This window comes from Nerophis lumbriciformis, linkage group LG33, assembly GCF_033978685.3.
Source record: "Nerophis lumbriciformis linkage group LG33, RoL_Nlum_v2.1, whole genome shotgun sequence".
In the NCBI taxonomy this organism is placed as follows: domain Eukaryota; kingdom Metazoa; phylum Chordata; class Actinopteri; order Syngnathiformes; family Syngnathidae; genus Nerophis; species Nerophis lumbriciformis.
Genome location: NC_084580.2, coordinates 7,584,241 through 7,656,329, shown reverse-complemented (window position 1 = coordinate 7,656,329; position 72,089 = coordinate 7,584,241). Strand labels below are relative to the sequence as shown.

The following is a 72,089-nucleotide window of genomic DNA, read 5'->3' as shown; positions in this document are numbered from 1 at the left end:
CCATGGCCACCGGACCTGTGCCCCCCCCCCCTCAAGGAAAAGGGGAGCAGAGGAGAAAAGAAAAGAAACGGCAGATCAACTGGTCTAACAGGGGGGCTATTTAAAGGCTAGAGTATACAAATGAGTTTTAAGATGGGACTTAAATGCTTCTACTGAGGTAGCATCTCTAATTGTTACCGGGAGGGCATTCCATAGTACTGGAGCCCGAATAGAAAACGCTCTATAGCCCGCAGACTTTTTTTGGGCTCTGGGAATCACTAATAAGCCGGAGTTCTTTGAACGCAGATTTCTTGCCGGGACATATGGTACAATGCTATCGACAAGATAGGACGGAGCTAGACCGTGTAGTATTTTATACGTAAGTAGTAAAACCTTAAAGTCACTTCTTAAGTGCACAGGAAGCCAGTGCAGGTGAGCCAGTATAGGCGTAATATGATCAAACTTTCTTGTTCTTGTCAAAAGTCTAGCAGCCGCATTTTGTACCAACTGTAATTTTTTAATGCTAGACATAGGGAGACCCGAAAATAATACGTTACAGTAGTCGAGACGAGACGTAACGAACGCATGAATAATGATCTCAGCGTCGCTAGTGGATAAAATAGAACGAATTTTAGCGATATTACGGAGATGAAAGAAGGCCGTTTTAGTAACACTCTTAATGTGTGATTCAAACGAGAGAGTTGGGTCGAAGATAATACCCAGATTCTTTACTGATTCGCCTTGTGTAATTGTTTGGTTGTCAAATGTTAAGGTGGTATTATTAAATAAATGTCGGTGTTTAGCAGGACCGATAATCAGCATTTCCGTTTTCTTGGCGTTGAGTTGCAAGAAGTTAGCGGACATCCATTGTTTAATTTCATTAAGACACGCCTCCAGCTGACTACAATCCGGCGTGTTGGTCAGCTTTAGGGGCATGTAGAGTTGGGTGTCATCAGCATAACAGTGAAAGCTAACACCGTATTTGCGTATGATGTCGCCTAGCGGCAGCATGTAAATACTAAAGAGTGCAGGGCCAAGAACCGAACCCTGAGGAACTCCGCACGTTACCTTAACATAGTCCGAGGTCACATTATTATGGGAGACGCATTGCATCCTGTCAGTAAGATAAGAGTTAAACCACGACAAAGCTAAGTCTGACATACCAATACGTGTTTTGATTTGACCCATCCCCTTGTTCCACCCCCGGGGAGGTGAGGGGACCAGTGAGCAGCAGCGGTGGCCGCGCTCGGGAATAATTTTTTGTGATTTAACCCCCAATTCCAACCCTTGATGCTGAGTGCCAAGCAGGGAGGTAATAGGTCCCCTTTTTTAAGTTAAAAGTTAAAGTTAAAGTACCAATGATTGTCACACACACACTAGGTGTGGTGAAATTACCCTCTGCATTTGACCCATCCCCTTGTTCCACTCCCGGGTAGGTGAGGGGAGCAGTGAGCAGCAGCGGTGGCCGCGCTCAGGAATCATTTTGGTGATGTAACCCCAATTCCAACCCTTGATGCTGAGTGCCAAGCAGGGAGGTAATGGGTCCCATTTTGTAAGTTAAAAGTTAAACATGATGTACCAATGAGTGTGGTGAAATTACCAAGCAAGAAGGTAATGGGTCCCATTTTTATAGTCTTTGGTATGACTAGGTCGGGGTTTGAACTCACGACCTACCACTCCAACCACAAGGCCACTGAGCATCCCCTTGTTCCATCCCCTGGGAGGTGAGGGGAGCAGTGAGCAGCAGCGGTGGCCACGCTCGGGAATCCTTTTGGTGATTTAACCCCCAATTCCAAACCTTGATGCTGAGTGCCAAGCAAGAAGGTAATGGGTCCCATTTTTATAGTCTTTGGTATGACTAGGTTGGGGTTTGAACTCACGACCTACCACTCTAACCACAAGGCCACTGAGCATTTTATATGTATTTATACAATTATGAAATATTTTAATTGTAATAATTGTATTTCTTATAACTCACAGATGTAAATGGGAAAAAAAATCTAATCTTAACGAAAGCCCAGACCTTTATCATGTACCCCCTCACTTGTGGTTGTGGCCCTAAACAACCGCATAGAGCAGAGGTCTTCAACAGGGCGTCCACGACCCCCAAGGGAGCTTTCGAGGTACGTACTGCAGGGGGTTTGTGAGTCGTGACATCATTGTTTGATTCAAATTTATAAAAAGCTATTTTTTTAATATTTCCTGATGCAAATTTTCTACAAATGCAGATGACATGGCACCCCAAACCATCACCCAACCATGCAAATTTTGCATTTCCTTTGGAAATCGAGGTCCCAGAGTCTGGAGGAAGACAGGAGAGGCACAGGATCCACGTTGCCTGAAGTCTAGTGTAAAGTTTCCACCATCAGTGATGGTTTGGGGTGCCATGTCATCTGCTGGTGTCGGTCCACTCTGTTTCCTGAGATCCAGGGTCAACGCAGCCGTCTACCAGCAAGTTTTAGAGCACTTCATGCTTCCTGCTGCTGACCTGCTCTATGGAGATGGAGATTTCAAGTTCCAACAGGACTTGGCGCCTGCACACAGCGCAAAATCTACCCGTGCCTGGTTTACGGACCATGGTATTTCTGTTCTAAATTGGCCCGCCAACTCCCCTGACCTTAGCCCCATAGAAAATCTGTGGGGTATTGTGAAAAGGAAGATGCAGAATGCCAGACCCAAAAACGCAGAAGAGTTGAAGGCCACTATCAGAGCAACCTGGGCTCTCATAACACCTGAGCAGTGCCAGAAACTCATCGACTCCATGCCACGCCGCATTAACGCAGTAATTGAGGCAAAAGGAGCTCCAACCAAGTATTGAGTATTGTACATGCTCATATTTTTCATTTTCATACTTTTCAGTTGGCCAACATTTCTAAAAATCCCTTTTTTGTATTAGCCTTAAGTAATATTCTAATTTTGTGACACACGGAATTTTGGATTTTCATTTGTTGCCACTTCAAATCATCAAAATTAAATGAAATAAACATTTGAATGCATCAGTCTGTGTGCAATGAATAAATATAATGTACAAGTTACACCTTTTGAATGCAATTACTGAAATAAATCAAGTTTTTCAAAATATTCTAATTTACTGGCTTTTACCTGTATAATTCACTTCACTTCAATTAGCTCTCGAGGTTAACAACCAAAGTGGCACTACACTGTATTATCTAACTATTTTAGATAAGACACGGTACCTATAGGAACGGTTTAATTGAAATTGCAGTAGTACCTCAACTTACGAGTTTAATTAATTCTGTGATGACCTCTAAACTCAGACACTTGCATTTCAAATCAACATTAAACATTGAAATTAACCATCAATTCAATTTTCCGCTTGTCCCTCTCGGGGGTGCTGTAGCCTATCCCAGCTGCACTTGGGCGGAAGGCGGGTTACACCCTGGACAAGTCGCCACCTCAACGCAGAGCCAACACAGATAGACAACATTCACACTCACATTCACACACTAGGGCCAATTTAGTGTTGCCAATCAACCTATCCCCAGGTGCATGTCTTTGGAGGTGGGAGGAAGCTGGAGTACTCAGAGGGAACCGGTGAGAACATGCAAACTCCACACAGAAATACCCCGAGCCTGGGAATCGAACCCAAGACCTTCATATTGTGAGGCACACGTAACCCCTGTATGACTGTGCTGCCGTTTTTAAAATTATGTGAAATACATTTTAATGGTGCTTGGCCATCCAAAAACAAGACATGTAACATGCCTTATAAACAGCAATACAAACTTTTACATCATAAAATATTGTATAAAAATATAACATGGGCTAGAAACGAAAACAACAGATTTATTATATTAATGTACAGTATTTACCTTGGAGAGTGGACTATGGTTTCTTACAGCTGCTTCTGGTTGGCGTTGGACTCATTCTACTTCATTATGGTTAAAGTTAAAGTTAAAGTCCAAATGATAATCACACACACACTACGTGTGGTGAAATTACCCTCTGCATTTGACCCATCCCCATGTTCACCCCCTGGGAGGTGAGGGGAGCAGTGAGCAGCAGCGGTGGCCACGCTCGAGAATCATTTGGTGATTTGACCCCCAATTCCAACCCTTGATGCTGAGTGCCTAGCAGAGAGGTAATGGGTAGGGATGATACCGGTTGTTTGATAAGAAAAGACCCGAGTCCTCGGACTCTAATCCCTTTTTGAGAACCGGTACCCATTATCGAGACCACTATAGTAAAGACAAAGAGTTGGTTCTTTATTCGAATCCCTGAGACCAATCCCGTCCAGACCAGAAATGCCCCGTGGGACATCACAAGAAATGACGTCACGTAGCTCAGTCATTAGGCGCAGATAGCAAAAGTAGGAAAAACAATGGACCGGAAAAAGCGCTCCAAGGTGTAATAAAGTTCAAAACAAAAGGTATAATCCAATGAATAACTTTACTGAGAGATTTGAGCAGGGTACAAACACATGACGAACACTTTTACGACCAACCGGAAACATAGCAACCAGGCTAGCAACACACCTCCTTTACGGCAGCTGTCGCAACGTTCTTAAAGCAACCGCAGCACATACATATATATACAACATAGCTCCCTTTTTTAACTTTCGTTTTTCTTTCCTTGTAAACAAAACAAAATCACGCCGTATATGTGTTGTCTGTCTAATTATAAATAATGCAGACGAGGCGTGTTGGCTGAGTTCTTGACGTTTACTTTCACAGCGTGCTCATAACCTCATTCTTAGTTGCCGGCTGGCGACATGCAACAACACTTTTCGGGGCTACAGCGCATGCTCGTCACTCCCGTTGCATGCTGGGTAGTGTAGTTGTTATATTCCCTAGCTCATAACATCACATCTTTCCCCCTATAAAGAAATAATGTTAACTCAATAAAGTGTATTTATTTTTTTAGCTTTAACTTTTCATTTTTTAGCTTTGTAACCACATTTGCAAACAACTTTTCTCTTCATAGAATTTTCTTTCAATAAAGAAATAAAGTGCAAAAATGTCAAAGCATCATAACAAACAGTTATGCCAAATAGCAGCAGAAGTGCACTTTTTGGAGAGCTGTATTATTTTCAGTTTTGTGCCTAAGGGACTGATTTTATTTAACACTATAGTATTATTTATACACCTATAGTGATCACAGAGACAGGTTGTTTTTGTGTTACTGTATATATTTGTGTTGTCTGTCTATCTGTGTTGGCCCTGCGATAAGGTGGCGACTTGTCCAGGGTGTACCCCGCCTTCCGCCCGATTGTAGCTGAGATAGGCTCCAGCGCCCCCCGCGATCCCAAAGGGAATAAGCGGTAGAAAATGGATGGATGGATGTATATATTTGTTTTTCTGAAAAATCCCACTTAATATACTTTGGGTAACAACAGTCAATATTTCTCCTCTCTGAGCTGCCACCTTAACGTGGTAGAGGAGTTTGCGTGTCCCAATGATCCTAGGAGCTATGTTGTCCGGGGGCTTCTATGCCCCCTGGTAGGGTCTCCCAAGGCAAACTGGTCCTAGGTGAGGGATCAGACAAAGAGCAGCTCGAAGACCTCTATGAAGAACACTAACAAGGAACCCAGATTTCCCTCGCCCGGACGCGGGTCACCGGGGCCCCCCTCTGGAGCCAGGCCCGGAGGTGGGGCACGATGGCGAGCGCCTGGTGGCCGGGCCTGTCCCCATGGGGCCCGGCCGGGCACAGCCGGAAGAGGCAACGTGGGTCCCCCCTCCAATGGGCTCACCACCCATAGCAGGGGCCATAGAGGTCGGGTGCAGTGTGAGCTGGGCGGCAGCCGAAGGCAGGGCACTTGGCGGTCCGATCCTCGGCTCCATAAGCTAGCTCTTGGGACGTGGAACGTCACCTCGCTGGGGGGGAAGGAGCCTGAGCTAGTGCGTGAGGTGGAGAAGTTCCGGCTAGATATAGTCGGACTCACTTCGACGCACAGCAAGGGCTCTGGAACCAGTTCTCTTGAGAGGGGCTGGACTCTCTTCCACTCTGGCGTTGCCGGCAGTGAGAGGCGACGGGCTGGGGTGGCAATTCTTGTTGCCCCCCGGCTCAAAGCCTGCACGTTGGAGTTCAACCCGGTGGACGAGAGGGTAGCCTCCCTCCGCCTTCGGGTGGGGGAACGGGTCCTGACTGTTGTTTGCGCTTACGCGCCAAATGGCAGCTCAGATTACCCACCCTTTTTGGATTCACTCGAGGGAGTACTGGAGAGTGCTCCCCCGGGTGATTCCCTCGTTCTACTGGGGGACTTCAACGCTCATGTTGGCAACGACAGTGAAACCTGGAGAGGCGTGATTGGGAAGAATGGCCGCTCGGATCTGAACCCAAGTGGTGTTTTGTTATTGGACTTTTGTGCTCGTCACAGATTGTCAATAACAAACACCATGTTCAAACATAAGGGTGTCCATATGTGCACTTGGCACCAGGACACCCTAGGCCGCAGTTCCATGATCGACTTTGTAGTTGTGTCATCGGATTTGCGGTCTCATGTTTTGGACACTCGGGTGAAGAGAGGGGCGGAGCTTTCTACCGATCACCACCTGGTGGTGAGTTGGCTGCGATGGTGAGGGAGGATGCCGGACAGACCTGGCAGGCCCAAACGCATTGTGAGGGTTTGCTGGGAACGCCTGGCAGAGTCTCCTGTCAGAGAGAGTTTCAATTCCCACCTCCGGAAGAACTTTGAACATGTCACGAGGGAGGCGCTAGACATTGAGTCCGAGTGGACGATGTTCCGTGCCTCTATTGTCGAGGTGGCCGATTGGAGCTGTGGCCGCGAGGTGGTTGGTGCCTGTCGTGGCGGTAATCCTAGAACCCGCTGGTGGACACCAGCGGTAAGGGATGCCGTCAAGCTGAAGAAAAAGTCCTATCGGGCTCTTTGGCTCATAGGACTCCGGAGGCAGCACACAGGTACCGACAGGCCAAGCGATGTGCGGCTTCAGCGGTCGCGGAGGCAAAAACTCGGACATGGGAGGAGTTCGGGGAAGCCATGGAAAACGACTTCCGGACGGCTTCGAAGCGATTCTGGACACCATCCGCCGCCTCAGGAAGGGGAAGCGGTGCAATGTCAACACCGTGTATGGTGAGGATGGTGTTCTGCTGACCTCGACTGCGAATGTTGTGGATCGGTGGAGGGAATACTTCGAAGACCTCCTCAATCCTACCAGCACGTCTTCCTATGAGGAAGCAGGGCCTGGGGAGTCTGTGGTGGGCTCTCCTATTTCTGGGGCTGAGGTTGCTGAGGTAGTTAAAAAGCTCCTCGGTGGCAAGGCCCCGGGGGTGGATGAGATCCGCCCGGAGTTCCTTAAGGCTCTGGATGTTGTGGGGCTGTCTTGGTTGACAAGACTCTGCAACATCGCGTGGACATCGGGGGCGGTACCTCTGGATTGGCAGACCGGGGTGGTGGTTCCTCTCTTTAAGAAGGGGAACCGGAGGGTGTGTTCCAACTATCGTGGGATCACACTCCTTCCCGGTAAGGTCTATTCAGGTTTACTGGAGAGGAGGCTACGCCGGATAGTCGAACCTCGGATTCAGGAGGAACAGTGTGGTTTTCGTCCTGGTCGTGGAACTGTGGACCAGCTCTATACTCTCGGCAGGGTCCTTGAGGGTGCATGGGAGTTTGCTCAACCAGTCTACATGTGCTTTGTGGACTTGGAGAAGGCATTCGACCGTGTACCCCGGGAAGTCCTGTGGGGAGTGCTCAGAGAGTATGGGGTAACGGACTGTCTTGTTGTGGCGGTTCACTCCCTGTATAATCAGTGTCAGAGCTTGGTCCGCATTGCCGGCAGTAAGTCGGACCCGTTTCCAGTGAGGGTTGGACTCCGCCAGGGCTGCCCTTTGTCACCGATTCTGTTCATAACCTTTATGGACAGAATTTCTAGGCGCAGTCAGGGCGTTGAGGGTATCTGGTTTGGTGGCTGCAGGATTAGGTCTCTGCTTTTTGCAGATGATGTGGTCCTGATGGCTTCATCTGGCCAAGATCTTCAGCTCTCACTGGATCGGTTCGCAGCCGAGTGTGAAGCGACTGGGATGGGAATCAGCACCTCCAAATCCGAGTCCATGGTTCTCGCCCGGAAAAGGGTGGAGTGCCATCTCCGGGTTGGGGAGGAGATCTTGCCCCAAGTGGAGGAGTTCAAGTATCTCGGAGTCTTGTTCACGAGTGAGGGAAGAGTGGATCGTGAGATCGACAGGTGGATCGGTGGGGCGTCTTCAGTAATGCGGACGCTGTATCGATCCGTTGTGGTGAAGAAGGAGCTGAGCCAGAAGGCAAAGCTCTCGATTTACCGGTGGATCTACGTTCCCATCCTCACCTATGGTCATGAGCTTTGGGTCATGACCGAAAGGACAAGATCACGGGTACAAGCGGCCGAAATGAGTTTCCTCCGCCGGGTGGCGGGGCTCTCCCTTAGAGATAGGGTGAGAAGCTCTGTCATCCGGGGGGAGCTCAAAGTAAAGCCGCTGCTCCTCCACATCGAGAGGAGCCAGATGAGGTGGTTCGGGCATCTGGTCAGGATGCCACCCGAACGCCTCCCTCGGGAGGTGTTTCGGGCACGTCCGACCGGTAGGAGGCCACGGGGAAGACCCAGGACACGTTGGGAAGACTATGTCTCCCGGCTGGCCTGGGAACGCCTCGGGATCCCCCGGGAGGAGCTGGACGAAGTGGCTGGGGAGAGGGAAGTCTGGGCTTCCCTGCTTAGGCTGCTGCCCCCGCGACCCGACCTCGGATAAGCGGAAGAAGATGGATGGATGGATGGACAGTCAATATTTATTTATTTTATTTTATTTTTTAGGGGGGTAACAGTCAATATTTATTTATTTATTAGATTTAATTTTTTTCTTATATAATAAAAGTGAGCTTTTGTTAAACTAAATATTGTGTGTTTTTTTTCCATATACAACAACCTATCTGGACTCGATAAGAGAATCGATAATCAATCGGTTCGATAAGAGGCTCAAACTCGATAATTTCTTATCAAACATCATCCCTAGTAATGGATTCCATTTTTATAGTCGTTGGTATGACTCGGCGGCCGGGGTCCGCCCTGAGACCTTCCAGTCTCAGGGCGGACACTCCAACCACAAGGCTACTGAGTGATACGTTGGAATTTCTTTGCCAAGTTGGCGACACACGTGTCTTTGAAGTCTCTTTAATTCAATTAATATCTTCCACTTCCCACGCACCTTTTATGGTTGGGAAAACAGTTATTTTGAGCTCTAGCCATAAGCTACTGTTAGTAACACAAGGGGTTTTATGTATCAACCTTGCTTACATACAAAAACCTGCCTTATGCACCTTTTCACAAAAAGGTTGATATCTATCAAGACTGAACTTGTCGTGGAAATGTGTGCTGCTGCCTCACATCAATTTCATGCTTCACATATGCACATTTCTAAAGGCTGTGGATATCAGGCAACACACAAAAGGTGGTCGTTCGGGCTTTGCCAAAAATTTGATTTCAACAATGTAAATCTCACCAATGCATTTATCGATTCATATACCTATTAATAATTGTGAAGACTTCTATTAATTTATCTAGGCGATCATTTTGCCCCCTATTGCGGTTACAATGTTCCTGAGACTCCACCAGCTTGGCCATGTTGGGCAAGGCAGTAACAGCCCATGGCACCTCCGAGACCGGGGGACGATGGAGGGCTGGGGCTGACTCTCACGTACAGCTGCGACAGAAAGTAATTTCCTGAGTTATATATAAATTGAGTAATCAAACAAAAGTCAAAGTCTGTCATATCCTTTGTGATATGCTACCATGTTGAAATGTAAAATTTTGCAGACCAAATATTACTTCATTTTCACATGAAACTCTAATCTGGCTTCTGCGGTGAGGTGGCGACTTGTCCAGGGTGTACCCCGCCTTCCGCCCGAATGTAGCTGAGATAGGCTCCAGCACCCCCGCGACCCCGAACAGGACAAGCAGTAGAAAATGGATGGATGGATAATCTGGCTTCGAGCAGGGTATTGTATGAACACACTGTTGTTCATACAGTATTTATGTTAGGGATAATCAGTGTCACCTACTCTTCTAAAGTTGTACATATGGTACCGATTGCAGCGACTATCTTTTTAAAAACATCCATCTATTATCTTATCTAACATCTAATAATCTAAACAAAAGGTGATGGGGCAAAAATGCACACCGTAAAAAGACATTGTCCAAACAAAAGGAGACATTAAAATTTTGTCCACAATAAGGCTTACAGCGATCGATGAGGGAATGGTCAGGACACACTGGGAATGTTCAGTCTAAAGAAGAAAAGCTCTCAACCTCTGGAGAGGAGAACAAAAAATGGAGGCGAGAGTTAAAACCAGATTAAAACTGACCTGCAACAGAAGCGTGGAAGTTGTGGAAGCTATGTATGTATGAATCAGAATCAGAATCAGAATTGTTTGAGAACGGGTTCACAAACTAGGAATTTTACTTGGTGCAATTGTGCAACATAAAACACATATAACACAGAATAGAATAACATGAGCTGTAACTGAGCTATCAGATCTTGTTATTGTTCATGTGCCTGATGGCCGAGGGGAAAAACTGTTCAGGTGGCGGGAGGTGTGGGTCTGGATGGACCGTAGTCTCTTGCCTGAGGTCCATCCAGACCTCAGGCAGGAGGTCTGGATGGACCTGGGGTCGTTTTTGTTGTATTTTTGTTTTTTCTCGGCGGAGTTTTTAAGCGACAAATGTGTGGTACTACTTTTTCGGTGTTTGTTTTTCATCCATCTTCCGCTTGTATTCATTGTGTATCTCCTTGTGATTCTTGAAGAGGTGGGAGATCAAATTGCTCGTATTAAAGGAAGACGTCTTGGTTCCTCCTCGCATAACCAACTTTTTGCAGTCATTGCAAATTGCTAGTTTTTTATCCGTCAGAGACACTTTAAAATAATCCCAAACCATAGACATGGTGTCGTTAGTCATCGAGCGAGCTCACTTGTTACAGCTACGGCTACAGCACCGGCAACAACACACTCTTGCAACTCCTGTGTTGTGTGTGGGAGAGGGGAGAGGGGAGACGGGCGAGGGGCGAGGGGAGTGGAAGAGGTTAAGGTGCTGCTGACTGGGAGACGCAACTGCTCTGTACATCTCCCAACGTCCGTGTACCGCTCCGTACAGTGGCGTTTTAAAACTTTGTTAATTTTACTTTTTGAAACCGTTGCCAATAATTTCCGATATTACATTTTAAAGCATTTATCGGCAGGCCGATATTATCGGACATCTCTAATTTTTAGTATATAAGAGAAAAGAGAACCATAACATGAAAATGAAAAAGTTGAAGATTAAAAAAAAGGAACCTCAACTGAATTTCAACAAGTACATTTTTATTAAAGCGATTATCCCCCCCCTACATTTAAAACACCTCCTCGTGATCTGGAACAACCTGGGGAGCCTCTGCTAAGACGCTGCGAATATCCACCCAAGCCCTGGTCTTCTCTGCAGCGGAATACTTCAGCCCAGTCTGGAGCAGAAGCCCTCATGCGAGAAAGGTCGACGTGGCTATTAATACCTCCCTCCGGATAATAACTGGATGCCTGAAGCCTACCCCTGTGTCCCTCCTGCCGGTCCTCGCGGGAATAGCACCGGCCGGCCTCCTACGGGAGGCTGCCACCCTCGCCCTGGCTAGTGTCGGAGGCAGATATTTTCATATATCCGTATTTAAGTGTTACTTCTTTATTTTCATAATCATATTACAAAGGCACAAAAATATGACTGGCACGTCTTGCACAACACCACAGTAACACCAGCACCTCCAAGCAGACTCAAATCCCGTCACCCCTACAACTAGGCAGCACAAGAGATGCTCAACTCCACCTCTGAGGACATCTCCAGAGGTGCATGATTGGCAGAAGCTTGGAAGCAGGAGTGGGAGTCGGCCGGGCCCTCCCGAGTCCACCGCTATATTTGGGACCCAGGAGATGAGGCCATCGGAGGAGACGACCTACCACGCCGGCAATGGACCTCGCTGAACCGTCTACGGCAGGGGTCACCAACCTTTTTGAAACCAAGAGCTACTTCTTGGGTACTGATTAACGCGAAGGGCTACCAGTTTGATACACACTTAAATAAATTGCCAGAAATAGCCAATTTGCTCAATTTACCTTTAACTCTATGTTATTATTAATAATTAATGATATTTATCTTTGTGGAAACACTGATCATCTTAATGATTTCTCACAATAAATATATATAGAAACAGATAAATATCAATATGCAACACTTTATTTTTATATTTTCTCTAAGTGCACATTTTTCAAATTGAACATTTTCAAATAATCACTTCTAAGACAGTCTTGGGAAATCACAATATCCCATTTTAACTAGCTAGCCACTAACATTTTTTAACAAATCATGAATTAATTTGCACCATGTTTGTACAAATAATAACTCATGTAAAATACAAAAGTCAGTCAAAGTTGTTAGAATATATAACAAATTGGACCAAGCTATATTTTTAACAAAGACAAATCCTTTTTTCTTCTAGATTTTCCAGAACAAAAATTTTAAAAAAAAATTCAAAAGACTTTGAGACAAGATTTAAATTTGATTCTACAGATTTTCTAGATTTGCCAGAATAATTCTTTTGAATTTTAATCATAATAAGTTTGAAGAAATATTTCACAAATATTCTTCGTCGAAAAAACAGAAGCTAAAATGAAGAATTAAATTAAAATGTATTTATTATTCTTTACAATAAAAAAATAAATTTACTTGAACATTGATTTAAATTGTCAGGAAAGAAGAGGAAGGAATTTAAAAGGTAAAAAGGTATATGTGTTTACAAATCCTAAAATCATTTTTAAGGTTGTATTTTTTCTCTAAAATTGTCTTTCTGAAAGTTATAAGAAGCTAAGTATGAATTTATTTAAACAAGTGAAGACTAAGTCTTTAAAATATTTTCTTGGATTTTCAAATTCTATTTGAGTTTTGTCTCTCTTAGAATTAAAAATGTCGAGCAAAGCGAGACCAGCTTGCTAGTAAATAAATAACATTTAAAAAATAGAGGCAGTTCACTGGTAAGTGCTGCTATTTGAGCTATTTTTAGAACAGGCCAGCGGGCGACTCATAAATGATAAATGATAAATGGGTTGTACTTGTATAGCGCTTTTCTACCTTCAAGGTACTCAAAGCGCTTTGACACTACTTCCACATTTACCCATTCACACACACATTCACACACTGATGGAGGGAGCTGCCATGCAAGGCGCTAACCAGCACCCATCAGGAGCAAGGGTGAAGTGTCTTGCTCAGGACACAACGGACATGACGAGGTTGGTACTAGGTGGGGATTGAACCAGGGACCCTCGGGTCGCACACGGCCATTCTTCCACTGCGCCATGCCGACTCATCTGGTCCTTTCAGGCGACCTGGTGCTCGCGGGCATCGCGTTGGTGACCCCTGGTCTACGGACTGGGGTTCGGTCGCTTTGGGTCATCAATGAAGACGTGGGGCTTGGCGGACAGTGCGGCATGCGAGTGCGGTGGCCCTGAGCAGACCGCTGACCATATAATTAACATCTGCCCCTTGTATGGACCGCCCTCAGAAGCCAGCCTCTTCCACCTAGGACCAGAGATGCGGGTATGGCCACGCGACACCGAGTTGGACATCTGACGTTACACGAAAGAAGAAGTGGTCTACATAACATGTAATGGTGATTCTTTGGTGAAAAATTTGCACAGATTTTAGTTTGAGGCACTTTTTTTCTCCCTTGATTTTTGGTTGTTGGATGCAAATGAACCTTTCCTTGCCACGCCTCCTAACGCTCCATCCGTCAGCTTTGTTTTGTAGTTTTTAGATTTCTTGATTTTATTGTGCACTATAGACATCGGTGACCGCCTCAAACCATCTGTTTTGAGTGACTTTCACCTCAACACAACATCCCAGATGGTATAGCAAGATCAGCGGCTCACCGTGGTTTGTTGTCGGCACCAACAAAAAGAAGGCACAGGTCTGGTATTATACGCTGACTAAGGTTAAACTTATCCCGAGTCTAATGCTAGTTTCTGGAAGTATACGTGTATATTGACAATAAAAGGCTTTTCTATTCTATATTATGTAAATAACTCTGCTGCATGGATTCTTCGAGTTATAAACAAATAGATGCTCAAGGCTATAAGGTACTCTACGAATGACATTGGTAACGTAATAACGGATTATATAACCAACTTGTCCATTGACAAACACAGTAGGCACTGGTCCAAATATAACACGTTTTTTAGGAAAATATTTATTTATTCAAATGGAGGACGATGATGCTATTGTCTTACAGTAGAAGGCTAAGCTAGCTACACAACAAATCGAGCTAACATTGCTAATGTGCAATTCACACATTTATAACCTACTGCTCTTAATTACTGTTAAATTGTTTCCTCCATTGCCATAAATAGTTGGCCATTAAAAGGAATTATTTTTCACAGTTAAACGCACATTGTCGCTAAAACAAAAAAGTTAGCCATGCACTGCTTACTTATGAGACTGGAGGTTTGGATAGTGTCCTGAGTAAGGTAATACAACCAATAACAGCATATTTGTTCTTCGAATCTTATTTTGGGCATTTTTTGTCTAAACTACAGATGTGCGCGCATATATTAAAACTGGTGGCCGTGTGCAAGGCAGTTTGGGTAGTTTTATATCATATATGGATAATCTGTGTTCAAAAGGAGTCTCTTGAAGAAGTGGCTGACAAGTTAGCATCGCTGACAGTGACGTCATCACCGTCATTGTTTACTGAAGCAGAGATGGTGACTGTGCGTTATGATAAACGCGCATGCGTCGCCAGGCTCTGCTTTTAATCGATAGATTCATCAGATTTAATTTTTTATTATCTATAGCAGGGGTGTCAAAAGTGTGCCCCGGAGGCCATTTGCAGCCCACAGCTAATGTTTTAAAGGCCCACGGCACATTCTAAAAATACTATTAAAATAAACAAAAACATAACAAAAGTGAAATAAAAAAGCTTAAAGGTGAAATGTAATTTAGAAGAAGTTGCAATGTTGACCTATAAAACAAAGCTGTTTTTTTTTCTTTCAAACTGTCATTGCTCAAAACATAATATCGAATAAAAATCAATGTTATTATGAATTATTGACCTATCCAAGGTTCCGATTACTTCACATCAAATATTCCATTTTGAAAAATATTTTTGGTGGAAGATTTTGCATATTGTGTGTGTTTGCCATTAAAAACATAGTTTTGTTTGACAGGGCGGAAAACAAACAAACAAAAAAACAACATAAAAAAAACAAAAACATTTTGAAATAAGGGATAGATCTGAAGTTGATGCAGACTCCAGAGATTTAAGCATTAAATATAAAATGTATGTATGCCCTGGCACACCATTATCATCATTTCATGACCGAAGCAAAACACTTTTTACACTTTTATACTGAAATAAATACACCTACAACTTATTAAATAAAAACATAGAAAAAACTACCAGCAGCGGTAAAGTTCAGATCAATGAAGGAAAGAAGAAAGTGAATGAATGTTTATAACTGAATACATTTACATATGTATACATTTTTTTTTTAAATTTTTTTTTAATGAATTAAGTAACGTTTATGACAACCTTTTTCCAAAACACAATATAGAATGTGAGATATAACAGGATAATGCATACGTTTATCATTTTTTTTCAAAACGCTTACAAAAAAGTGGGACCCCAAAAATTTACTGTGGGACCCCATTTTTATGACTTGATGGGGTCCCTGGCACCCCATTTTGAAAATTCCTAGCGCCAACACTGCTGTCAACAGAGGAGAAAAAATGCTTTATTTAAATAAGTATATTATTTATAAAGCAAGTTCGAGTATCATTGGCAAATCTTCACCTAGTCCCGGCCTTGGCACGCATATATGTGTCCTCTTTTTGGGATTTCAGAATATGGTCAGCCTATGTAAAAGCGCTTTGAGTCACTAGAGAAAAGCACTATATAAATATAATTCACTTCATTTTTTGCTTCCCAATATTCCCATATGAGCAGGTACCCATACAAATACTACTTATTTTCCTTCTTTCATCATTCTGGAGTGGAGAAATATAATTTCATACATTATTCTCTGATGACACTTAACATTTTCTGACTCAATAGTTGTAAGAGCTGAAACAGAATCACTACATATTATTATCCCATTCTAGTGCCATTACTATCGCAAACATTCCAGCTGCATACACATTAATATAATCTGATGTTCTCTTGCAACACCCAAATTGGAGATCCGGTACCGATATCGCTGACCCGGTCTTATTCTCTGGGTCCTTGGATCCATCCGTAAAAATCTGAGTCCAGTGATTATATTTGGTTTCAACCAGGTTATAAAACTCACTAACCATATCTGCATTCCACTTTCTTTGTTTAACTGACAGTGATTCAAAGTCCACTATTCGTTTTCCAAATAGCTATAAAGGATGGGTTGGTCACACTACAGTCTACTCAAACTCTATAGCCAACACACCCATACTCTGAGCTATCTGATTTCCTTTCCAGCCAAAACAGTTAATTTCAAATAATTCCCTTTCCCAGCATGCCTGGGTCAAAATTTTTCCTGGGTGAGACTCTCCATGTCCTCTCAGATGTATCCAATAATGAGCTAAAAGTTGGTCTCTTCTACAAACCCTGTTTCCATATGAGTTGGGAAATTGTGTTAGATGTAAATATAAACGGAATACAATGATTTGCAAATCTTTTTCAACCCATTTTCAATTGAATGCACTACAAAGACAAGATATTTGATGTTCAAACTCATAAACTTTATTTTTTTTCCGCAAATAATAATTAACTTAGAATTTCATGGCTGCAACATGTGCCAAAGTAGTTGGGAAAGGGCATGTTCACCACTGTGTTACATCACATTTTCTTTTAACAACACTCAATAAACTATTGGGAACTGAGGAAACTAATTGTTGAAGCTTTGAAAGTGGAATTCTTTCCCATTCTTGTTTTATGTAGAACTTCAGTCGTTCAACAGTCCGGGGCCTCCGCTGTCGTATTTTAGGCTTCATATTTTCGATGGGAGACAGGTCTGGACTGCAGGCAGGCCAGGAAAGTACCCGCACTCTTTTTTTACGAAGCCACGTTGTTGTAACACGTGCTGAATGTGGCTTGGCATTGTCTTGCTGAAATAAGCAGGGGCGTCCATGAAAAAGACGGCGCTTAGAGGGCAGCATATGTTGTTCCAAAACCTGTATGTACCTTTCAGCATTAATGGTGCCTTCACAGATGTGTAAGTTACCCATGCCTTTGGCACTAATGTATCCCCATACCATCACAGATGCTGCCTTTTGAACTTTGCGTCGATAACAGTCTGGATGGTTCGCTTCCCCTTTGGTCCGGATGACACGATGTCGAATATTTCCAAAAACAATTTGAAATGTGGACTCGTCAGACCACAGAACACTTTTCCACTTTGCATGAGTCCATCTTAGATGATCTCGGGCCCAGAGAAGCCGGCGGCGTTTCTGGATGTTGTTGATAAATGGCTTTCGCTTTGCATAGTAGAGTTTAACTTGCACTTACAGATCTAGCGACAAACTGTATTTAGTGACAGTGGTTTTCTGAAGTGTTCCTGAGCCCATGTGGTGATATCCTTTAGAGATTGATGTCGGTTTTTGATACAGTGTCGTCTGAGGGATAGAAGGTCACGGTCATTCAATGTTGGTTTCCGGCCATGCCGCTTACGTGGAGTGATTTCCCCAGATTCTCTGAACCTTTTGATGATATTATGGAGCGTAGATGTTGAAATCCCTAAATTTCTTGCAATTGCACTTTGAGAAACGTTGTTCTTAAACTGTTTGACTATTTGCTCACGCAGTTGTGGACAAAGGGGTGTACCTCGCCCCATCCTTTCTTGTGAAAGACTGAGCATTTTTTGGGAATCTGTTTTTATACCCAGTCATGGCACCCACCTGTTCCCAATTAGCCTGCACACCTGTGGGATGTTCCAAATAAGTGTTTGATGAGCATTCCTCAACTTTATCAGTATTTATTGCCACCTTTCCCAACTTCTTTGTCATGTGTTGCTGGCATCAAATTCTAAAGTAAATGATTATTTGCAACAAAAAAAAATGTTTATCAGTTTGAACATCAAATATGTTGTCTTTGTAGCATATTCAACTGAATATAGGTTGAAAATGATTTGCAAATCATTGTATTCCGTTTATATTTACATCTAACACAATTTCCCAACTCATATGGAAACGGGGTTTGTAACTTATAAAGGCATTTCTCCTGCTTCTACTTGTAAAGCACACACCGGTGATGTTCTCACTGCACCCAAGCACATTCTTAAAACCTGAGATTGAATCACAAGTTTTGAGAGGCTAGATTTAGCAGCAGATCTGTAGACTACACATCTATAGTCAATTCGGGATCTTATCAAAGCTATATAGAAACATTTCAATGACTTAAAATCTGCACCCCACCTTGTACTTGTAAGGCATCTCATCAAATTAAGAACAACTTTACATTTAATATGTACTCACCAGGTCAATCTTTGGTCAAATGCACTCCTAAAAACGAAATGTTATCACAGTTTCAAGACTAGTACTATATAGCTTTAGATCCAAATTCCTAATTTTTCTTCGAGTAAAATACATAACTTTAGATTTGCAATCGAAAACCTTAAACCCCATTTCCTTCCCCACTCTTAAACAAGGCAAATACCTTCTTGCAATTTTTGGGTAATATACTCAACATTGCGTCCCCTTTTCCATAAGGCTCTGCCATCTGCAAACAATAATTTCCCCACTCCAGCTGGAATATTCACAACAATATCATTGATCATAATAGAGAAAAAGCTCACAACACTTCCTTGAGGTGTTCCATTTAGACACCTGAGCTCCTACCAAAACTTGAATGGATTGATCCTTCAAAAAATATCTGACCCAATTAAACATTTTCCCCCCAATACCCTTAGCGTGTAACTTAATCGTCAGACCGTCTCTCCAAAGCATATCATATGCTTTCTACGCATCAAAGAATACTGCATATACTGATTCTTTATTCACCTGAGCTCTTCTAACATCATCTTCTAGACACACACTTGGATCCATTGTTTTTCTGCATTTTCGAAACCTGCTTTGATAAGGAGCAAACAAACCCCTTTTTTCTAATATGTACAGAAGTCTCTTATTGACCATACGCTCCATAATCTTACAAATGTTTGACCTCAGGGCTGTGGGTCTATAACTTCCGGGCTTACTGACATCTTTTCCTGGTTTATATATAAGAACTTTAAGTGCTTCTTTCCAGCTCCTGGGCAAATATCCCACATTCCAAACCTTATCAATTAGATAGAAAAGTTTTTTGAGGCACCCATTGCTCAGATGTTTAATCAATTCCTAGGGCAGTTTGTTTTGTCTTTTTCAGTGAATATTTCAGTTCCTCTAGAGCAGGGGTGCTCACACTTTTTCTGCAGGCGAGCTATTGATCAAGTCGTGGGGATCTACCTCATTCATATATATAATTTATATTTACTTATTTATGAAATATATGTTTTTGTTAATAAGTTAAAGGTGTTTAATGATAATGCAAGCATGTTTAACACATATAGTTAATATTGTTAACAAGTTAAAGGTGTTTAATGATAATGCAATCATGTTTAACACATAGTTAATATTGTTAACAAATTAAAGGTGTTTAATGATAATACAAGAATGTTTAATACATATAGTTAATATTGTTAATAAATTAAAGGTGTTTAATGATAATACAAGTATGTTTCATACATATAGTTAATATTATTAATAAGTTAAAGGTGTTTAAAGATAATGCAAGCATGTTTAATACATATAGTTAATATTGTTAACAAGTTAAAGGTGTTTAATAATAATGCAATCATGTTTAACACATAGTTAATATTGTTAATAAATTAAAGGTGTTTAATGATAATACAAGAATGTTTAATACATATAGTTAATATTGTTAATAAATTAAAGGTGTTTAATGATAATACAAGAATGTTTAATACATATAGTTAATATTGTTAATAAATTAAAGGTGTTTAATGATAATACAAGTATGTTTAATACATATAGTTAATATTGTTAACAAGTTAAAGGTGTTTAATGATAATACAAGCATGTTTAACACATATAGTTAATATTATTAATAAGTTAAAGGTGTTTAAAGATAAAGATAATACAAGCATGTTTAACACATATAGTTAATATTGTTAACAAGTTAAAGGTGTTTAATGATAATACAAGCATGTTTAACACATATAGTTAATATTGTTAATAAGTTAAAGGTGTTTAAAGATAATGCAAGCATGTTTAACACATATAGTTAATATTGTTAACAAGTTAAGGTGTTTAAAGATAATACAGGCATGTTTAACACATATAGATTCCTTTCTTTCATGAAGACAAGAATATAAGTTGGTGTATTACCTGATTCTGATGACTTGCATTGATTGGAATCAGACAGTGGTGCTAAAAACGTCCGCATTTTCGAATGGAGGAGAAAAAAGTCCTCCTTTCTGTCCAATACCACATGAAAGTGGTTGGTTTTTGGCATCTTATTTGTCCAGCTTCCGTACTCCTTTGTATACACTTTACAAGAAATACATTGTCGGCAAACTCCGTAGCTTGCTAGCTTGTGCACGCCAGCTTTCTGAGACTCTTGTTTTGTTAGCGCAACTGTGCAGTCGGTCTTTGGAGTTTTGACGACAGGTACGGCGCCAGAGTCTGTTGAAATAAAGTATTTCTCGCCTTCCAGTCGGTAATTTTAATGAGCTGGCAGCAGCCAGCGTCATCTCAGAAGACCCTCGGGTGCCGTGAATGTCAATCAAGTGACGAAAGTGACGTCATAGTGAAGATTTATGAACGCTCATTTTTAGGACTATTTTTTTAATGCCTGGCTGGTGATCGACTGACACACCCTCCGAGATCGACCGGTAGCTCGCGATCGACATAATGAGCACCCCTGCTCTAGTGTAAAAGAAGCATTCTCAGGTCCATCAAAATCATACTTTATACAAAATTTTCCCATTTAGTTTGTCATCGGCCTTGTTTTTCTTGCTCATTCAAATTCTCAGAACTGTGAACCTTAGCAAAAGTCTCTGCCAATAATTCAGCCTTTTCTTTATCATTCACTGCAGTCACTCTTCCATCACTGAGAACAGGAAGGGTCCAATCATGCAAAACCAACTTTTCTCAAATAATGGTACCTGCTGGTCTGCATTTGGGATTTGCAAAAGTCCAGAAAATTGGAACTTAAATCGTGGAGGCATTGCAGAGATATTTATAAAACAATCTTGCCTTCCTATCTACTTCCTCCAAACGGTCGGTTTGGAATATGCATCCTCGCACATTAACACTTCAAAAGGCAAACAATTGCCCCGTTTAAGCTAACAGCTAACCTGTCTCCATCCTTGAACGATGTGGATCCAGCGGGAGATAAAAGTGAAGTTTCCATTGACTCACAAAGACTAAAAAAACTAATTTACTGGAGTTAAAAATGTTGACTTTACACTCACCTTAGTGTTTACCATGAAGTCTTTATTTTGACAGCCCCTCGCGGTAAACTTGTCCGAGTGCAAACTGAGGCAGTAGTTGTCATTGATAAAACTTTTGGCGAATCAGAATAAAAACCCAATAAACATGGACGGAAATTTACCAGGCAATATAAACAAAACAAAACACTGGCGGAAAGCGATAATCGATACAATAAAAAATAACAAGCAAACCGGGTGTCCTGTCTGTCTCTCCACTCCCTTTACCATGAATTGATTAACGTGGACCCGGACTTAAACAAGTTGAAAAACGTATTCGGGTGTTACCATTCAGTGGTCAATGGTCGAATATGTACCGTACTGTGCAATCTACAAATAAAAGTTTCAATCAATCAATCAATCCCTCGCTCTCTCTGTCTCTGCCCCTCCCTCACGAATGCTGCTGCGTGCGCACACCTTCACAATTTGTTTTGTTTTTAACCCCTTCTTAACCCTGAACGTACAAACCCCATTTTCCATATGAGTTGTGTTAGATGTAAATACTGTGTAAGATGTAAATATAAACGGAATACAATGATTTGCAAATCATTTTCAACCCATGTTCAGTTGAATATGCTACAAAGACAACATATTTGATGTTCAAACTGATAAACATTTTTTTTTTTTTTTGCAAATAATCATTAACTTTAGAATTTGATGCCAGCAACACGTGACAAAGAAGTTGGGAAAGGTGGCAATAAATACTGATGAAGTTGAGGAACGCTCATCAAACACTTATTTGGAACATCCCACAGGTGAACAGGCAAATTGGGAACAGGTGGGTGCCATGATTGGGTATAAAAGTAGATTCCATGAAATGCTCAGTGATTCACAAACAAGGATGGGGCGAGGGTCACCACTTTGTCAACAAATGCGTTAGAAAATTGTTGAACAGTTTAAGAAAAACCTTTCTCAACCAGCTATTGTAAGGAATTTAGGGATTTCACCATCTACGATCCGTAATATCATCAAAGGGTTCAGAGAATCTGGAGAAATCACTGCACGTAAGCAGCTAAGCCTGTGACCTTCGATCCCTCAGGCTGTACTGCATCAACAAGCGACATCAGTGTGTAAAGGATATAACCACATGGGCTCAGGAACACTTCAGAAACCCACTGTCAGTAACTACAATTGGTCGCTACATCTGCAACTACAGTTGGTCGCTACATCTGCAAGTTAAAACTCTCCTATGCAAGGCGAAAACCGTTTATCAACAACACCCAGAAACGCCGTCGGCTTCGCTGGGCCCGAGCTCATCTAAGATGGACTGATACAAAGTGGAAAAGTGTTCTGTGGTCTGACGAGTCCACATTTCAAATTGTTTTTGGAAACTGTGGACATCGTGTCCTCCGGACCAAAGAGGAAAAGAACCATCCGGATTGTTATAGGCGCAAAGTTGAAAAGCCAGCATCTGTGATGGTATGGGGGTGTATTAGTGCCCAAGACATGGGTAACTTACACATCTGTGAAGGCGCCATTAATGCTGAAAGGTACATACAGGTTTTGGAGCAACATATGTTGGCATCCAAGCAACGTTACCATGGACACCCCTGCTTATTTCAGCAAGACAATGCCAAGCCACGTGTTACATCAACGTGGCTTCATAGTAAAAGAGTGCGGGTACTAGACTGGCCTGCCTGTAGTCCAGACCTGTCTCCCATTGAAAATGTGTGGCGCATTATGAAGCCTAAAATACCACAACGGAGACCCCCGGACTGTTGAACAACTTAAGCTGTACATCAAGCAAGAATGGGAAAGAAATCCACCTGAGAAGCTTAAAAAATGTGTCTTCTCAGTTCCCAAACGTTTACTGAGTGTTGTTAAAAGGAAAGGCCATGTAACACAGTGGTGAACATGCCCTTTCCCAACTACTTTGGCACGTATTGCAGCCATGAAATTCTAAGTTAATTATTATTTGCAAAAAAAAATAAAGTTTATGAGTTTGAACATCAAATATCTTGTCTTTGTAGTGCATTCAATTGAATATGGGTTGAAAAGGATTTGCAAATCATTGTATTCCGTTTATTTTTACATCTAACACAATTTCCCAACTCATATGGAAACGGGGATTGTACATTGAAAATACACGCAACCCTGACTCAAAATGCCGAACATTTGAGGCATTTAAGAAACTCCGCCCGCACAGCCCGGACAAAAGAGGACATGTCCGGGGAAAAGAGGACGTATGGTCAGTCTATTTTACATAGTGAAACCCAATATCTAAGTTACATTTAAACCAGTGTGGGTGGCACTGGGAGCAGGTGGGTAAAGTGTCTTGCTCAAGGACACAGCGGCAGTGACTACAATGGCGGAAGCGGGGATCGAACCTGCAACCCTCAAGTTGCTATACCGCCCCCCAAAAAGCAGATAGGCTGGCAAAAACAGCAACCAAGAAAGATCAATCAATCAATCAATGTTTATTTATATAGCCCTAAATCACAAGTGTCTCAAAGGGCTGCACAAGCCACAACGACATCCTCGGTACAGAGCCCACATAAGGGCAAGGAAAAACTCACCCCAGTGGGACGTCGATGTGAATGACTATGAGAAACCTTGGAGAGGACCGCATATGTGGGTAACCCCCCCACCCCCCTCAAGATGAGATTGATGTCAACATTAAATTATATAAGAGGAAAGATAAACATATAATTTGACAGAGGGCTAGTCTGCAGTGGCAAATAATTTTGGAAAATGATGAAGAAGGAAGGCAGTTATTTTCTGTTCAGGACCAGGTCCGGGTTCCAAGATGGAGAGGGACTGAAGGAAACACCAAGTAATAATGAGCAGGACTAGGATTGGGCATAGCTATTTTAATTGATTTTTTTTTTAAATTGGGGAACACCCTACATGAATGTGTGAACAATGTAGAGTATTAGAAACAGCATAACATGTTTTTATGTAATAATACTGGACTCAATGAGAAACTGTAATGTCATTATAAAATGAAACTGAAGATGGCAGTAATGCAACACATATGGATCCCAGCTGCCATAGTACTGTAAAGAAGAAGAAAAACCTTGGCGCATGCGTGGACCGATCGTGTCTATCTTGTTGCTACATGCATCACTCTTTTAAGTGTACAAAAACAAACCCATTTGAAACTGATTTACGAATACCCACAACGCTTTTCCACGGCGATTGAATCTCCACAGTAGGGTCGGGTATGTCTAAAAAGATTTTAGTCTTTTCAAATATCACATCATCAATTGTGTTGCATCTAACGGTTTCAGACATTCGTTGTTAGCAACACGTTGCTAACGAGTTTGTGCTTTTATAAAGACGATTGCTCGCACTCGGCTAACATGCCAGGCTGAAATGACACTTTTACATTATTTTTTGCTTATATGCCTAGTAGTTTAGCATTGGTAAGTCTTAAACCCTTTTTACGAAAATATACACACAATAGCAATGGAAGCCTATCTCTCACCGTCATAAATGAACACATTCGTCCGTAGAGACCACAGTGACAGGTGTCAGCTTCCAAATATTATTATTATTATCATTATTATCATCATTAGGTCATGAAATGGGTTGATGGCAGCGCAATTGCATTGTTTACAGTGTCAGATTTAAATGTTTTAATTATTGAACTGTACATGTATCAAACTATCCTATCTTATTCAGTGTTGGCGCTAGGAATCTTCAAAATGGGGCCTCAGGAACCCCATCAAGTCATAAAAATGGGGTCCCACAGTACATTTTTGGGGTCCCACTTTTTTGTAAGCGTTTGGAAAACAAATGATACATGTATGCACGGTCCTGTCAAATCTCACAGTCTATATTGTGTTTTGGAAAAAGGTTGTCATAAACGTGAATAATGTAAACTCACTACACCGGTATGTTTTAGCGCTCTCATGGCGAGTTTATTGACAGATATAAGTAATAACTTGACACTACTTTATATTAGAAATGGCACTACAATATTTACTACTAAAACATTTTGATATATTTTTGAGCGCCTTAATGTTCTATATTTTCAATGGGACATTTAAAATGTTGGTGTTGTTTACTTGAAATTTGTCTCTTATGTTTGACTACCATCTACTGGTCACACTTATAATTACACCCTGTACCAAATAAAATAGTGTAGCGTCCCAGAAGAGTTGGTACTGCAGGGAATTCTGGGTATTTGTTCTGTTGTGTTTATGTTGTGTTGCGGTGCAAATATTCTCCCGAAATGTGTTTGTTATTGTTTAGTATGGTTTCACAATATGGCACAGGTTTATGACAGTGTTGGCGTTGTTTATACGGCCACGCTCAGTGTGACATGTATGGCTGTTGACTAAGAATGCCCTTTATTAATTTGTACATGGGATATCCTAAATCAAAATGTAAAAAAAAATTGGATATGAACATACAAAATGACAACATTTCCTGTCATCTTCAATTTAAGGCCATTTTCACCCCTATCCATACTTGCCAACCTTGAGACCTCCAATTTCGGGGGGGGGGGTATATTTACAGCTAGAATTCACCAAGTCAAGTATTTCATATATATAAGAAATACTTGACTTTCAGTGAATTCTAGCTATATATATATATATATATATATATATATATATATATATATATATATATATGTATATGTATATATATTTATTTTAATATATATATATATATATATATATATATATATATATATATATATATATATATATATATATATATATATATATATATAATAAAATATATATACATATATATATATATATATATATATATATACAGTGGGGCAAAAAAGTATTTAGTCAGCCACCGATTGTGCAAGTTCTCCCACTTAAAATGATGACAGAGGTCTGTAATTTTCATCATAGGTACACTTCAACTGTGAGAGACAGAATGTGGAAAAAAATAAAAAATCCAGGAATTCACATTGTAGGAATTTTAAAGAATTTATTTGTAAATTATGGTGAAAAATAAGTATTTGGTCACTTCAAACAAGGAAGATCTCTGGCTCTCACAGACCTGTAACTTCTTCTTTAAGAAGCTCTTCTGTCCTCCACTCGTTACCTGTATTAATGGCACCTGTTTGAACTCATTATCTGTATAAAAGACACCTGTCCACAGCCTCAAACAGTCAGACTCCAAACTCCACTATGGCCAAGACCAAAGAGCTGTTGAAGGACACCAGGAAAACAATTGTAGACCTGCACCAGCCTGTGAAGAGTGAATCTACAATAGGCAAGCAGCTTGGTGTGAAAAAATCAACTGTGGGAGCAATTATCAGAAAATGGAAGACATACAAGACCACTGATAATCTCCCTCGATCTGGGGCTCCACGCAAGATCTCATCCCGTGGGGTCAAAATGATCATGAGAATGGTGAGTAAAAATCCCAGAACCACACGGGGGGACCTGGTGAATGACCTGCAGAGAGCTGGGACCAAAGTAACAAAGGTTACCATCAGTAACACACTACACCGACAGGGAATCAAATCCTGCAGTGCCAGACGTGTCCCCCTGCTTAAGCCAGTGCATGTCCAGGCCCCTCTGAAGTTTGCCAGAGAGCACATGGATGATACAGCAGAGGATTGGGAGAATGTCATGTGGTCAGATGAAACCAAAATAGAACTTTTTGGTATAAACTCAACTCATCGTGTTTGGAGGAAGAAAAATACTGAGTTGCATCCCAAGAACACCTTACCTACTGTGAAGCATGGGGGTGGAAACATCATGCTTTGGGGCTGTTTTTCTGCTAAGGGGACAGGCCGACTGATCCGTGTTAAGGAAAGAATGAATGGAGCCATGTATCGTGAGATTTTGAGCAAAAACCTCCTTCCATCAGTGAGAGCTTTGAAGATGAAACATGGCTGGGTCTTCCAGCATGACAATGATCCCAAACACACCGCCCGGGCAACGAAGGAGTGGCTCCGTAAGAAGCATTTGAAAGTCCTGGAGTGGCCTAGCCAGTCTCCAGACCTCAACCCCATAGAAAATCTGTGGAGGGAGTTGAAAGTCCGTGTTGCTCGGCGACAGCCCCAAAACATCACTGCTCTCGAGAAGATCTGCATGGAGGAATGGGCCAAAATACCAGCTACTGTGTGTGCAAACCTGGTAAAGACCTATAGTAATCGTTTGACCTCTGTTATTGCCAACAAAGGTTATATTACAAAGTATTGAGTTGAATTTTTGTTATTGACCAAATACTTATTTTCCACCATAATTTACAAATAAATTCTTTAAAAATCCTACAATGTGAGTTCCTGTATTTTTTTTCACATTCTGTCTCTCACAGTTGAAGTGTACCTATGATGAAAATTACAGACCTCTGTCATCATTTTAAGTGGGAGAACTTGCACAATTGGTGGCTGACTAAATACTTTTTTGCCCCACTGTATATATATATATATATATATATATATATATAGATAAGAGAAATACTTGAATTTCAGTGTTCATTTATTTACACATATACACACACATAACACTCATCTACTCATTGTTGAGTTAAGGGTTGAATTGTCCATCCTTGTTCTATTCTGTCACTATTTTTCTAACCATGCTGAACACCCTCTCTGATGATGCATTCTGCTTCGTCTCCTTGTGTGCGCAGTTGTGCACTGCACTCTCTAAAAGCCCTAGATGTTATTGTCACATATGCATGCACAGTAGATGGCAGTATTGTCCTGTTTAAGAGTGTCACAACATTGCTGTTTACGGCAGACGAACTGCTTTACGGTAGACGAAAACGTGACTGCTGTTGTTGTGTGTTGTTGCCGCGCTGGGAGGACGTTAATGAAACTGCCTAACAATAAACCCACATAAGAAACCCAGAACTCGCCCTCGATCATTCTACAGTTATAACGTGATTGGGCAGGCATGCTGTTTATATTGTGGGAAAGCGGACGTGAAAACAGGCTGTCGACACGTCACTCAGGTCCGCCTGAATTTCGGAAGATTTTCGGGAGAAAATTTGTCCCGGGAGGTTTTCGGGAGGGGCGCTGAATTTCGGGAGTCTCCCGGAAAATCCGGGAGGATTGGCAAGTATGCCCCTATCGATACTTCAAAAGCATTGAGGTGGGTAAGCTCAACTTAATAGTCCGGAAAACAAGGTTAAACAAAACGTCGACGGAAAGCGATGATCGGTAAAAATTAATAGATAAAAAAACGTGCGTCCTGGAGACATGTGGATTTCTGGGATTTTGCGTCCTTTCTGATTTCAATGCGTAAGAAGACACAAAAAGTTTGTTAACGCCAACGCTGTTATTTACACTGCGGAATGCCATTTCTGTTCCTATATTTAAAACAATTGACGAAGCTACATGTGCCTGTGTTTGTATAATGCTTGTCAAATGTTTTTACATTCAAACAACTGTTTTGTTGTGCTTCATTTAGCAATGGTCCAAGAGAGTGTCCAGATCAGGAGGCAGGGTGCCTATGACTTCAAGGAATACTACACTTTTGCCTGCACCCAACAGAAATCTGTCCCCCTCACTGCAGTCAAAATGCATTTGGATAAAGGCATACTGGACTTTAACGGAGACAGGGTTAAACTAGTTGATTGGCCGCCCATTCTTGAATCAATCTCCATCAATAAGCACCTTTGCCACATTGCAATAAGTAGCACGTACCAGACAAGTTATGGTTGTGGTGATGCAGGTAAGGTTAAATGAAGCAATCAGTGACTTACTGTATCTCCTTGGCGTAGCTTTGCATCTAAACATCAGTGATATCATGTCCCACAGACAGAAGGTACTACAAGCCGGTGTTCAGAAAGAAGATCCCATCTGTTCGCTCGAGGGACATGACTTTCAGGTTGTGTAAGGCTTTGAAGGAGTGTCTGTCTGTCTCTCCCTGCTTGAAGACTTTAAAACTTAATGGACTTCCACTGAGGGAAAGAGACCTTGTAAACTTAACAAAGGTAAGTCAATGCAGCTTGAATTATTTTCTGTTTATTGTGATCTACATTTATTCAAGGTTAGTTTTACACAAAGTGTGATGTTCTACTTCAGGGTTTGGCAAAAAGTTCTTCCTTAGAAGCCATTTCTCTCGCAAACTGTCCAATCGCTGATGGGGGCTTGGAAGGCAAGTTATCTCTAATGTACTGTACTGTAAGTTATATCATATGTTTTGATAGTAAGATTCAATATTTATTTATGTCTTTCAGTAATTTGCCAAAGTGTGAAATACTCTAAACACATCAAAGATATTGACTTTACTGCATGCAATATCACATGGAGAGGAGCTGAGCATTTGGCCAACATCATTCAGGTGACATTTCACAATCCCTTTTTCAAGAGTAAAACTTTGTTTCCATCTATTGGCTTACACACGCACACGCACACGCACACACACACACACACACACACACACACACACACACACACACACACACACACACACACACACACACACACACACACACACACACACACACACACAAACACTCACTAGCCACTTCATTGGGTACACCAAACTCTCTAAATAAATTGAATAGCTACATTTGGACATTTACTTCAGATTTCTATGAAGAAAGTTACACTAACTTGCAAGTACAATTATATATATTACAACTCAATGTGTTCTCTCATGCTATGAGAGTGCGTGCGTGTGTGCGTGTGTGCGTATGCTGATATCTTACACAGCAGTTGATTGTTCCGGTCACTAACACGGGATCACAATGATTTAAGTTTGCATATTGATCTAATACCAAATTGATGAGGGAAGTTTGCCAAACATGATAAACATGTAAAAATATGGTAGAACCTGCGATACAGCCTGTTTTTGTGGATAAATAACCAATGAAGACACACACACGTACTGTACACACACACACCTTTGATCATACCATAACGTTGATAAAGTGTGAGTTAGTTAGTTTCAGTTTATTTCGGACATGCATACAATACATTTACAATGTAATGCATCACATATTTCTAGTTGTTTCATTACAGAAGCAGAGCTTATTTAATCCTACCCCTTTTCATATCATAGCAGTTTTATCCCATTTATTTGTTCTCGGTTTGTAAGAGAAGAGTGAATAAATGAGTAATAAGTTAATATACAATAAGTAAGTAAACAAATATTAAAGACATAAATCAATATTAGACATATAAAAATGTACACAATAATTAAAGTTCATATAAATAGTTAAGTAATTTATGGCTCACCGAGATTAATTAGATTATCTATTTTCTTTTTAAAAAGGTTAAACATGTTTATCATAATTCCTCTTCTTTGTACTTCTTGAACACTTGTAGTATGAAGTTTCTTAAATTGAATCCTTAGTGCTTTTTTGTAGGTGAAAGTGCATAATTTCTCGTGGGGGCCCGGTTGCGGGGAGTCTCTGGGTCCCGCAAAATTGTGTCAAAAATCTAATTCCGACCGTATTCTAGTTGTATTTTTTGGGGACCAATATTGTTGTGCCTTTATTCCTGTAAACTAATAAAATATTTTCCTCATAAAATTGCTAATTTATTCTGGTAATTTTTTTCACTTGTAATACCTTTTTTGAAACCATTTTACACCTTTTGATCTTGTAAAATCAAGATTCATAATTCTATTCTATACATTCTAAATCACACCTTTTGTAGCAGTATAATGACTTCATTATACTGCTATTTTCTCCATCCTAAAATTTTATTATTGTAATATATAGACTTTTCTTGTATGTTTAGTTTTGCTTTCCTTTTTTAAGGCTACATACTACTGAGATCCAAGAAATTCATGAAAATGAATTGTCCGTTTGCAAAAAAACAATAATACTCAAGTTATAATTAATATAATAATTTAACGATATGTTTATTATTGTGGATATAATTTTAAGTTGTGTAGAATTGATTGCGACATGCTGAGGTTGGTAATAGTAAAAAATTAAGTTTTTATAGCTAAATAAGTTCACCAATGTATGAAAACACAAAAATAAACATGTTGTTGAACCCATATCCCTGGTGAGCATACTACATAATATGATATGGTTTATTTTCTTCAGACATGCTTGGCAACATGTGGTTACATTTGCACAACATGACCACCGTAACAAAACCAGTTTTATTTCCTGTGTCCAGCATCAAGGAATACAGAGACATGGCTCAGCTTGGGAACAGTCCTTAAGGTATCAGCAGCCAAAGTTTGAGGGGATGGGAGGTCTCCGTCGCCTCACCTTGAACTGTAACACATTGATTGGGGACCAAGGTGCTGTTCAGCTGGCACGTGAACTGGCTGAAGACCTCTGGCTCAGAGGTTAGCAAGTTGGAAGTATAATAATGGCAATCCAAATATGAATTTGTGTGTTTTACTTAAGGTCTTTTTTTCTTTTTTGGGGTGTGTGCCCAACAGCTGTGGACATGCAGAAATGCGGCCTCTCCAATCGAGGAGCCAGCCATCTGCTAGAAGCCTTGAAGACAAATGCTGCTCTTTGTGTACTGGACATCCGTAACAACCCTTTAGTTGGTAGGAAGCATGCACACTATTCCCTCATTTGTACTGTCTACTAGCATACATCACGCCATTTACACATATTGGAACTTCTACAAGACTCAAAGCCACTAAAACACGCTAGTTGTGTCCTTCATCCCCTTTTGTAAGGGAATTCTTGTGGAAAAATATGAAAACGTCTGGTGTTATACATTTTGGTGCCCTACAATTGGATTTTTCTAGTTATTTAGCGTAGCACTACACTACGGAGTCCACATAAGTGATCCAAGCATGTTAACTTCCAATATTTTTGTCTCACCTTTTCAGACAACACACTAATCAAAACTATAATAGAGAAAGTGCTACTGAGAGCTGACACACAGTCACGAGAGGTGAGTGGCTGTGGCTTGTTAAATACAAATAAAATACCATATACAAGTATTCAAGGTCATGTGTGTGTGTGCAGTACGGTTGGATCACACCTGCCACTAAAGAGCCACTGAAAGCTTCTGCTTCCAAGAGACGAGTGCTTTCCCAAGCGGCTGCAGAGCGTACAGGTGCAGTCAGTCAACATGTTAAACTTGCCAATTTCCTCATGCATGTGAAGCGCTCAAACACAGAATGACAGAAGTATCATTTTAAATTGATTTGATCCTCTAATTAATCCTATTTCTTAGATGCCGAACAGTTGTTTGATATTTCTGCTTCATTGATGACTTATCTTAAAATTAGCGGACATAACACCTCCTCTGTTTGTCAACTTCTTTGGTCGTGTGGCGCTACCTGTTAGTTTTTCTTGTTTTAATCTCTACAGCCTGAATATAGTACCAGGAGTGTCAAAGTCCTTTACATTGTGAGCCACATTGCACTCTCAGAGGGCCACTTAAAACAGTGAATATATATGAATATTAATGTATAATCGCTTCATGGTGGTATTACAAATATGCCTATGCATTTGATTTTACATATTGTTTGCGTACAAAATAGTTGGAATGGATAACTTGCTTTGAAATAATAAAACAGGGTGACAAGCAGACATTCAAGTATTTTTTTTTTGTACCAAAAAAAGCTTTGGAATACAGTATGTGTTTGTTGCATGATCAGATAATATTAAAGTTGAAAGACAAGCAATTGCACGCAGTACATGCATTTTCCTACCACAATTGAAAGATCAAGTGCTTTATTGAGGCACATTATTTTCAGGCTTTCGCAAGCCACATAAAACAATCTGGGCCCCAGGACTTGAATTTGACACTTGTAGTACTCATATTCATAGTTTTCACCAGGAAAATATTGTTATGGTTTCATATTTAGGGTCAACGCAGTACATTTGTCTACATTTTGTGTAGTTGTTTACCAGTAACAATGCACCATTGCTCCTTAAGAATGACCTTTAAAAGTATCTGCTGCGTTTTGTGCAGCAGCTCCCGAGAAAATGGCCTCTCTTGGGGACAAGGGCTCAATTGCTGCACAATATGAAATGTCCACCTCAAGCAGCAGAAATGTACCTCGTCATTCTGCAGCACGTGCTGGGCGCCAGAGGTGAGGAATGTGGAACGCTTTACTTAATCCACCAAAGCTCACAAGTTATTTTTTTTAATGTTGCAGAGGTTTTCCTCCTGTAGTTCCTGTCACCGAGAGTGAGCAACATCATCAAGGCCAAGTAAGGAGTTAATTGTATATTTTTATGAATTTATTTTGTCAGTAATAGTAAAAGCCTGCAACCTCTGTATTTCTTTGGCTCCCATAAGGCCGGGTCCAATGTGAAAGTTACTTTTGAGTCTGATTCAGAAGAAGAGGAGGATGATGGCAACGAAGAAGAGGGTGAAGCATTTGTGCATGGGGACCAGAGGCCATCTCATCATAACCTCCAGGACAGCATCCTTGCACGGCGGATGGAGCGAATGCAGGTGAGCCCTAACTTTCCTTTTCAAAGTGCAAGGCGTAAAGGGGAACTGCACTTTTTTTTTTTTTTTTTTTTTTTGCCTAACGTTCACAATCCTTATAAGAGACAAGAAGACAGTTTTTTTTTTTTTTTCCACTTTCTAACATATCAAAGTTGACTCATTGTTGGTGGCTAGCAGTGCAGCTAATGGGAGCAATCAATTCTGCCACTAAGGCATTTTAAAAATGCATTCAAAAACCGTCAATAGTCCGTTGTTTACCTTCCGTAACCTGTATAAAAACTAAACTGTAGCGACATTGTTATTGTAAGAGCGAACACTGAGGAACTCTTCTTCTAGTGTAGTGTAGTAACACATCGGCGTGCTACGGTATTATCCGTAGAAGCTACGGAAAGAGATAAGATAGCTTTTACGTCAGGACGAAGCGCATTCAAGTTTGTAATTCATAACACAATGCGATAAGACACCAATCTGTACTGATTGAACAACATGAATAATCATATTACAGTATCTGTAAAGTATTAGCCCACATTTCATGTTTTGTTTGTACACAGAAAGCCAGACAGCATATGCTGTCTGGCTCGCTGTGTACTCACTCGCTGTCATGATACACCCATGACGTACTGCATGTATCATGATAAATATAAAGTGTGACTGACTCGATGGACAGTTGTCTCTTTGGTCCAGCTGGCCAGGGACGTTTTTTCCTGGTTAATTATGGGTAAGCACTCCATTTATGTCGAAATAGCTTGGCTTCAAGTTCCACATTTTGCAGCTTGAAGTCACTTTCACCTAGGGCTGGGCGATATATCGAATATACTCGATATATCGCGGGTTTGTGTCTGTGCGATATAGAAAATTACTATATCGTGATATTCGAGTATACGTCCTCACAAAGTTGCTTTTAGCTGCGGGCATTACACTTCAGGCTTTTCTCACTCTTTCTTGTATCTGCTTCTCACAGAGACATAAAACAAGCGCACCTTCTTACATACGTCACATACTGTCGCAATATCATACGCCCTCGCGGAGCAGAGAGGTAGCGACATGGTAAAGTTAGCTGTGATGCTAGTGGTGTGGTAACAAATGAAGGAACAATTAATTCCCTAGAAAAACAGCAGGAAGTCCATCGTCTGGCAGTGATTTGGCTTCAAGCGGGAAGATGTTGAACAATTATGCGGCAAAAGCATTGCTACAAAAAGTAGCAGCACTGCTAATGTGTAGCACCATTTGAAAAGTCACCCGCTAGAGAATGAAGTGTGCTTGAAACTCCGCATGTCAACATCTCGGTCGGTGCCACACCCACAAAATGCCAAAGCAACCACTTCCACATCAACACCATATGAAAAAAAAGTCAACAACAGAAGGAGATAACGTCCGCAGGAACCTACCACATAGCGAAGGACATACACTATTGGATTTCATTTTATGCAGCTCGTTTTAATATGACAGTTATTGAAATATCTTGTATGACATCATGCACAAAAGTCCACTTTATATGTTTTAAACTATTGTAGTTGAGTTCTGTACAAAAAGTGCACTTTAACTTAATGTTGTTTTGATGTGTCATCTTAGTGACATCATGCACAAAAGTGCACTAATAGCTTGTTTCAAAATGTCTCTGACAATCTTGCACTTTCTGTTTTGGAAATGACATGACTGTTTGTGCCACTGCTTAATAACTGTTTAATAAATACAGTTTTGGTAAATTTACTTAGTTGTGATTTCCCTCTCTGCATTAATGTTTAAAATGAGCATATATTAATGCAGTATGAACAAGAATGTTTTAATGTAGACACATAGAATCGTCATACTGCTGTGATTATATGCATCAAGTGTTCATTCAATATTTGAGATATATATCGTGTATCGTGACATAGCCTAAAAATAGCGAGATATTAATAAAAGGCCATATCGCCCAGCCCTACTTTCACCTCATTCTCTCGTCTTCCGTCTGTTCTAACGTTTCACTCTTCCTTCTTACTGGCTTCCAGAAGCAGTAGTTCATCCTCCATAAATTCAGATTCAAAAAGTTTGTTACCAAATCTGCCATGATTAGAACACACTCGCGTGTTTGTATCCGGAAAGTGTTGTGGCCAGAAGTCTGACGTGCGCTGCTATGGAAATGGAAATAAATGCACCAAAGTATTTGTTCCGGCAATGATTAAAATGACCAAAATACCGTAAATATTGTACATATCACATATTGTTATTAACGTGTCTGTTACTACATTATATATAGACTTACAGTGTGTATATAAAACGTTTATGAAGGGTTTTAAAGTTCGTGTAGAGGGCTTTGAAGGCTACAACAATGAATCCCATTAGGCGTATCTTCCAAGTGTCTTTTATCACCTTTAAAACCCCCCCCCAAAAAAAGTGTGTTTTTGTCCCATAATGATTGTGAACATCCATCCTTCCATCCATCCATCTTCTTCCGCTTATCCGAGGTCGGGTCGCGAGGGCAGCAGCCTAAGCAGGGAAGCCCAGACTTTCCTCTCTCCAGCCACTTTGTCCAGCTCTTCCCGGGGGATCCCGAGGCGTTCCCAGGCCAGCCGGGAGACATAGTCTACCCAACGTGACCTGGGTCTTCCCCGTGGCCTCCTACCGGTCGGACTTGCCCTAAACACCTCCCAAGGGAGGCGTTCGTGTGGCATCCTGACCAGATGCCCGAACCACCTCATCTGGCTCCTCTCGATGTGGAGGAGCAACGGCTTTACTTTGAGCTCCCCCCGGATGACAGAGCTTCTCACCCTATCTCTAAGGGAGAGCCCCGCCACCCGGCGGAGGAAACTAATTTCGGCCGCTTGTACCCGTGATCTTGTCCTTTCGGTCATAACCCAAAGCTCATGACCATAGGTGAGGATGGGAATGTAGATCGACCGGTAAATTGAGAGTTTTGCCTTTCGTCTCAGCTCTTTCTTCACCACAACGGATCGATACATTACTGAAGACGCTGCACCGATCCGCCTGTCGATTGTGAACGATAGGCAAAATAAAATAAATTGCAGTTCCCCTTTAAGCGGCAGACATGTAGATTGAGGAAAATAAAGATAACAACTCTGCTCAGCTAACTTAAATAATGTTTAAGGGCAAAATGTTTTGCTTTTTAGTCCCTACGGTGAAAGTAAATAGAGTTTGGGGCGAGCATAAAAAGGCTATAAAATATGCTACAGAAAATGATTTTTCAGGTGTATAATGTATGCCCCATCTGTATTATTAAAGTGTGTTTTCTTATGCTTGTCCTGCAGATGGCACTACAGGAATGTCGTTTGAGGTTGGGAGAGGAGCGCAGGTCTAGACTCAAAGCCGAATCAGGTCTCAGGGAGGTAATGATAATATTGCTCTTTGTTAATCCTTGACTTTAGATTAAATAGAGAACATTTAAATTTACAATATAAATGTTTTTTTTAATTAATTTTATTTTCCTTTGATTTTACATATTTTTTTAAAGCAATCAAAAATCCTATTTAAAAAAATGACATGCCGTTTCTGTGTATTTTTGCTATATAGTGGTACATTGATTCAACATACTTATTTACTAATTATTTGAAGCAGTTTCATTGTCTCATGTCATCAATATAGCATTTTTACCATTCAATATGCCATTTAATGTTCACATAAGTTATCTTGTAGGTGTACAAAAAGGCACTAATAGTATGACTTACTTTCATTCAGTTTGAGCTGGAGAACGCTCGTCTTCGCGACAACAATCGTACCCTGTCCGAGGCGCTCTCCGCCACGGGTTCAGAGCACAGCACGCTTGAAAATGAGGACGTTCTTGAGAGCATTGAGCGCTCATTCAGCAAGTTCCACGCTTTCCTGGATCTCGTCAAGGACGCTGGGTGGGTAATTAAAAAAAGCTGTCATTTCCTTACCCTCAGTTCTCGTTGGGCTCTTGCCCGCCGCTACTTTTGAAACTGTTTGAACAATCCAAAAGTACTTCAGGGATGTCCATAGTATGCAGCAATGTAAAACCAACTTACAAATAGTGGGATTGGTCAGAGTCTGATGTAGTTTTTGATTACCTTATTAAGCGTCACGAGTGTCTTATGATTAGAAACAGCTCTCAGTATAGCGCAATGCAGTTGTGTAGTGTTTAATACAACCACAACAGTTAACATTTATCATATTTTCTCTCATAATTAAGCATTGATATTTTTGCAAATAGAGATTTTTTGACACAGCTTTTATAATATTCTGACTGTTTAATCAACTTACTGGCTGGGAAGAATTTGCATTACCTCGTACTGGACAAAATAGACAATACTGAGTTTTGTTTAACCCTTGTTCTTACTTACCATGCTCTGCATTCTTTTGGTCATTTTGGTTTTTCCCACAGGCCGATGATGTTGGTCAGTGGGTGATTGTGTCTCATCATGTCTGATGTCACATGTTTACATATGCGGTTGGTGTGGATTGATGAATCCATATTGTGTGAGGGAGTAGAGGCATTTGAGGCGTTTTTCTAAAAGTTTCAAATTCAATTCAAGACAACAGTTATAAACGCAAAGACCAGTGGCAAATTCTAGCGCATTTTAATTGTACACTGGCCACGTGTTTAAAATAACTGCACTTCATTCCTGTGCTGTGCTTAAAATGGAATCTGTGCCAGAAAGTCTGGGTGGGGTGAAACATTCATTCAATTCCCGTCTTATTTGTTGATATTATCAGGGCACCACATAATGAAAGTGGAAGTAGGGGTTTGAGGTTTCACATTCATTCTGATGCTGAACCTCTTGAAAGGAGTGTTTATCTGAACTTGAATCAAATCTAAATTTAACACACTTCCTTGTGGTCTAGATAAGGGTTTTTTCCACTACAGGGGCCCCCTGGGCCCACTCAAATATTAACACTTGATTAGTAATCTGACTTTTGATTTGAATCAAATTCAATAATTATATCTAACCAACTTAAAGTTTAACAGGATAAACCTCCTCAATTAATATGAAAGCATGCGTTAATCACAAAGGTTATTGTTTATTTAGCACATAAACCTTGATCTTAGGTCAGGCTGGTTAGAAACAATAAGTACTAACCAAATGTACTGTATTAGTATAAATAACTGACTGAAAATACATTTACATACAATTTTGTTGTTTTAGAATAAATAAAGTACAAATGAAAATACAGCTTCACCACTTCAGTCATATTTTTTGCGCTTAAGAAATATCACTATTACTTCAGCTCCAGACTTCTTCTGTTTGATATAGTCATTACTGTCACAAGTGGGTTGATATAGTCATTACTGTCACAAGTGGTGGAAAAGTGTATTACAACTGAGTACAGGTGCGGCTTACACAGACCACAGCTGAGAAACAGATATATTTTTTGGCGGCTCGACAAACCAGAAACACTGGTCTTGTGTGTATTGGATATGCCTTGGTGTACACTTTGCGTAAATCTTTCTCACCAGTCTTATCTATAGTCAAATTTATAACATGGCGGCAAAGCAGCGTTCAGAGGCCTTCAAAACAAGCAAGCAAGCTCACACCTAAACGTATCAACCTTTGTAACAACACTTACAAGTCAGACAGGAAGAAAACCATCATAGGTCTTCTTTAAGATGCTCACATTTTGTTTTGACACTGATTAAAAACAATTTACAGTACAATTTTTCTCCTGCAAAAAATCCTGGTAAACTAATGATCACTTACTCCTGAATTAAGCATATAGATTAGATGCTCTGTTATGCTTTGCATTTGCTTCCTGACCTGGGCATCCTGTAAAATGTTTAAGTTTCATTTTGACTATCTTTTTTTTTTTTTTTACTGTGACCACATTAGGAATTATTTATAGTTTTTATCTTCGTAAATGTTTATTTTGGTTGTTTTATTTACGATTTAAAATACCAGAGTTCATACTTAAGCACCATTGACTTACTGGTAAAGCAAGGCATCACTCTTTAGTGGGGTTTTTATTTTGCCAATTTTTATTTTGTATTTTTAAATGATTTGCACAGTTTAAAGGGGAACTGCACTTTTGCCTATCATTCACAATCCCTATGTAAGACAACAACATATGTTTTTCTTATTTTATGCAGTCTCATTCGTAAAATACGGCAAGTACAAGGTGGCTAAACATGCAGCATCTATTATTGGCATTAAGCCCTCTAAAAAAACATCGAATAACTGCCAACAATACTAAATTTTCATCTCTAGACCTAAATATTAACCAGATAGTAGCGATATTGTTATTGCAAGTGCTAAAGACAAACTACTTTTAGCCGTGCCGTAATCACGGAGCTAACTAGCTTATACAGCTGCTGTATTGACCTACTGAGCTACTGCTGCTGCATTGCCTCTGAGTTGGTGAAAGTTATTTCTAGATTTTAAATCATGCCTCTCACTCGTATAGTAGGTTGTTGTCATAAACCGAGAAGTTTGTCAACTTTGACATTCAACTTAGACACGGAGATGGCGATAGAGACACGAAAAAACACTCGTTTGTGGTCACTTTTTTTTTTTTTTTAACTGTGGGAAGATCTAAATGGGACAATATGATCATCCCATCAGTCTGCATCCCAGTGAGAGCAGACATTGTTTTATTATGTCCGTAGTTTATTTCTTGTTTAGCATTTAGCAATACTGCTACATAATGTTTATATATGTTTCACTAAAGCTGAATCTGTTTAGCACATTGTTTCAAATATGTGTAGGTCATCCTATGTATATTTAGGCTTAGAAAACTAGAGTTCTGGATTATAAATTCAGTTTCTTAAAAAGGTAGAAAAGCGCTCTATAGTAAAGTATAACCCATAACAAGTATAACCCATAACCATCAATTGTCCTGAAGTAATTGTTGTTGGCTCTCACAAAGTCTGCCATGAGTAGTAGTGTTGTTGTTGAAGGGAAAAATTGATCGCTGGGATGCGTCTTTGAAAATGAAATGCCTCAAAATGGAAAAATATGACATATTATTAGGACTGTGCATGTTACTACATTACATCTATACGCCCAGTGTGTAAATAAATAAATGATAAATGGGTTGTACTTGTATAGCGCTTTTCTACCTTCAAGGTACTCAAAGCGCTTTGACACTACTTCCACATTTACCCATTCACACACACATTCACACACTGATGGAGGGAGCTGCCATGCAAGGCGCTAACCAGCACCCATCAGGAGCAAGGGTGAAGTGTCTTGCTCAGGACACAACGGACATGACGAGGTTGGTACTAGGTGGGGATTGAATCAGGGCCCCTTGGGTCGCGCACGGCCACTCTTCCACTGCGCCACGCCGTCCCTGTACATAAAATGTTGATGGAGGTTTTTGTATTTTTTTCATAGTGCTTTATTGATGGGTTGCATATGATGCCACGTCTGTTTGTTTGTACGTTTGTTTGCGGCTTAATACACACGATGGTCATCCAGCTAGAGCATAGCATTAAAACAAGTGAGAGTGAGTGTAGAGTTTTAGCAGAAAATGCCGTATTGCTGTTCTGTTCTTGGGTGTTCCAGTTGTTCAAATTGAGAGTTAGGAGGAGCTTTTATAGAGTCCCGAAATAAGTCGTTCATAAGGATAACAAAGTCAGGAATAAAATGAAAGTGCGTCGAAGGAAATGACTTGTAAAAGTATCACTTTCATCATCTTGTGGAATACAATGGGACCATGCCCGTTTCTGCAGCGATCACGCTGTAAAATGTTTTTATGAACATTTCATTTGTTTGAGAAGCTTTCTGTAATGCAATCGAGTTTATTCTTTTTTATAGTACCTACTCAGTGGCCTAGTGGATAGAGTGTCCGCCCTGAGATCGGTAGGTTGTGGGTTCAAACCCCGGCCGAGTCATACCAAAGACTATAAAAATGGGACCCTTTACTTCCCTGCTTGGCACTCAGCATCAAGGGTTGGAATTGGGGGTTAAATCACCAAAAATGATGCCCGGGCGCGGCACCGCTGCTGCCCACTGCTCCCCTCACCTCCCAGAGGGTGAACAAGGGGATGGGTCAAATGCAGAGGACAAATTTCACCACACCTAGTGTATGTGTGACAATCATTGGTACTTTAACTTTAGTAGGTTTTGAGAGCAGAACTAAACGTAAAGAAAGGACAAAGGGCATTAGTTTGTGTTCTTTTGTGGTTGCTATGCCTAAATATAACTATGAAGACCTCGTTGTGCAAATAAACTAATGTCATATTAAGTCCTAGTAATGAATATTGTGATTGTTGGTCCAATCCACTGTCTTTTCATTGTCGATTTTCCTAACAGAAACTAAAAGTTTAGTAATTGTTGTGCAGGAAAGCCTTAAGTGCTTTATTCGACATGGATGACCACACTATATAGCATCTTTGGTGCTATTTGTTAGCATCAAGAAAATATCCTTCATAGTATTGATGAACTAGATTAATAAATCTCTTGTAGGCTCAACAGCATATACAGTACTGAATCTTGATATCGCAAGCAAACATTGCTGAACAACAGGAACATCTGTTAAAAATATGAACTTCACACCATAAAAACAACACATGAATTGTAAATGAGACTACTATTTGTAGCAGGAAATCAACTGCAAACAAACTTATCCCTTTTCTCATTACCGTCACAATTATAGCAGCACGGCACTTATGTCAATCAAATAAGTTGTTGATACACATATAAATCCAACATTGTCTTTCACGGATTAATGCTTTATTTGTGGACCTCTCCAGATGTAGAAGCACGATGTGCCTCCTCTCTTTTCTTATCTAAATCCTTGTTAGTGCCAAAGGATGTGAGGTCGTAGCGAGCAGTAATATCTTAGTGATGATGAATAGTTTAAATCTTAAAAAAAATATGTTTCCTAAGAGTTTATAAATCCACTTCATCCCATTTTAAATATGTTTTCATGATCGCTTATTTATTTCCCTCTAAACCTTTCAAAATACACCCAAATCTGCAGCGATGCAGGTAAATAAACAGTAGCCTAATGGGACTCTAAACTATTGCCTACAACCCGGAAATCACTCTAGGTCACGTAAATGCAACCTAGCAATAGCTGGACTAGATCAACACCCTTTGGCTCCATTGTTAGCTGACTTTTGCTCGCGTTTATTTACGAGTAAGAATGCATTAAAAATAAGAAAAAATGGGTGTGCTTGTCTCACATAAGGATTGTGAATGATAGGCAACACCCCCCAAGAAAGTGCAGTTCCACTTTAAACCTGTTTCAGTCTAACAAAATACCAATCAAACCTATCTTGTACTTTTAACACTCTTAACACTTAGCCATTGAAAATGAGCGAAACTTTGAACTAGAAAACATACACTCTCACACACATCCTTTTGCTTTTGATTTTTGGAATTCTGAAACATTGCATCAACTGTATTATTTAATTGATTAGGAATCATAATGGCCAATTTTGTTTCTGTGTTACCTTTTTTAATTTTTTATTTATAGGGCTGGGTATTGGCAAGGACTTCACAATATGATACATTGTGTGATATGGCGATGTATTGTGATATTCTCCTTAGTTCACTGATACATTTAGAATGCAGCTTATAATACAATTTTATGCATGTACCCTAACAGTAAAAATTATTTGGACAAACTAAGTAAAATAACAAAAACAAAACAGTTATTCAAATGATCTATTTCCATTTATTGCAAATGTACAGAAAGTGAATCAAATGTAATGTCCACAAATTAAATCTTTATGCTTCTTTTTGACTTCCTGTACTGCTTTGCTCACCACTAACCCCGTACAGCGAGACAACATTTTGCGTTATGAAGGTGCAGATGTCATCTTTTCAGTTACAAACTATTCCTTAAAAAATATAAGAATGCATTAATTTTGTATTCTTTTTTTAAATCGATACATCGTTACAAAAAAGTATCATGATATATTGTCATATTGATGACATTTTCCCACCGCTAATTGACATAGAAAATAACAATGTTGCCCTTCGCTCAGCTTCCCATAGGTGAATCACACACAGTATACTGATATTGACAGTAAACTAAATTTTGACACCAAGTATACTTCCTCAAAAATATTAAGCTTTTTAGTCCCAATACCATCTTTTTTTATGTCCCCTTCTGCTTGCAATGACTGTGTAGATCGAATATGTGGCTTAGACAAGCAGACAAACACACACAATGGCACATGTGCCAACTTAATGATAGTAACCGGATCGAAAAAAAGAAGTAGCTATTGGTGCCTCATTTTGTTGCCAAACAAATGAAGACTCGGCAATCCACAGCAAGTAATTAATAACTAATTAAATAATAATAATAATATATCTGTTTGTTAAACTTCAAATAAAATTGAAGTGCAAATGAAAATACAGTTTCACCACTTTTAAGTCATACTTTTTGCGCTTAATACACTTCTCTATGACTTTATTTTGTTCGAGATTGTCATTTTTGTGGTAGAAAGGTATATAACAACTGAATACAAGTTACGGACCACAGCTGAGAAACAGATCTTTTTGGCGGCCCAACAATGGGCCCTATCATTAAGAAACACTGCAGTAGTGCATTCGTGTCATTCTGAATACATTATCTTTATGCTCTTTCCTTGTACCTTTAGTTAATAGTAGAGATGTCCGATAATGGCTTTTTTGCCGATATCCGATAATCCGATATGGTCCAATTCTTAATTACCGATTCCGATATCAACCGATACCGATATATACAGTCGTGGAATTAACACATTGTTATGCCTAATTTTGTTGTGATGCCCCGCTGGATGCATTAAACAATGTAACAAGGTTTTCCAAAATAAATCAACTCGAGTTATGGAAAAAAAATGCCAACATGGCACTGCCATATTTATTATTGAAGTGACAAAGTGCATTATTTTTTTTAACATGCCTCAAAACAGCAGCTTGGAATTTGGGACATGCTCTCCCTGAGAGAGCATGAGGAGGTTGGGGGGGCGGGGTTTAGGGGATAGCGGGGGGTGTATATTGTTGCGTCCCGGAAGAGTTAGTGCTGCAAGGGGTTCTGGGTATTTGTTCTGTTGTGTTTATGTTGTGTTACGGTGCGGATGTTTTCCCGAAATGTGTTTGTCATTCTTGTTTGGTGTGGTTTCACAGTGTGGCGCATATTTGTAACAGTGTTAAAGTTGTTTATACGGCCACCCTCAGTGTGACCTGTATGGCTATTGACCAAGTATGATTGCATTCACTTGTGTGTGTGAAAAGCCGTAGATATTATGTGATTGGGCCGGCACGCAAAGGCAGTGCCTTAAAGGCACGCCCCCAATATTGTTGTCTGGGTGGAAATCGGGAGAAATTCGGTAGAATGGTTGCCCCGGGAGATTATCGGGAGGGGCACTAAAATTCGGGAGTCTCCCGGAAAAATCGGGAGGATTGGCAAGTATGACTGGGAGACGCAACTGCTCTGTACTTCTCCCTACGTCCGTGTACCACTCCGTACAGCGGCGTTTTAAAAAGTCATAAATTTTAGTTTTTGAAACCGATACCGATCATTTCCGATATTACATTTTAAAGCATTTATCGGCCGATAATATCGGCAGTCCGATATTATCGGACTTCTCTAGTTAATATTACAGGTGTACTGTATGCAAGTCATTTTATCCTATTGGGTGATTCACTGCAGGAGCTGTTTAAAAAAGTTTACATAAGATATCCCCACCTTGTATTTTTTCTCTTAGCCTCGGTCAGCTTGCATCAATGGCTGACATCGACACGTCAGATTTCCCGATGTTGGGGAGACCGCAGCTCTCTTCCCCGCTTGGACACATGACCCACCTAGATAGAGCAGCATCCAGTGGACATCGTTCTATTTTGGTAAGCATTTCATTGTTTTGCATTGTTTTATTCAAACATAGCTTTAGTCTAGTTTAGTCTAGGACATGGGTGTCAAACTCTTGCCCGTGGGCCAAATTTGGCCCGCCGTGTAATTTCACTTGGCCCTTGAGGCGTTATCAAATTAACACTAGAGCTGGCCCGCCGATTATATACAGCGGCATAATATCTACGGTTTTTCACACACACACACACAAGTGAATGCAAGGCATACTTGGTCAACAGCCATACAGGTCACACTGAGGGTGGCCGTATAAACAACTTTAACACTGTTACAAATATGTGCCACACTGTGAACCCATTTCGGGAGAACATCCGCACCGTAACACAACATAAACACAACAGCACCAATACCCAGAACCCTTTGCAGCACTAACTCTTCCGGTACGCTACAAGGTGTGTGTGTGTGTGGGGGGGGTTTGGTGGTAGCTGGGGGTGTATATTGTAGCGTTGTATTTGTATTTTATTGTTCTGTTGTGTTGCGGTGCGGATGTTCTCCCGAAATGTGTTTGTCATTCTTGCTTGGTGTGGATTCACAGTGTGGCGTACATTTCTAACTGTATTAAAGTTGTTAATATCACCACCCTCAATGTAACCTGTATCGCTTTTGATGAAGTATGCGCTGCATTCACGGGTGCGCGTACAGAAGCCGCACATATCTTGCGGCTGGGCCGGCACGTTGTTAGAATGGATGAAAAGCGGACGTGCCGATAGCTCGTAGAGGACCTTAAAGGCAGTGCTTTAAAGGCAGTGCCTTTAAGGCACGCCCCCAAGACTGTGGTCCGGGGGCACTACGAGATATGATGACTGATGAACACCTTCATTCGATAATGAAGGTTGCCTCAGCTCAAAGCCTGAGCCCCGACATTAATGAACTAGCATCCAAGAACAGATGCCAGGTATCTGGCTTGGGCACATCAGATTAGATCAGTGTGTTGCAAACTGAGCAGTTTAAAGTCCTGAATGGTTGGTTTATTCATTTTTATTTTATTTTATAATTTATTGGCGTGTGGAAAAAGTTAATGTTGATATTTACCTCAGAAGGCTGCAAATAGAAAAGAGGCATTACATTTTTATTTAAATTGTATTTGATATGCCATTGATATTTTTTAATTATTATTATTAATATTTGAAACTCGATTTTGCATGTCACTATAAAGTTATATAAGCCTTGCTTGTTCAATATTCAATGCAAAACTTGTTTGAGTCTCTATTAAAAGGTTAATTTGTTCAACCTTGGCCCGTGGCTTTGTTCAGTTTTAAATTTTGGCCCACTCTGTATTTGAGTTTGACACCCCTGGTCTAGGATATACATGAATATATATATATAGTAATATATACTGTATCTTGTCAGACCAGTCCTTGATAATCAGTCAAAATAGAATATACAGTGGTTCTAAAGCAGGTCTATTCAATTGGCGGACCGGAGTGCCAAATCCGGCACCATATCGGCTCGCATGTTCTGTTCAAAACTTGTAAGAGAAACATTTTTGCAACAAATTCCTAAAAACATTAGAGTGCTCCTGTTGTTCCAGAGGAAACACATTGGCAGCATTGACATTTCAACCTTGCTAAAAAACACTGGGCTCCAAACCTGCGATTTACATAACTGAGGCATTCCTCAGGGCACCCCTTTAAGTCCTCCTTATTGGCAGTTAAGTTTTTTTTCGTTTTTTTTTTCATGAATTTATGTAACTAAGGTGTTGCTGTACTTAATTACTTCAAATGCAGTCAGTAGTCATTTGTTCAACTTCTTTAGTTATACTCGTAGTCTTCCACAATATTCTATTTTAGGTCCTCTCTTGTTCATCATTTTAGCTGTTAAACTGGTGGCCTGCAAGGGATTAAAATAAAAAACCTGTGAGAGACTCACATTTTGCCAGCAGATTCTTAAAAACATTAGTTGTCATAGAAATGAACTTTGACTAGTTTTTTTTGCATAAGGTCCCTGAAAACAGCAAAGCGCTCCTGTTACTGACAAAATAAAAAGACCAAAATCAAATGTCTACTATCGAGGATGCTGGTTCTCCGGAATATACAAAATACGGTAGGAATAATAGTTAAGGGAGAAGTCCGGTCCCCCCGGTCCCCCAGCTTTCTGGAGTTGTGGCTCCGAATTCAATTTAATTGAATAGCTTTGTTCTAAAGGTTCTAGAATGTCTTTCAATGTGATTTAGAGCCATTGCTTATAAGAATAATTTACCACTCGATTTTCATCTAATAAAAATTAAATCAGCCTTTAGAAAAATAGTGCAAAGGTGTTTACTGGGATTGAAATTACCAGAGTTGAACATTAAACTAAATTAATTTGTGTTATTTCATGTGCCATTTTGTACCTGTGTTAATTTTCATATTGATTGACACAATTGAATCCTTTTTAACATATTTTCACTCGGTTAAGCCCTATCAACTTTTCTTGTTAGTGATTGACTGTAGATCATAGTTTGTCTAAATACATTTCCCTCCACTGTTTAGACCCTGGGCGCTGACATCACCACGCCTAAATCTCCATCCTCAGTCAGAGGGTCCGTGCATCGAGATGGCCCTCTCGACAGGACTTTCCAACTACCTGTTGGAGCACAGGTGCAGTTTATTGCCATGGGAGAACGGGACACAGCTCGGTTTTCTGAACCCGAAACCAAGTACGACTCTGTTTCGGAATGCAGCTTCGCTAGCCAGAAACCCCTCCATGAAACTCCAAGGAGTCGCCCGAACAGCAGCCATAGCGGTTCCCATCAAAGTAACGTGTCCCATGGCAGCGCATCCCTTGACCGATGGGGTGCAGGCGACCTCCTGAGAGACATTGTAAGTGACAAGCCGTCCTTGGCGGGCTCGCGGAGGTTGGTGGTCATACCGCGGTCAGGGTCAGAGGGGAAGGCCAGTGCTGGGAGGGACATTCTGAAGGAGATCAGGTCTCTGCAAGGGCGCTCGGATGGTGAATATTTATAACACAAAATAGGTTTTGGTAGCACTTCTTCATTTTAATCATTTGAGAATTTTGATTGGACAATCTTGAAGAGTAATCGTATGAGAATGTCCATGCTAAATGTTTTCATCTCCAATTTGACCAAATAAAATATTTTTGGAACGTTTACTTTTAGCTGCACAGTCAGGAGATGGGGGGGTTCATATCTCCGTTTGGACAGCTCTTTCTAGAGTTTGCATGTTCTTGTTCATGTGTTAATTGAATACTCTAAATCAGAGGTTTTCAACACATGGTCTGCAACCCCCACAGGGTATGCAAATATACTGCCAGTAGGTAGTACAATTTTTGGTTGATAACATTTTTTACATGTTTTTTATATCCCTTTGCAATTTTTCTACAGATTTAAAGCGGACCTATGAAGATTTTAATCTAAATTTAAAGCGTATGAATGTGTTCTGGATAATGTGTTGGATATGCTTTGGTCTAAATTTTTCTTATGGGATCCCATTTATGCGTATGTAGTCTGCAAGTTGTCCATTGTGGTGGCATTCCCGGATTGCTCCACCCTCTCCAAAAGTTTGTTAATGTATCTTATGAAAATGTACACCGTTAAAACTATATCTTGAAGACGAACATTCTTGCTATATTTTTTCTTGAAATTGCTGAAAATAAACTTCATAAAAATATATAGATTCACCCGGTCACAGCAATAAGTACATCTGCACACTCTGTTCAATACAAGAGCTGCATTAAAAAAGCTGCTTTTAGGAGCATTTATGTTACTGTATGTCACACGTTAGTGTTATTATGCACGTGCTACAATTAGATGAAAATATTACTTCATCTTACCCTAATTATGGTCCATCAAATCAAGTAAAAATGTCACTGTCTTTTGGTGTCGGAGTTTAGCAGCTCATCCAATTTAGTACTGGTCAATGTTGACAAAGCAGTCCCTTTGGCTTTAAATAATGTCAACCTTTTTTGTGATGTCATAACGTAGCCAATCATAAAAACGCAAAAACTGCAAAACAAAGCATGCAGAGGCATCCAAAACTACTTACAAGCTCATGCCCACATGTATGAACCTTATGATTTGAAACTGTGTGATTGTAATACGAGTATCCAACAGTATAACAACATTTACAAGTCAGAAAAGACGAAAATCATCATAGGTAAACTTTAAATTGTCTTTAAATACATATTGTAATATTAACATTGATCCAAGACACTGTAGTGTAGTTTGAAATAGGTTTTAAAATAAAAACATGAATAATTTAACTTTTATATCCATTTATATTCATTCGATAGTGAACTGTTAACATGCTGCCAGCTAGCGATTTGCACGCAAGTTGCCAGTTAGCTATTAGCAGCATTATTGTTATGACTGTCACGGTCTAGGATGTAGTGGCAAGGTGGGGTGGACTAAAATGCAGGTAGACAAGGTGTAAGGAACACTGCATTGCTGTCAAAAGGTTTAATCCAAATTATCCAACAATGGGCATATGACGATCGGACAAAGAGACAGCAAACAGAACTCAAAACACCTGGACTAGACACAAGAGGAAGGAGTAAGCGAATTGGAGGAAACCAGAGCTAGGGCAAGACACAGGTGCAACGACACAAACAAGCACATCGGGAACAAAATGAAGGGCAACAGGAAACGCATCATGACAGTACCCTCCCCCAAAGGACGGATTCCAGAAGTGCTAGAGTTCAAACACAAGAAAAAGGTCAAAAATTTCAAGACATTGTGAACATAAAGTTACTTGGCCTCCCACAAACGGGAGGGAATCTTCTGAAGAAGTCAGGGGTCCAGCAAGGTCAGTGGAGATGACAGAAGCCCTGCGGGGCCAGCCGAGACGGCAGGGCCAGCGGTGTAGGAACTGCCAAGGGTATTCGATAAAGGAAAGACTGGAGAAGGGCAGCTGCAGCTGATGCTAGCCACGTGCATAGCTGGAAAAGGAACTGGTGGAATCGACGTCGACAAGGCTTCGGGCTGCCTCACAGCCGGAACAGGAACTGGAGGAGGCGTTGACGAAGTTTTGGCCTGGCTCGCAGCCGGAACAGGAACAGGAGGTGTTCTGCCTTTAGAATGTTGCGGAGCCAAAACAGAAGTCTTCCCACCTCTTGACTGGGGCGGAGTCTAAACTTGGAGCGTCCCAGCTTTTGACTGCTGCAGAGCGTGAAAAGGAGGCGTCCTGCCTCTAGACTGCCACGGAGTCTGAATTGGAGGCGTCTCGCCTCTTGACTGCCGCGGAGCTGCCAGTAGTAGCCCCCCTCTCCAAGGACAAATTCCACATGTCGCTGTTGAGCCCAGGTGGGGAAAGGAATGTCCGATGGGAGTTTGGAATGACTGGCTCAGTCCTACCAGGGTAAGTACATGCCAGGGATGGGTAGTGGGGTGTTTAGAGGAGAGTTTTAGGTTCCTCCCACCTTGGACAACTGCCTAGAATCCACAATGACTGGACCCCTGGTCGCCATGAAGACATGAGATCTCGATGTCTGGAGTCTGATACATAATAGGAACTAAATAAACTAGAAAAGGGAGAACTCAAGGAAAGAAAGTAAACTTCCAGGGACCTTACTGGCTAATTATTGGAATGGTGGTGCACATGCTGATGGCGTTTTAAGTGGATGCTGGCAAAGGCGCTGGTGTCATGTCCTTCCTGCTGGGTCCATTTCTTGGTCCGATCGTACTGTCACAACCAATGACAAAAACAATCACATGGAGAACAAAACACAGGGCAACAGGAAAGAGATCATGACAGTTATACTGTGTTATTTGAATAGCTTAGTCTTACCACAATAACAAGGTACCTTTTAGGACCAATTAAATTCAAAATACAATCACAATTCTACAGGATATATAGGTAGGGGGTCCCTGCTCCATCAGTTTGGGGGGTCATTGGCCTGGAAAACATTGAAGACCCATGCTCTAAATTCTCCATAAGTGTGAATCTGAGTAAATGGTTGCCTATGCTTGGCTGTCAACCAGTCCACGGTGTTTCCTGCCTCTCGCTCAAAGTTAGCTCAGATAGGCTTCAACTTACCAGCGACTGTAATGAGGACAAGCAGCATAGACAATGGAAGGATGCTTACCAAGATTAGATAAGAACACTTTCAGTACCTTTACCTGTTATGGAAATGTGTGCCAATACTTTAACCATATAGCAAACCCTATTTCTTAAAGGGGAACTGCACTTTTTTGGAATTTTGCTGATCGTTCTCAATCATTATGAGAGACAAGATGATAAAAAAAAGCCATCAAAGCCCTCTAAAACAACTTCATTAACAATTTATATTAGGGATGTCCCGATCCAGGTTTTTGCACTTCCGATCCGATACCGATATTGTTTTTGCACTTCCGATCCGATACCGATACTGGCCTATCCGAGCATGTATTAAAGTTTAAAGTTACCAGTATTTAGCCTACTTAGTTGTCAGAATCATGTTGAAAAGGGTTTTAGTACTATTGATAACAACTAGCCAGCTGAATTAGGGGAGTGTGAATAATACACAATGGTTGGTAACAAGAAACTGATCTGTTTATTCAAGGATAAACACAAAATAGACAAAATTATACATGACAAACAGAAATGGCATCATTGAAACTAGGGCTGGGCGATATGGCCTTTTTTTAATATTGCGATATTTAAGGCCATATTGCGATACACGATATATATCTCAATATTTTGCCTTAGCCTTGAATGAACACTTGATGCATATAGTCACAGCAGTATGATGATTCTATGTGTTTTGATTGATTGATTGAGACTTTTATTAGTAGGTTGCACAGTGAAGTACATATTCCGTACAATTGACTACTAAATGGTAACACCCGAATAAGTTTTTCAACTTAAGTTTAAGTCGGGGTCCACTTAAATTGATTCATGATACAGATATATACTATCAGATATACTATCATCATAATACAGTCATCACACAAGATAATCACATTGAATTATTTACATTATTTATAATCCGGGGTGTGGAGGGGGGCGCCTGATGTAAGTGTCAAAAAGACAGCCAAAAGAGTTTGATATGAGAATAAATCTAAAGTTAAAATATAGGGTAGAAATGCACCCATTTGCAGGAAATGTAGTCTTGATTTTCAAAATGTTCTTTCAAGGCTTGCATGTCTACATTAAAACATTCTTCTTCATACTGCATTAATATATGCTACTTTTATTTATTTTTTTTTCAAATATTTTTATTGAATTTTGCAGACAGTACAGTATGATGGATCATAGCAACAGCAAGTTGAGGCATCTGCACATTTTACAATATGTAGTAAACCCTACCCCTTACAGTACCCACCCACTTTAATTCCCAAGGTAATTGTCACCTAGTGCCCACAACAAATATAGACACACATGAATATATGCAAACTTAGATTCAATCAAACAAATATATTAAAGATAAACAAAAAATAAATAAGGTAAATAAATAAATAAATACTACATAAGATGTGCAAAAAAAAAAAAAATAATAATAATAATAATATAACGTAAAAGTAAATAAACACAGGGAGTGAGGGTCGGGGGGGGCTTCAGCGGTCAGCTCTGTCTAAGTTGTGTCACTCGAATCGCTTGGGGTGATGTCAAGCTTGTCTCTAATAAGGTCTAGGAGGGGGCCCCAAGTTTTATGGAAAGATGACACAGATCCTTTCTGAGAGAACCGAAGCTTCTCTAACTGGAGACACCGCAAGACATCTTGTATCCAACTGTTATGGCTCGGCGGAGACGCAAGCTTCCATTTAAAAAGAATTGTACGCCTAGCCAGCAGAGTCGTTAACGCAATGACATGACGAGCGGTTGCAGGTAAACCGTCCACCTGGGGAACGCCAAAAAGGGCAGTCAGCGGGCTGGGTGTTATTGTTCTATCGAGGGCCTGCCCAACAGTGTCGAAAATAGCCGACCAAAAACTTGAGAGTTTTGGGCACGTCCAGAACATATGCAAATGGTCAGCTGGGGATTGCCTACAGCGGTTACAAGTGTCGCTGTGGTTGGGGTATATTTTAGCCAGTCTAGCATTGGTGAAATGTGCTTTATGTAATACCTTACATCGTATTAGGCCATGCCTAGCGCATATGGACGATGAATGTACCAGCCTCAAAGCCTCTCTCCACCTCCCGTCAGGTATAGGTGCTCCAAGGTCATGCTCCCATGATTCTCTGACAGGTGAAGTATTAAGTGGATTCAGAAGGCCGATTTCATTATATATGACAGATATTAAACGTCGTTGGTCAGAGTCAAAGGAGAGAAACCGATCAATTTCTGCTTCTGGGGGGCGGTTGGGAAAATGAGGAAATTGTTTTTTAATAAAATGCCTTGTTTGGAGGTATCGAAAGAAATGAGTATTAGGCAGATTGTATCTTGTTGACAGAGAAGCGAAGGAAGAGAACACTCCATCGTGGTACAGGTCATTGAGAATTTTAAGTCCGTTAGTCGACCAAGTTCGAAACGCAGAATCAGAGCAGGCAGGGAGAAAGGCGGGATTGTTCAAAATCGGAGCACCGCTGGAAGCCTTGTGCAAGCCGTGATGTTTCCTAAATTGAGTCCAAATTTTAATGGTATTTTTAACAACTGGGAGGTCCCCAATGAACATAATGGTAGCTGTGAGCAAATCACCGCGTGCAGGGAACCATTAGACGATGCCATCTCTATGTGAGCCCAAGGTGGACAGGCGGCTGGGGAGTCGCAATGGACCCAGTACAGAAGTTTATTAATATTGCAGGCCCAGAAATAATTTCTAAAGTTTGGAAGTGCTAGACCACCCTCCGCCTTAGGGAGCTGTAGAGTGGCTTTCCCAAGGCGGGCTGGCCTGTTTTGCCAAATGAAAGCAAGAAGTTGTTGATCAAGGCCAACAAAAAATGATTTGTTGAGACATATAGGGATGTGCTGAAAGAGATATAAAAATTTCGGAAGTAAAATCATTTTTATGAGGTTAATGCGGCCAACTAGGGATAGGGGGAGGGCAGCCCACCTGGACAAGTCCGATTTACATTTGTCCAACAGTGCTTGAAAGTTTTTACGGAACAGCTCTGTGGGAGAATTCGAGACGAACACACCCAGATATTTAAATCCTTCCTCCGAGATCTTAAAGGGGAATTGTGAGCGCGGGAGTGACCTTGCCAAATTATTCACAAAAAATAGTTCGCTTTTCTGAATATTCAGTTTGTACCCTGACAAACGACCGAACTGATCCAGAATCGATAGTATATGGGGAAGCGAGGATGAGGGGTCTGAAACGAACAACAGAAGATCGTCGGCATATAGGGAGAGCTTATAAACACGACCGAAACGAGTGATACCCTTAAATTCCTCCCAATTCTTAAGCCAAATAGCAAGCGGTTCAATGGCTATATTAAACAGCAAGGGTGAAAGTGGACATCCCTGCCGGGTCCCACGCTGGAGAGGGAAGTACGCTGAACGGATGCCGTTAGTATGTACGGAGGCAAGTGGAGTCTCGTACAGCACTCTAACCCAAGAAATAAATTTAGAATCAAAACCAAATTTCTCCATAATAAAAAATAAGTAGCCCCACTCCACCCTATCGAACGCCTTCTCCGCATCCAGCGCCACCACAACCTCCGGAGTATCAGATGGTGGAGAGAGAACTATATTCAACAATCTTCTGGTATTGAAGAATGGATGCCTCCCCAGCGTGAAACCTGTCTGATCAGCCGAAATAATTGAGGGCATCACGGCTTGAAGACGTATAGAGAGAACTTTCGCCAGAATCTTGCAGTCCACGTTCAAAAGTGAGATCGGTCTGTAGCTACCACAAGAGGTAGCATCTCTGTCTTAAGAAGTAGTGAAATGGAAGCCTCTGACAAGGTCCTTGGTAAGCGGCCGGCGTTGAAGGAATCATTAAACATTCTTGCTAAAATGGGGGATAACAATAATGAGTAAGCCTTGTAAAATTCAACTGTGAAGCCATCAGGGCCGGGCGACTTTCCATTTTGCATAGATCGGATTGCCTCCTGTATCTCTGACGAGGAGATAGGTCTACCCAGCTCCCTGGCAATGTTTATATCAATGCAAGGATATGTTAATGAATCGAGGGGGTTGGGGCAAATCGCAGAGACAGGAGAGCATTCAGAAGTGTATAATTTAGTGTAAAATTCGGAAAAACACCTATTAATATCCACTGGATCGGAAGTATAACTACCATCGGGTAGTTTAATTTTGGGGATTGACCGCGATGCGCAAGCAGCCCTGGCCCGTTGAGCTAAAAGTCGGCCGGCCTTCTCTCCGTGTTCATAGAAGCATTGTTTGGATTGTCGCAGTTGTCTCTCTACTATGTGCGTCATAAGCAGGTCGTGTTCTGAATGTAGCAGAATACGCTTTTTATACAGGGTTGGAGATGGACAAACAGCGTATACATTGTCGAGGTCGAGGAGTTCTTTAGCAATTTCCGTCAACCTGGCCCTCTCAGTCCTCCTCATCCTGGAAATATAAGATATCACCTGTCCTCGGATAGTAGCCTTAAGTGCTTCCCACAAAGTGCTGTTTCCGATATCAGGGGTGTCATTAAACTCAATAAAATGTTTCAATAAAATCTTTGAACTTAATGTCTGAGAGCAAGTGTGAGCTGAACCTCCACATTGTGCGGCCGGTTACACCTTGCGGAAATTTAATGTCGACTGAGATTGGCGCGTGGTCAGAGACGGCTATCGGGTGGTAGTCGCATGCATTAATACAATGCAAGAGATTGTTATCTATTAAAAAGAAATCAATACGGGAAAACGAATGGTGAACGTGCGAGAAAAATGAAAATGCCTTCCCATGTGGGTTCCTGAATCTCCAGGGATCCGAAAGTCCCACTTGGTTTGCATAAGTTGACACAGCCTCTGCTGCTTTGGATAGTGTATTTCGAGTATGGGAGGATCGATCAAGAATCGGATCCTGGACTAAGTTAAAATCCCCGCCTACGATTATGCGATGGTTGTCAACGTTGGGGATCCTAGCAAAAAGTCTTGTGAAAAAAGTGTCGTCATCCCAGTTAGGTGCATACACAGAGACTAAAATTACCGGTGTATTCTGTAACATGCCCGAAACCACAACATAGCGACCCTCTTTATCTTCTATAACGTCTGCTGGCTCAAACATAACACGCTTATGGATAATTATGGCCGAACCCCTAGCCCTAGCAGAAAATTTGGAATGGAATAAATGGCTCATCCAAGACATCTTAATACGGAGATTTTCTGATGTCTTCAGGTGTGTTTCTTGCAGAAATATAATGTCCCCTTTAAGATGCTGCAGACGAGTTAAGACCTTACCAATTTTGACGGCGTTGTTCATGCCTTTGGTGTTCCAAGAGATGATACGCACTCCGTCACTCGTCATCCTACCAGCATCCGCCATCCACTAGACCCCAACAGTAAATCTGTCTGACACGCCTTAGACCCCACGGGGAGGGACGGGAGGGAGAGAGGGAAGGTATAGCAGCAAAAAATAAAAATAACAAAGTGGTACAAAACACCCAGGTAAGAAAAAAAGAAAGAATAATAAAAAATAAAACTAAATAAAAAACTAGTAATGACATAAAGACACATTTCAACAAACCCCAACAAATTAGAATACAATTACCCTTACTACCCACCCTAAATAAGAACCTTATCTGAGCTCTCTCGCTCTTACTTAGCCTAACTTGACTAATGCTAACTTCCGGAGTCTCCTCCCTTACAGTAACAGTAATGAACTCCATAAAGCAAAATACGAATTTAAAGTGAGCCTACATTCGCGAGACGTATCCCAACCTGAGTGTATAGTAATATAGGAAATATTAAGTTGAAATAAACAAACAAGGCATATAAACAGCGTTTGCTCAACACCAAGATGTACAGTGCATCAATAGCTTTAGTGATGTATTTTGGACCAAGGAGTGCTTCATAACGTACATACGAATGACTAGAACAAAATAAAAAAAAATAAAAATAGGATGCATAATCAAAATGTGTTACGTCACGACCATCCATGTTGGAAAATTATGTGTTAGCCAGTGTGTAAATTGCAACACTCAAACATTGCTTCCTATTATGAGCACACATCTAAAGTGGTGGTTAGTGCATAGAACAGCAAAACAAACGAAGGCCCACAGTGTCCACAATGAATGCAAAGTTGTCATAAATCAGGCCTCTAGAAAAGTTGAACTTACAATTTTTATTCCAGGGGCTGCACAGTCAAGGTGCAAATTGTTGTCAAGTACAGCCGTTTTGTAGGGGTAAAAAGTCGTCCAAACCCGTCAGGTATCTTGTGTGCGGATTGATGTCAAGAAGTCCTTGGCCTCTATAACCGATCCGAATCTCTTCTTACCACCATCCTTCGTTACTCTGACAAGTCTGGCCGGGAACAATAATGCTGGTCGTAGGCCCATTTGGTAGAGCTCCGACATCACATCGCGGTATTTTTGGCGTTGTTCCACCACTTCAGGCGCGTAGTCCTCGTAGATGGCGACGGGGTACCCTCGGTATTGTAGCTTGCCTCTCCTGGCCCTGGCCTCGCGGATAATTCTCTCCTTCACCTGGTACTTGTGTAGCCGTATCAGAACGGGCCTCGGTCTCTGGTCTGGCTTCGGCTTGCTAGCGAGTGTCCGATGGGCCCGGTCGCACTCCGGCGGTGATTCAAAGAAATCCTCCTCAAAAATCTCCTTCAGTAGCTCCGCAAAAAAGGTAGTTGGACGTGGCCCTTCCACGGACTCTGGTATGCCGACCACTCGGATGTTATTTCGCCGACTCCGGGATTCGAGGTCGCTAACTTTAGCCCGTAGCTTAGCTTCGATCTCCGTTAGCTTAGCACATGTTGCTTCCAATGCTAGCAGGCGTTCGTCTTGCAAAGTAGCATTTTCCTCGAGTGCAGTAATTTTCTGAGAATGTTCAGAGACCTTGGTGTGTACCTTATCAATCTTTGTCTCGAGTGTAGAAATTGCTGTCCTGAAGTCCGCTGAGAGGGCCCGGCGGTGCTCTTCCAGAAGACTAGCTATAGCCGACATGTTGACTTCGCCGGCACCCCCGTCAGAGGAGCTAGGTCCGGCACTGGTATCTCTGGCGCTCCGCTTCGTCGAGTGAGTTGGCATTTTTTGCCGGTTGCAACTCCGGAGTGATATAATCACCCGCTCGCCGACTCGCTGGCGTAGTTTGTGGAGTTTTAAAAGAGTGGTAATGTAAAAAGTTGTGGGAGGGAGACTCAACACGTGTCTACTCCATCTTGCCCAAACCGGAAGTCCATATATGCTACTTTTAAACTTTCATGCAGAGAAGGAAATCACAACTAAAAAAATCACTAATTTTTTCATACGGTCTTGATGTGGAAATTTTTGCCTCGGCATTTTGATGGTGTGGACGTGTGGCACCGAATGGAGATAAGCGTCTCGACATACGTTACAATATTTGAACAATGATGACGAAAACTGTTTTCTGTGTCGTGTCCGTGTGTCGAAAATTGTTATGCGCTTATTTTTTTATTTGATTTTGTGCGTGGCATAGATTTGCCGTGCGCAGAGGACGCTTGAGCAGGCGCGCACCTTAGCGGCTGCGCTAGCATCACATCTAACGTTAGCCATGCTTCTACCTCTCTGCTGGGAGAGGACGTATACGTATGTGACGTATGACGTGACAGTATGTGACGTGTGTAAGAAGTTGCGCTTGCTGTCTGTGAGAAGGAGACAGAAGAAGGAGTGAGAAGAGCCTGTCGTGTAATGCCAGCAGCTAAAAGCAACTGTGTGAGAATCCATAGACCTGTGGATGTGTTGAAGGTGTGCTGGAAAATGCGTAACGGAAATAGGGAGCAGCAGAAAAGTGGAATGTATTATTTAAATCTGTGCGTTGGAAAACACGGACCGGAGTTTTTTTTAAACTGGATCTGGATCGGCATTTTCCCATGCCTTGCTGATACGCATTTTTTGGCAAATATCGGCGGCCGATCCGATCCAAATATCAGATCGGGACATCCCTAATTTATATACACACTGGAAGTCTAATATAGTAGCAAACACGTTCATAACAATATGTAATATGTAAAATATTTCCCATCCATCCATCCATCCATCTTCTTCCGCTTATCCGAGGTCGGGTCGCGGGGGCAGCAGCCTAAGCAGGGAAGCCCAGACTTCCCTCTCCCCAGCCACTTCGTCCAGCTCTTCCTGTGGGACCCCGAGGCGTTCCCAGGCCAGCCGGGAGACATAGTCTTCCCAACGTGTCCTGGGTCTTCCCCGCGGCCTCCTACCGGTCGGACGTGCCCTAAACACCTCCCTAGGGAGGCGTTCGGGTGGCATCCTGACCAGATGCCCGAACCACCTCATCTGGCTCCTCTCAATGTGGAGGAGCAGCGGCTTTACTTTGAGCTCCCCCCGGATGGCAGAGCTTCTCACCCTATCTTTAAGGGAGAGCCCCGCCACCCGGCGGAGGAAACTCATTTCGGCCGCTTGTACCCGTGATCTTGTCCTTTCGGTCATAACCCAAAGCTCATGACCATAGGTGAGGATGGGAACGTAGATCGACCGGTAAATTGAGAGCTTTGCCTTCCGGCTCAGCTCCTTCTTCACCACAACGGATCGATACAGCGTCCGCATTACTGAAGACGCCGCACCGATCCGCCTGTCGATCTCACGATCCACTCTTCCCTCACTCGTGAACAAGACTCCAAGGTACTTGAACTCCTCCACTTGGGGCAAGATCTCCTCCCCAACCCGGAGATGGCACTCCACCCTTTTCCGGGCGAGAACCATGGACTCGGACTTGGAGGTGCTGATTCTCATCCCAGTCGCTTCACACTCGGCTGCGAACCGATCCAGTGAGAGCTGAAGATCCTGGCCAGATGAAGCCATCAGGACCACATCATCTGCAAAAAGCAGAGACCTAATCCTGCAGCCACCAAACCAGATCCCCTCAACACCTTGACTGCGCCTAGAAATTATGTCCATAAAAGTTATGAACAGAATCGGTGACAAAGGGCAGCCTTGGCGGAGTCCAACCCTCACTGGAAACGTGTCCAACTTACTGCCGGCAATGCGGACCAAGCTCTGGCACTGAGCATACAGGGAGCGGACTGCCACAATCAGACAGTCCGATACCCCATACTCTCCGAGCACTCCCCACAGGACTTCCCGAGGGACACGGTCGAATGCCTTCTCCAAGTCCACAAAACACATGTAGACTGGTTGGGCAAACTCCCATTCACCCTCAAGGACCCTGCCGAGAGTATAGAGCTGGTCCACAGTTCCACGACCAGGACGAAAACCACACTGTTCCTCCTGAATCCGAGGTTCGACTATCCGGCGTAGCCTCCTCTCCAGTACACCTGAATAGACCTTACCGGGAAGGCTGAGGAGTGTGATCCCACGATAGTTAGAGCACACCCTCCGGTTCCCCTTCTTAAAGAGAGGAACCACCACCCCGGTCTGCCAATCCAGAGGTACCGCCCCCGATGTCCACGCGATGCTGCAGAGTCTTGTCAACCAAGACAGCCCCACAGCATCCAGAGCCTTAAGGAACTCCGGGCGGATCTCATCTACCCCTGGGGCCTTGCCACCGAGGAGCTTTTTAACTACCTCAGCAACCTCAGCCTCGGAAATAGGAGAGCCCACCACAGACTCCCCAGGTACTGCTTCCTCATAAAAAGACGTGTTGGTGGGATTGAGGAGGTCTTCGAAGTATTCCCTCCACCGATCCACAACATCCGCAGTCGAGGTCAGCAGAACACCATCCCCGCCATACACGGTGTTGATAGTGCACTGCTTCCCCTTCCTGAGGCGGCGGATGGTGGTCCAGAATTGCTTCGAAGCCGTCCGGAAGTCGTTTTCCATGGCTTCCCCGAACTCCTCCCATGTCCGAGTTTTTGCCTCTGCGACCGCTGAAGCCGCACACCGCTTGGCCTGTCGGTACCTGTCCGCTGCCTCAGGAGTCCTATGAGCCAAAAGAACCCGATAGGACTCCTTCTTCAGCTTGACGGCATCCCTCACCGCCGGTGTCCACCAACGGGTTCTAGGATTACCGCCACGACAAGCACCAACTACCTTGCGGCCACAGCTCCAATCAGCCGCCTCGACAATAGAGGCGCGGAACATGGTCCATTCGGACTCAATGTCCAGCACCTCCCTCGTGACATGTTCAAAGTTCTTCCGGAGGTGGGAATTGAAACTCTCTCTGACAGGAGACTCTGCCAGACGTTCCCAGCAAACCCTCACAATGCGTTTGGGCCTGCCAGGTCTGTCCGGCATCCTCCCCCACCATCGCAGCCAACTCACCACCAGGTGGTGATCGGTAGAAAGCTCCGCCCCTCTCTTCACCCGAGTGTCCAAAACATGAGGCCGCAAATCCGATGACACAACTACAAAGTCGATCATGGAACTGCGGCCTAGGGTGTCCTGGTGCCAAGTGCACATATGGACACCCTTATGCTTGAACATGGTGTTCGTTATGGACAATCTGTGACGGGCACAAAAGTCCAATAACAAAACACCGCTCGGGTTCAGATCCGGGCAGCCATTCTTCCCAATCACGCCTCTCCAGGTTTCACTGTCGTTGCCAACATGAGCATTGAAGTCCCCCAGTAGCACGAGGGAATCACCCGGGGGAGCACTCTCAAGTACTCCCTCGAGTGAATCCAAAAAGGGTGGGTACTCTGAAATATAAATTATTTCCCGTATTTTGATAATTTTAATCTTTGCCGGAACTGTTTTTTTCACCACTCTGATTTGCTTTGCCATAGCAGCGCACCTCCGACTTCTAGCTAACAACTGTCCTACTTCTGGAAACAAACGCGAATGTGTGTTCTAATCATGGCAGATTCGGTAACAAACAACAAAGACGACTATTTTTGGACAAATGATGATTACCAACCACCCCATCTTATTGAAGCTAAATATATGAAGGATGAACTACTGCTTCTAGAATCAAGCACGAAAGACGAGTGATACGTTGGAGCAGACAGAAACCGATAAGAGTTTGGTGAAAGTGACTCGAAGCTGCAAATGTGGAATTTGAAGCCAAGGTATTTCGACATAAATGGAGTGCTTACCCAAATAAACCAGAAGAAAACATCCTCCGCCAGCTGGACCAAACAGACAACTGTCTTATCGAGTGAGTCACACTTTATATTGATCATGATACACGCAGCACCTCATGCGTGTATCATGACAGACAGCATATGCTGTCTGGCTAGCTGTGTACAAACAACATGAAATGTGGACTAATACTTTACAGATACTGTAATATGATTGTTGATATTGTTCAGTCAGTACATATTGTTGTCATGGTGGTGTGTTCTGCATTACAAACTCAAACGCGTTTTGTGGTGTCGTAGAAGCTCACTTATCTCTTGCCGTAGTTAGCTTTTACGGCTAATACCATAGCACGCCAATGTGTTACTACGCTAGAGTTCTTCAGTGTTCGCTTAACCATAAGAATATCGCTACAGCTTGGTTATACCGGTTACGGAACGTAAATGAAGTATGTCTAGGAATGTTGTCATTCATCCAGGTCATTGTAATCTCAGGGCATTCAACCAATCGCAACTGGACTGTTTTTATTGTCTTTGAAGACATTTCGCCTCTCATCCAAGTAGGCTTCGTCAGTTCATGCTCATAGACTTATATAGATTTATTCGTAGACTCAGATTGGTTAGATCTAGTCTAACACCCACATTGGTCAGATCTAGACTAGCGGCTGGTGCCAAAACCCCAAATATTTATACTCCATAACCAGGAGGGTGTGCCTGGGCAAAGATAATTGTTCCCTATTGTAGTGAGAAAAACAATGTTTTGATGCCAAGGAGAAATCCTACTGTGAAAGCCAACAACAGTCGTTGAAGTGTAATTTCCCCTCGTTAGCACTGAGGTAGGGCTGGGCGATATGGCATTTTTTTAATATCTCGATATTTTTAGGCCATATCGCGATACACGATGTATATCTCGATATTTTGCCTTAGCCTTGAATGAACACTTGATGCATATAATCACAGCAGTATGATGATTCTATGTGTCTACATTAAAACATTCTTCTTCATACTGCATTAATATATGCTCATTTTAAACTTTCATGCAGAGAGGGAAATCACAACTAAGTCAATTGTATTTATTAAACAGTTATTAAACAGTGGCACAAACATTCATGTCATTTCAAAACAGAACGTGCAAGATTGTCAGAGACATTTTAAAACAAGCTATTAGTGCACTTTTGTGCATGATGTCCTCAAGATGACAAATCAAAACAACACTAAATTAAAGTGCACTTTTTGTACAGAACGCCACTACAATAGTTTAAAACAAATAAAGTGCACTATGCGCATGATGTCACATAAGATATGTCAATAACTGTCAAATAAAAATTAGCTGCATAATAGGAAATCAAATTGTGTATGTCCTTCGCTATGTGGTAGGTTCTGGCGGATGTTATCTCCTTATGTCGTGGACTATTTTTTTCATACGGTGTTGATGTGGAAATGGTTGCCTCGGCCTTTTGTTGTTGTGGCACCGAACGGAGATGTTGACATGCGGAGTAAGCACTCTTCATTCTCGAGCGGGTTACTTTTCAAATGATGCTACATATTAGCAGTAATGCTACTTTTTGAAGCAACGCTTTCGCCCCACACTTGACAAATTACGGTTGTCTGTTCGACATATTCCCACTTGAAGCCAAACCACCGCCAGACGATGGACCCCGTGCTGTTTTTCTTAGGAATTAATTCTTCCTCCATTTGTTACCAGATTCACACCTTCTTTCTCTCGTATTACCACTGGCACCACAGCTAACTTTAGCCATGCTGCTACCTCTCTGCTCAGCGAGGGCGTATACGTATGTGACGTATGTAAGAAGGTGCGCTTGTTTAAGTCTCTGTGAGAAGGAGAGACTAGAAAGAGTGAGAAGAGCCTGTAGTGTAATGCCTGCAGCTAAAAGCAACTGCGTGAGGACGTATACTCGAATATCACGATATAGTCATTTTCTATATCGCACAAAGACAAACCCGCGATATATCGAGTATAGCGATATATCGCCCAGCCCTACACTGAGGTATTGTGTGGCAGAACGATCGCTGTGGCATCTACTGCTACCAATCCAAAATAGTTGGAAACCCCCACGTTAGCATTCCATTCAGTTGTAAACAAATGGCATTTGTGTCACCTTCTGTGATCACAATGTTTCTAACTCCTGTTATTTGTTGGAGGTTAAATTGCAGGGTATTTTAGGAATGGTTGAAAGGACAGTGTTGTATGTGGGATATAGGTGGTGTCGCAGAGATGTTTTTTAAACCTTGAGTCATGTCATGTGCATGTACGAGACAGTCTGTCCCACAACAACAGTATAGAAAAAAAAAGGAACGTATTGACGACCACTTTGGACTGCAACTGAATAAAAATGGCGGACTCACGCAAAGCTCTTTGGGTAAAACGTTACCACCGTGGCGCAGTGGGAGAGTGGCCGTGCGCAACCCGAGGGTCCCTGGTTCAATCCCCACCTAGTACCAACCTCGTCATGTCCGTTGTGTCCTGAGCAAGGCACTTCACCCTTGCTCCTGATGGGTGCTGGTTAGCGCCTTGCATGGCAGCTCCCTCCATCAGTGTGTGAATGTGTGTGTGAATGGGTAAATGTGGAAGTAGTGTCAAAGCGCTTTGAGTACCTTGAAGGTAGAAAAGCGCTATACAAGTACAACCCATTTATCATTTATCATTTATATCTGCTGCTGCACCTAAGGCAAAATACGTCACAGTTAAGAAAAGTTGATTTTGCATAATACGTCTCCTTTTGTTTTATACAAAACCAACTTTTCTTAGTACCTGTATTAGTGTATTTGGGATCTGCATAAGTCCCGAAAAAATGAAATCAAACCATGGAGACATGGCGGAGATGGAAAGAAAACAATCTTGCCTTCCTTCATACTTCCTCCAAACGAGTCGTTGGGTATTTTCCGAATTTGTGACGTTTTGTGCCCATTTGTAATGTCCGTGGATATCTCCATATATGGTAAATTTTTACCAAAAGAGCTTTGCACGAGTCCGCCACTGTAGTCTGATGTTAGACTTAGACTTAGACAAACTTTATTGATCCACAAGGGAAATTGTTGTAGTTCCTTCTTTTTCTCTATCCTCTTGTTGTGAGGCAGACTTGCTCGTACAAGCACATTAATCCTCAGCTGTTTCCATGTTTTAAAACAAAATAGCGTGTAGTTCTAACCTGACAGTAGAGCCGTTATGGAAGAGCTGAAAACTACAACTCGGCACAGTCCAAGTGGAGGCACACATATTGGTGCATCCTTAAAAGACAGTCTGGAAGCATTTAAAGACGGTCTGTAAAACAAGCTATGCAAATTTTTGACCAAAGAACTACAATCACTTGTTATGTAGACCGTGGTTCTTAACCTCCATCCACTACACAGGGGCCTGGGACCCACTCAAATATTAACAATGATTTAGTACTCTTACACTTGATTTTAATCATACTGAATAATTATACCTAACCTACTTACAGTTTAACAGAATACACCTTGTCAAATAATATGAAAGAATGTCACAATAATCCCAAAGATTATTATCAAGGCTTAGGTCAAACGAATTACAAAAATAAATACTAATCAAATAAACTGCAAAATAAGGGAATCATAAAAACTGATGAGAAATACATTTACATACAATTACGCAATGCTAAAATAAATACATTCGAACTAATTTAATAATAATATATACATTGTTTATTTCACAAACTGACAATAAAATTCAAGTTAAATGAAAATACAGCATAACCGTTTCAGTCATAACTTTGCGCTTACGAAACTTCTGTATGACTTTAGCTCCAGACTTCTTCTGTGTTTGAGATTGTCATTACTGCCCCAAGCGGTGGAAAAGTGTATTACAACTGAGCACTGCTGCAGCCCATACGGACCACGGCTAAGAAACGGCTATTTTTTGGCGGCCGTCTCGGGGACGCTTGCGGGCCAACAATGGGCCCCAGCACTATAGTTAGGAAACACTGATTTAGACCACAAGCATGGCCGTAACTACCATTGAGGACACCGAGGTCATGTCCTCTGTATTTTTTTTGTATTGACAAAAAGAAGATGATATGACTGACTGCAAAGATACTTTGTACAGGACATTGTGTGCGCTGTACATCACAATACAGTGGATCATCCTCTCTCAATACACAATCTTTGGTGTAATGCTACAACTCCAGACAACGAAACGCAATGAAGTCCACTTTTACTTTAAACATGATCAAATCTAGGCTGACCATATTCTGAAATCCCAAAAAGAGGACACATATATGCGTGCCAAGGCGGGCAGCACGCCAAGGCCGGGATGAGGTGAAGATTTGCCAATGATTCTTGAACTTGCTTTATAAATAATATATTTATTTAAATAAAGCATGTTTTCTCTTCTGTTGACAGCAGTGTTGGCGCTAGGAATTTTCAAAATGGGGTCCCAGGGACCCCATCAAGTCATAAAAATGGGGTCCCACAGTAAATTTTTGGGGTCCCACTTTTTTGTAAGCGTTTTGGAAACAAATGATAAACGTATGCATTATCCTGTTATATCTCACATTCTATATTGTGTTTTGGAAAAAGGTTGTCATAAACGTTACTTAATTTATTAAAAGAAATAATTTAAAAAAAGAAGACAAATTTGTATACATCAAATCAAATCAAATCAACTTTATTTATAAAGCACATTTAATATGTAAATGTATTCACGTAATAAACATTCATTCACTTTCTTCTTTCCTTCATGGATCTGAACTTTACCGCTGCTGGTATTTTTTTCTATGTTTTTATTTAATACGTTGTAGGTGTATCTATTTCAGTATAAAAGTGTAAAAAGTGTTTTGCTTCGGTCATGAAATGATGATAATGGTGTGCCAGGGCATACATACATTTTATATTTAACGCTTAAATCTCTGGAGTCTTCATCAACTTCAGATATATCCCTCATTTCAAAATGGGTTTTTTTTTATGTTGTTTTTTTGTTTGTTTGTTTTCCGCCCTTTTTTGTCAAACAAAACTATGTTTTTTAATGGCAAACACACAAAATATGCAAAATCTTCCTACAAAAATATTTTTCAAAGTGGAATATTTGATGTGAAGTAATCGGAACCTTGGATAGGTCAATAATTCATAATGACATTGATTTTGATTCAATATTATGTTTTAAGCAATGACAGTTTGAAAAAAAAAAAAACAGCTTTGTTTTATTAGTCAACATTGCAACTTTTTCTAAATTATATTTCACCTTTAAACTTTTATTTCACTTTTGTTATGTTTTTGTTTATTTTAATAGTATTTTTAGAATGTGCCATGGGCCTTTAAAACATTAGCTGTGGGCCGCAAATGGTAAAATAAAAAATCCTTTCTGATTTCAATGCGTTAAAAAAACACAACAAGTGCGTTAGCGCCAACACTGCTTGACAGTATAACAAAATAAGTCACACTTATATTCTGTAACATTCACAGTTTTGGAAAAAAGTGCAGAGGTAGAAATATTCAAAATAACCTCTAAATTTTAATTTCCCCTCGGGGATTAATAAAGTATTTCTGATTCTGATTATATATATATATATATATATATATATATATATATATATGAGGTGGAGGGAAGGGGGTAGCGGGAGGTGTATATTGTAGCGTCCAAGAAGAGTTAGTGCTGCAAGGGGTTCTGGGTATTTGTGCTGTTGTGTTTATGTTGTGTTATGGTGCGGATGTTCTCCCGAAATGTGTTTGTCATTCTTGTTTGGTGTGGGTTCACAGTGTAGAGCATATTTGTAACAGTGTTAAAGTTGTTTATACGGCCACACTCAGTGTGACCTGTATGGCTGTTGATCAAGCATGCCTTGCATTCACTTGTGTGTGTCTAAAGCCGCAAATAGTATGTGACTGGGCCGGCACGCAAAGGCAGTGCCTTTAAGGCACGCCCCCAATATTGTTGTCTGGATGGAAATCGGGAGAATGGTTGCCCCGGGAGATTTTTGGGAGGGGCACAGAAATTCGTGAGTCTCCCGGGAAAATCGGGAGGGTTGGCAAGTATGTCAATCAATCCACTCCCTCGCTCTCTCGCCCTCGCCCTCTCTGTCTCTGCCCCTCCCTCACGAATGCTGCTGCATGCGCACACCTTCAAAATGTTTTGTTTTTAACCCCTTCTTAACCCTGGACATACATTGAAAATACACGCAACCCTGACTCAAAATGCCGGACATTTGAGGCATTTAAGAAACCCAGCCCGAACAGCCCCGCAAAACAGGACATGTCTGGGGAAAAGAGGACGTATGGTCAGCCTATCTAATCCGATATGTGCTGTCAACATAAAGTTAACATTCATTTATGCTGACGTCACTAATGTTGGTTTCACCTGTTGGTATAATTCTGTTGTCGTATCAGTCAGGTGCCGCCCCGCCCTAAACGCAGGGGAGGGCCGTTTTGTGTGATGAAGTGAATGTCAAATTTAGATTATTGAATGACAAAGCACTTCATATGACATTTTACCCCAAACATATTCCTGACCACGTCATGCTCTTGTCACGGATTAGAATATTAAGACACATTTCTCCCGCTGTCTTCCGATGGCTCTGGCGGCGCACGTGACTCAGATTTTAAATACAAAGTGGAAGGTCTTGGTTTCAAATCCATGTCGGAGTTTAAATGACATAAAGTTTTTAAACATGTTAAAATTGTTTAATACTCTAAACTTCTGCATAGTAATTCAAAAAATGGATTGTCCATTGTGTTGCTCACAATTTTTGACCTTGGTATTTGTCCTGACCACAAGTAAGGTGTTTAAAAGGAAAAACAAATATTATATGACCCCTTTAGAAGCAACTGTCAACATAGTTTTTTATTATTATTCACAAAACAGTTGAAGGTGTTGTGCTCATGTCAGTGTCACTACAAAGTTGTCAATAAAGACTCCAGTTGAGGTCCTTTTAACAGTTTTTATTTCAACATATGAGATTTAAAACAACTTCTCTGTGACATTCCAACATAAAATTACCCATCGAGCATGCGTATTTGTTTTAAATTGGACTGCACTGAAGGATACTAAACAATTGAAATACTACCAAAGTGATAGAAAGGCCCGTAGTAAATAAGGTGAGAAGTTAATCCTAATGTTGCTATCAATGTACAGAGACCAGTACAACTATCAGAAGACGGACTGAATGTTATCATGAGCGAGTACAGCCCCAGACTTTCTCTACTGTGTACTTTCAGTCTTCAGTAAGAAAACCGTACACCTGGTTTATGATCTCTGCTGCTGGGACTAATAGATTGTTGCATTGTGGACTGAGAAGACTGTACAAATTAGTGACACAAAACCCAATAAGTTGAAAGCACTGGAATGCCTTTTTTTAAATAATAATATGTGGGTCAAAAACGGACTTTGTTTTCAAACTCTACATTTTTTTCCATTTGTATTGTTTAAAAAACAATATTACAGAAATTAAACCAATTTAAGTACCGTATTTTTCGGAGTATAAGTCGCACCGGAGTATAAGTCGCACCTGCCGAAAATGCATAATAAAGAAGGAAAAAAAGATATATAAATCGCACTAGAGCCCGGCCAAACTATGAAAAAAACTGCGACTTATAGTCGGAAAAATACGGTAGTTAAAAGTCTGGCGTACAATTAATCTACACTACATTACAATTAACACACATGTACATTAATGGCAATTTTGGAAATTGCAGAACAGCTGACCATTACATTGAAAATTAATGTTATTGCAAGGATATGAACTAAATTATATCAACAGAACCAACAAGAACGAAGGGGGAGTAGCTGTGTACGTGATGAAGGACTTAAACTACAAAGTGGTAAATAATATGTAATTAGCTATTGATAATATCTTAGAATGTATAACAATTGAAATATGTCATGAAAAAAGCAAAAACGTATATATAGATCACCTAAATCAAACATTGATATGTTTGAGAACTGGATTAAGGTAACTTTTACTGAAATCAGTCAAAAAATAACTGTCAGGCTTGTCCCTGACAGTTTGACTATGTTTTAGTTTTTTCTCTGTTTGTCTTAGTTTCCTGTCAGCGCTTTTATTTTGTCTTCATTTCCTGAGTGTCTCCCTGAGTGCTGCTTCCCCTCAGCTGTGGCTGATTGGCACCTGGCCACACCTGGTGTCAATCAGCCAGCTACTATTTAAACCTGCCTTCTCCTCCAGTCATTGCTGGATCATTGTCACTACTACCTGTCTTAACACGTGTCGTTGTAGCCCTGTCTACTTTTGTTTCACTCTGCTCATGTCCTAGTTCCTTCGTGTCACAGTAAGTGTTTTTGGTTTCTTGTCCACAGTTAGCCTCTGTGCTATTTTAGTTCATAGCCAAGTTTGTTCTCCGCCTTGTGCGCGCCTTTTGTTACCTTTTTCTTTGTTGTTTTGCCATAGTGTTTAATTAAATCATGTTTTCTCGTACAATGCCTTCCGCCTTCTCTGCATCTTGGGGTTCGTCACCTACAAACTCTGACATAATGATCCAGCCAAATTCGAATCTCACAGAGATGTCCATGGCGGAGAGGCTTAACAAAGTTTTGGACTTAGTGGCTAATCTGAAGAAAAGTTCGGCCGCTTTTCAAGCCCTCTCTCTCCCACCCCTGTCGTCTGTGGTCCTATCTGGGGACGTCTGGGATCCGTCCCTTGGGGGAGGGGCTATGAGTAGCAGTGCAGCTGGGGAGGCACAGCTACTTCTCGCCCCAGTGGGTCTGCAACAGACGGTGCCATCATCTCCGGTGGGTCTGCAACAGACAGCGCCATCCCCTTCGGTGGACCAGCAGATGCCACCATGCAGTCCGGTGGGCCAGCAGACGCCACCATGCACTCCGGTGGGTCTGCAACCTACGACGCCACCATGCACTCCGGTGGGCCGGCAGACGCCACCGTGCACTCCGGTGGGCCGGCAGACGCCACCGTGCACTCCGGTGGGCCGGCAGACGCCACCATGCAGTCCGGTGGGCCGGCAGACGCCACCATGCAGTCCGGTGGGCCGGCAGACGCCACCATGCAGTCCGGTGGGCCGGCAGACGCCACCATGCAGTCCGGTGGGCCGGCAGACGCCACCATGCACTCCGGTGGGTCTACAACCAACGGCGCCACCATCCTCCTCTCCGGTGGGCCAGCAGCAGACGGCGCCACCATCCTCCTCTCCGGTGGGCCAGCAGCAGACGGCGCCACCATCCTCCTCTCCGGTGGGCCAGCAGCAGACGGCGCCACCATCCTCCTCTCCGGTGGGCCAGCAGCAGACGGCGCCACCATCCTCCTCTCCGGTGGGCCAGCAGCAGACGGCGCCACCATCCTCCTCTCCGGTGGGCCAGCAGCAGAGGGCGCCACCATCCTCCTCTCCGGTGGGCCAGCAGCAGACGGCGCCACCATCCTCTTCTCCGTTGGGCCAGCAGCAGAGGGCGCCACCATCCTCTTCTCCGGTGGGCCAGCAGCAGAGGGTGCCACCATCCTCCTCTCCGGTGAGCCAACAGACGCCGCCACCATGCACTCCGGTGGGCCAGCAGAGGGCGCCACCGCCATCCTCCCCGGTGGGCCAGCAGAGGGCGCCACCGCCATCCTCCCCGGTGGGCCAGCAGAGGGCGCCACCGCCATCCTCCCCGGTGGGCCAGCAGAGGGCGCCACCGCCATCCTCCCCGGTGGGCCAGCAGAGGGCGCCACCGCCATCTTCTCCGGTGGGCCAGCAGAGGGCGCCACCATCTTCTCCGGTGGGCCAG

General features: G+C 41.7%; 1 protein-coding gene and 1 long non-coding RNA gene across 5 annotated transcripts in view; both read left to right on the top strand.

Annotated features, from left to right (window-relative positions):
- Positions 1–2,102, top strand: part of LOC133575950 (uncharacterized) — a 34,814-nt gene extending 32,712 nt beyond the window's left edge. Inside the window, exon 3 of the long non-coding RNA XR_009811539.1 lies at positions 1,960–2,102. This is a non-coding gene — a long non-coding RNA (uncharacterized lncRNA). The remainder of the gene's footprint in view (positions 1–1,959) is intronic.
- A 21,929-nt stretch (positions 2,103–24,031) lies between these two features.
- Positions 24,032–48,549, top strand: LOC133575882 (centrosomal protein of 78 kDa). 4 transcript variants are annotated; one of them, XM_061928779.1, is made up of 17 exons: positions 24,032–24,606; positions 28,780–29,043; positions 29,130–29,305; positions 29,397–29,469; positions 29,552–29,655; positions 31,452–31,626; positions 31,723–31,836; positions 32,128–32,192; positions 32,267–32,357; positions 33,222–33,342; positions 33,409–33,463; positions 33,552–33,710; positions 36,956–37,033; positions 37,383–37,549; positions 45,304–45,439; positions 47,933–48,040; positions 48,124–48,274. In XM_061928779.1, the coding sequence occupies exons 2-17, from the start codon at positions 28,782–28,784 to the stop codon at positions 48,130–48,132; spliced, it is 1,893 nt and encodes a 630-aa protein (XP_061784763.1). In that variant the 5' UTR covers positions 24,032–24,606; positions 28,780–28,781; the 3' UTR covers positions 48,133–48,274. The 4 variants fall into 4 exon arrangements, with proteins under 4 accessions (XP_061784763.1, XP_061784761.1, XP_061784762.1 ...); XM_061928777.1 differs by having other exon boundaries at positions 33,225–33,342; positions 47,933–48,549; XM_061928778.1 differs by lacking the exon at positions 45,304–45,439 and having other exon boundaries at positions 48,124–48,549.
- Positions 48,550–72,089: the final 23,540 nt, after the last annotated feature.

Excerpts from the sequence above, each read along its gene's own strand:
- LOC133575882 (XM_061928776.1), top strand. The coding sequence starts at position 28,782 with ATGGTCCAAGAGAGTGTCCAGATCAGGAGGCAGGGTGCCTATGACTTC. Across the intron at positions 29,306-29,396 it reads ACCTTGTAAACTTAACAAAG|GGTTTGGCAAAAAGTTCTTC; the intron begins GTAAGTCAATGC and ends GTTCTACTTCAG. Across the intron at positions 45,440-47,932 it reads GTGGACATCGTTCTATTTTG|ACCCTGGGCGCTGACATCAC; the intron begins GTAAGCATTTCA and ends TCCACTGTTTAG.